The following is a 56091-nucleotide window of genomic DNA, read 5'->3' as shown; positions in this document are numbered from 1 at the left end:
GGTCTCTCTAGTACTAATGAATTTTGTAGTGGAGGCATGTTGTCTTCTTGTTGGATGTGTGTAGGTAACCCTTTAAATTTGAGGACAAATTCTCTTCAAGATGGGGAGAATGATGCAAGCCTATTTTCCTCAAGGACATTCACAAGGAGCCAAGCTCGGGAACTACAACACTTGCGAAGTCTATTTATGAAGAAGGAGACTCTTGAGTATACTTTTGATGAGCATCTTGGATCCTAAGTACATTTGTTGATGAAGATTGCTTGGGGAGAAGAAAAGGAAATGGAAAGTCATCATAATGGCTAAAAGAGGAAGAGTTGGTTATTCTTGCAAAGGAAATTTCAAGATTTTGAAGAAAGAAGAATAGTCAAACAAGACCCTTGCCTCATTAAGGGTGTTTATGTCATTTTACTATCTTTTATTTCTAGCATAGTATAAATAGTTTTCTTCTTTTTCATGGAAGACTTAGATTATTTTGATGAGATATTGAAAACTTGTAAAAACTCTAGGATTGAGTGTTTTGAGAGCTTGCTAAGCTTTTGGTTGTTTGAATTGTTGAGAAGGTGGTTAATTGGGAAATCAATCCCTTTTGGTCTTCTTAAGAGTTTGGTGTTTTTGGATAATCTAATTGAAGGTCCTAATCTTATATGGTTAGGGTTGTCTTTTAGTCTTATTCAATTGTGTCAGTCTATTCTATCTTTACTTCTTGTCTAGTTCTTGTTTATCTCTTGTCTTTCCTTTTATTATTATATCAACCATTGTCCTTATGTAATGTCCATTTCTCCTCCGGAAGAGCTTTTAATCACATATGTGCTGGAGGTCACATTTTTTTGATTTGTTCCATCCTCATTTTATACTTCTTCTTCTGGAGCTCTGTAGCCGCCAACCATATTAGCTTCTCAAGGTCACTATTGAGGAACTTTTTATTAAAGTTGCTTTTCAAATACCGAACGCAAAACCTATGGTGTGTGGATGGTGGTTGTAACCAATCATGTGTTTGGACACATTGCAAGATGTCCTGATGACGGTCTGAAATAAGTCCAATTCCTTGTCTCCCACAAACAATATGTCTCCACAACAACACAAGGAACCACGCCCAAGACTCAAAGCTCTCGCGTGCAACAATAACATATGCAAGTGGAAAAATGTTATTGTTCGCATCAATTTCAACAACAATTAGCAGTTTCATCTCATACTTACCGTACAGATGAGTGCCGTCTATTGAGATGACAGACCTGCAATTTTTGAATCCATCGATGCTTGGTTTATAAGCCCAGAAAAGAAACTTAAAGATGTGTTCACCTTGCATTGTAGTTGATTGGTGCTCCCACTCAACAACGGTCCCCGGATTGAAATATTGTAAGGCAGCCATGTATCGGGGCAATGTCTTGAAAGAGGTTTCAAAATCTCCAAATACCATTTCAATAGCTTTCTTACGCCCCTTTTGTGCTTTTCTATAACTAGGAGTAAACGTATGCAATCCTTTTATTTTTTCCTGAACTGGCTTAATACTGATGTATGGATCGACCATAATCTATGGTATCAACGTAGTAGCAATTAGGTGACTGTTAAAATTGGAATAATCCTTTCTGTGTAATCATTCGTGAGACAACTGTGTTGGAGAACCGTTTTGCCTGCCTTTCACATACCACTTGAAATTTCTCTAAAACGGATCATCCACTCACATCCCAACATATGACGCTTCCAAATAACCCTCCAAACTTTACCTTTGGACTGATCACAAATGAACTCTTTCTTTTCTTTGAGACAATATAGTCTCACTGTGCCTTTCATTTCCTGCTTGTTCTGAAATAACATACTTAATTGCATAACACAAAGAAAATTATCGACCCCCCAAAAAATGGGCCAACAAACAAAAAGAATATTCGTTACCACCATACTAGCCTGATTTGATAAATTCAGGTTTTTTACGATCCCAAAGTGCAGGTCGAACTGGACCGTCATCTCTCATGAAGGCAAAATCATTCGGGCCTTCTTCTGTGTTATCCAAATATGGAATCGCATTAGAATGGTAGCTAACGTTACCATCACCTCGAGCAGTAATGTCTTCATAAGAATGACCATCATCATCTGATGAGTGATCATCATCTGTTTCTGCGTGATCTAATAGGATATCACTATCTGACTCATCAGAGTGATCATTAGCTACATCAATATTGCTCAAAATTTGTGTGAGCTGAGTCAATACGGGGTTTTCTCCAAAATCGTTACACCTACAAACATAGGAAAATTCAAGGCGTTCAAATCTAAAAAACAATTAGTTAAAAGTCTCATAGTTTAAGCGAACAAAACATCATTATATTTACCTTTCCATAAATGACTCCACTTGAGTAGGGTGATATCGAACTATACTCCCACCACCTAATTCACTTGTATCTGGAGCACTAATCGGTCCAGGAATATCACAGCTCTGCATAGTCCAACCAAAGTTATGTGACTGGCTACCAACTCCTACCATTGTTTCTTGTTGAAGTGTACCTCTTTGAAGCCATGTTGACACCCAATTTTGTCCCGCCTTCCCCAAAATATTTATTTACGCTTCTAATATTTTTGGCAACTTAAGAAATAAATATTCAAATTTTACTATAATTATTAGCTTTTATTAATACCGGCGTTTCATTATTCTATTGCATTCACTAGCTGTTATTATTTTTATTACTACTACCACTATTATTATTATTATTATTATTATTGTTATTATTATTATTTGTTATTATTATTATTATTATTATTATTATTATTATTATTATTTTTGTTATTATTATTATTATTGCTAGTATTATTATAATTTGCATTATAATCATTTTAGCATTTTTACCATCTTATGCACACGTTTCGCGTTTACTTTTGCGCAATTAAATAATAGCGTTTATTTACTGTTGAACTTTAAATATATTATCGCACGACTATTACGACGTCATTTTATTTTTTATCCGAGCACTAATAAATACATACTTTTATATTAGGTGATATTCTAGCACATGTTAGTATATAGTTAATTAAAATAGGTCTTTTATTTAAATTTAGAACCCCAATTTGTTGTTTTCATTCAGCCAATATTAGCCCATTGGCACCCAAATAATAAGCAACCCAAAATATTAATTCAGTCCATAATTAAATCCTAAAATCATTTGGGCTAAAAGCCTAATTCCTTGAAACCAGCCCAATTCAATACCCAGCCCAAATTTTTAATTCAACCCATTATTTTCAGCCGACCCAGTCCATTAACCGTTTAACCCGGACCCGACCCGACTCGTTCAACAAATGAAACCACTAGGGTTTCTTTTCCTCATCTGTCGCACCCTCCCCTTCTCTTTCTTCTCTCTCTCTCCTCTACGCTCCTTGACCAAAATGGCGAAATCGCAGGTCTATTTCGCCTTCCCCAGACCGTGCATGGTCGATTTGGGAAGGGAAATTGATGCTTTGTACCCCCCCCCCCCCCCCCCCCCCGGAATCCGGATTCAACCTTTGAAAGAGGGTACATCTTGTTTTCTTCTTCTTTCTTTTCTGCTCGCATCTGAAGTGACTTTGATGAGTTTTGTCTAGTTGTGATTTCAAATCGATTTTTTTATCAGCTCCATTTCATTTTCGGATACCAACATTTTAATTGATTTTGTCTCTTTATCTCGATTTTTTCTGATCAATGACAGAATGTATTCTAACGTTTTTTGTATTTGAACGGAGAGTTGACTTAGAAAAGTCCCGCCCAATTTTCGTTTTAGAACTCCAGCAAACCCTAGAAATCCCCTATAAATAATCGTTTTCGGAAGTGAAAAAAGGAGTTCTTTTAGCCGCCCAAAAATCCCCCTACAAAATATAAGTTTTAGCCACCTGGAATCCCTAAAAAATATTAGTTCCTTTAGCAGTCGTAATATTGTTTTGATATCGATTCAAAATACTAAATCCTTTTCTGTTGGTTTTTGCCCCTGGTATTGGTTCGGATCCGAGTGTATACAAACTCGGAGTTTGCAGTGTTTCGAGGTATATCGGAGATTCGAAGCCTCATTTCGCTGCACCCGAAGAAGGTAATTCCCCTTTCCCTTTTATTTTGCATTTTTATTTGTTTAATTTATGGTAATGGGTTGTTTTGTTGTTTTGATTAGCTTATCATGCTTAGGTTATGGTGGTTGGTTTCCTGTTTTGTTAAGTTTATTATGCACAATTTGTGGTAACTAATCCCCTGTTTGTTCAGTTTCTTTTCTGGTGGTTACCTTCTTATTTTGTCTTGGTTCAACATGCTTCAATTTGGTTGTACTATTTGTTGTTCAGTAGATTTAAGATATTTAGTTTGTTTAGCATGACTGGTTGTTAGTCTGGTCTGTTTTAATTTAAGTATGTCTTTGAGTATTGTCTGAGTATTATTTGTCCAGTTTAAACATGTGTCCAATTGTTAATATACTACCATAATAAGAACTAGTTAGTTGATTATTACGTACTAAGGTTCAGACATAATTTGATTCTGCTTGGTTAAGCATGACAATGCAATCAACCAGCCTTTATCTTGTTGCTTATCTGAAGTAGAATGGATTAAAGGACATGAGAAATAAACCTGTTTCAAGCTTAGACGTGAAGCTTGTCAACTTGAGAATTTAGTATACGTGCATGGATTATGCTAAACATAGTATAATGTGCTAGTTCTCTATACTTGAACTTGGTATCCCATCTCTGTGTTTTGTTAAATGTGTCCAGTTGTGGATATAGATTCCCTTGTTGAATGCTACTGCTTGTATGAATCTGTGTTGAGTTAACTAGTCCATGTCAAACATGTTCATACACTATTTCAGTTTTGCTAATTGGAAACTGCTTTTGCATAAAACTTAGGCAGATGGTTTGAAAATGATAACATGATCTCTTTTGTCACTTATGTGTGTTATGTTTTCTGCTCTGATGCATCTTTGAAGCAAATAAGGGTATGTCATTTGAGTCTGCCATAATTGGAATGAGAGCATGATGAACATGGTGGTTCCTTTTCTTTTTACATTCTGTTGTGAGATTAGCTTAGGGCATGCCAATGTATAAATGCATTGGTTTAAACTGTTTGTTTGTTGTCTATTGTGTACTGGTCGTTTTAAACCTTAAAGAATAGCCAATCTTGACTCAAATGACTTCTTCTCAAACTATCTTAAGCTTCAGATCTCTCACTTTTTCTGAATAAAAGTTAAAACAGTAAGCTGGTGGAATAAAATCTGCCTGAAATTGGTGAATTGTTTCTGTATTACTAGCGCCTAACACGATGTATGAATCTGTGATTTGCATAAGGTTGAAAGATACCATTGTAGTTTTAGTCAAGTAAAGTTACTAGTTACTGGCAGTGATGATATCTTGCTTGGCCATTAGTTTTTGCTTGTTAATGTGAAAAATGAGAACTGGAAAATGTGCCTAAATACTATAAATATCCCTCCTGAATTCAGTAGGTGTTTTGTATGTCGCAAATCTGCCATGTTTAGACTCAGTATATGCTGTGTGTTGCCAGTGCATTTTCTTTTAAGCTCCGCACATGCTATATTGCAAAATGCCTTATTTAAATTCTTTGAATGATTGAATATTGTGAATATACTTAGTCGATATTATGTGCATCTTCGTGTGAGTAAAACATGTATTAGTAGGTCCCGTATATAGTCTATTATCAGTATGGTTGTGTTTAAATTTTATGCGTTGTTGCAAGCATATTTCATTTGAAGTATGTATATAAATGTATATTACAAGTATGTTGTGATTAGCACATTGATAAGGAGGTTAGTTGGTCATTACGGATCAAGCTTGAACCCTCCCCGGTGTTAGCTGATACGCTCAAATTACACCTATTAATGGTATAACGCGGACGTTGTCAAATATAGTAACCCAACAAGGTTGGGGTCGAGTCCCACAGGGAATATGGTGTGAAAAGGTTACTAAAGTAGTAGATGCTAAGTTGTAGGTCTAATGTCTTAATCCGATAATTTTGGTAAAAGTTTGGTTTTCTATAACTAATTGCTAAAGTATTGCTTTGGTGGGAATTTATGGTAAAAGAAACTAAGGTTGTGTCCCCTCTAGATAGGGTGTATGATCATGGATATTGATCTTGATATACTTATAATGGATCATTATGTGAATGCACTTAATCTCTATGTGAATCTCTACTATTTCCCAATAAATAAAGATTATGTCTTTCTATGATTTTCCCAAATATAAGAAAGTGCCCATGAAGAACGATTAATCATGCCAAGTAAATTCATCTTATTCCTAAGTGAATTTATTAAACAAAGTTTAAAGCTTTGAGTCCTTGTTAGTTATTCTTACCAACCCTAATTATTTTCCCAAATAAATTAAGGTTTATGGCTTTAGTCAATGTTTGCAACCATTAATTATGAATGAAGAATGAAGAATAACTAAACCCTAATAATCCATTATGTGTATATCATTCACAAAACTCAATCACAAAACACCCATCATTGGGTTCATAACCCTAGTAAGGGAATTTAGCTACTCATGACAAAGAACAAGAAATAAGAAATTGAAGAATTCATAATTGCTTACTTTGGAATGAAAGATGAATTGATAATACTTGAATTCGTGTTTGAATCTTCAAAAACTAGAGAGTATTTAATGTTCTAAGTCAAGAGAGAAAAATATAAGAACTGATGTCTATTAAAAACCGTACAATGACTATTTATAGGTTTTGGAAATACAAAAGTTACAGATTTGCACTTTAGTCCCGCCGTTACGAAATACGGTCCGTAAACTGATTTACGGACCGTAAAGTCCATTTACGACCAATCGTCCTTCAGTTGTGAGCAAATTCCATCTTCTGAAATACGGACCATAAAGTGGTTTACGGCCCGTAAACTACATGATCGTCTTTCACTTGCCAAAACTCAGACTTTCTGCCAAAAGCTCGAATGATTAAATACGTGATGGAATACGGACCGTAAACTGAAATACGGTCCGTAAACTGAGCTCATAAATCACCATCTTCTCAGCTTGCCTTTCTGTTTCTGGTATCTTTTAATACGACCATGGAATACGGCCCGTATTGTACTTTACGGACCGTAAATTGAGTTTATGACCTGGTTTTGCATCTTCAACTGCTGTCATGCCAAATCTGTTCCTTCTCCTGAAAAACACTGAAAACCACGTAAAATCACATGGGCTTGCTTAAAAACAAGTAAAACTTATAGCAGAAAAGCATCGATTTGTGGCGTAAAATCACGCCACATCATTAGCCATGCCTGGGATTCATGAAATCCCTTGGAACTTGCGCAACATCGGGAAGACGGGGGCAAAAGCTTTCCGATATTAACCTTCTATACATCCTTATGAGTGTGTATACACTAAATATACTTAAATATACACAGTATATACATAGTCCACTGGTCTGTTTTGAATTTACATTATACATGTTTAGCCTTATTTGTTGATTATATACTAATCATTTTCTTTCGTTTTTATGCATGACCATCACATACGAGTCCGAGGGACTCGTCTTCTTCCGCATTCGGTGTTGGGCTAAAAGCCCAACGTGATTCTCTAGTCATCCCCCATCAGCCCTTATCCGCAGCAAATATATATAAAAAAAAAACTTCTGGGCCGAGGTCCATATTGCAGAAACAGAATTGCAGCAGTGGCCTAAATGGGCCAGATCCATTGGCTTGCATTTATTCTTTCTATTTTTATTTCCGTTATGTATTTGATTTCCGTTATGCATGACTAACACTTTATTTTTAGTTTAGATGAATCCATAATGAATTAGTGGGGTTAGTTTTAGTAATGGGTAGTTAATTTAAAGGAGAAACTAACAATTAATTCTATAGGACTCATTCTCTTCCTTTTTATGTTAAAATTATTTATAGTATCTATAATATTTTCAATAACGTGAATACATATTTTGAGTTAAGGGAATCATGTTTTATTCTTACTATCTTAGAAATTTTGAAACGTCACTAATGCTCGAATATGAACTGAAGTATATTTTATAAACAATTTCTTCAAGATTTATCCAAATTATGCATATTTTCAGCCGAATGTAGTTAATAAAATAATAAAAAAGAGAAAGAAAACCCACATCTTGTGTATACTCCTAAACCGCAAAAAAAAAAAAAAAAGATCAATGAATACCTCGCCATTTGAGTTATTTCAAATATTTATAAAACGCTGCACAAACCCGCACTTTCTTTTACTCATATGCAAATTGTTATATTTTCTACAAGTCTTATTTTAAATAGCATTATTATATTTTAATTTAAGGCCTTAACAACATTTATAAGTATTATTTTAAATAGCATTTAAAGTCTTCTTTATTATATTTTCTACAAGTCTTATCTTAAATAGCATTATTATATTTCATTTAAGGCCTTAACAACATTTATAAGTCTTATTTTAAATAGCATTATTATATTTTTCTTTAAAACCTTAGCAATATTTACAAGCCATTTTCTTAAAATTTAAATGCTATAGTTGTATCTTTAGCCTTAATTAATTAACCTAAGTTTGACCGGTCAACTGTAGTTAACAGATTCTAAAGGATGCCTAACCCCTTTCCTTTAGGATAATCAAGAACTCTTACCTAGAATCATAAATTAAGCAGACCATTAACGGAGGTTTAGTTAGTTTTACCTTAGTTAATAATTAGGTGCCCTAATTCACCATTAAAATAATTAGGTGGCGACTCCTTAAAATAAACAAAATAGGAATCACCAATATGTTGTACTCTACTTTGACCCGGTTTAAATGGGGTATAACAAGCCCAATATTCATAGCTGGAAGATACGTAGTACCTCGAATATCAAACTCATGGTTAGTGGGTGCTTCAACATTGGTAGAGCGTTCAACAGTTGCATACATGTCAAGTGTCGCTATGCTGATATGATTGCTAAATATATCAGGACTTCGAAGAAATAACGATAACGAATCATCGTCCGAAATAAGAGTTTCCTCGTAAATGGGAAATACCCTAGCCGTAATTGATGTTGGATATCGTCCAGTGATAACCACTGAAAGGTTAGGATAAGTTATGGCCATTTTGCTTATGAAAACACGTTCTAGATGATCGTATTTTTGGGAGATTGGAAACCTTTGTACAGCTCCCGGACGACAGTTATATCTCACTGAACCTTCTTCGTACACAACTTCACCATCCCAATATAAATTAACTCTTACATAATTTTCCGCCATATTATTTTCAAGAGAATACAAATGTAAAAATGAATGGAGAATGCAAGAGAGAAGTAGAGAATTCTTGAAAAATGGAGTCTACAAGAGAGATATGTAGAATACAAGAGAGAAGTGGAGAATTAAGAGAGATATGCAGAATAAAAATCTTAACTGGTATATAAAAAAAAAAGAATCACGGACCTTTGAATGTCATAATGCTGATGTTGAAAAAATTTATTTACTGTTTGATTTTACGACTGCATGCTTGATTTGACGCTTGCATGGCAGATTTGACGACTGCATGCATTCTCAGCTTTAACAAAAAAAAATTACAAATTAATTTACTGTTTTGCTTTTACAACTGCATGCTTGATTTGATGACTGCATGGATTCTCTGCATAAAAAAAAATCAAGAATCAATTATTGCTACCGCTCCAGGCCAACGTTTTACAACAAAATCAATTGTTGCAAAACGTTGGCAGTTTTGCAGTAATTGATGCATGAATTTTTTTTATGCACGTTATAGCTGAGAATCCATGCAGTCATTAAATCTACCATGCAGTCGTCAAATCAAGCATGCAGTCATCAAATCAATTGCATGCAATTAATTTTATTGTAAAACGTTGGCAAGCATTCAAATGTGACCTTTATTTTCAGGTTGAGGCATCTTATAATGTAGTTTTTACACAAGTCATATAATAATTAACTAGAAAAAGCACAAAACAGAATATGTATTCTTGAAAGATTACATAACAATTGAGATTTGAGATAAATTCAATAATTAATAAAAATTCAATTTTTACAGTGTCCCTTTTTCCCCCCGGTGCCACACGTAGTTTGTCGGCGCTCTCGTTTGGATCCACGTTGGTGAACCTCCTCTTGTATCACACCCTCATCCTGTAAATGCCATAAAAAATAGAAGTTATTTTTGTACGATTGGATTCCTTAGATAAATTTTCTTAGCAATTGATTTAATTGTCTACGTAAAATCGGACAACATCTCCCCTGTAACAAGGACTTCCTCCAATACCATATACCAACACAAACAACCAAAAAAATCTAACAACAATGAACATCTAAGACAAAACACCACATAACAACCACAAGTCACCATATCACTCCTTAAAGACTTCTTAATCTAATTTAATAGATAAATACTTTGAATAAAAAGCGAACCTGTGGCTCTAAGGTCTGTACATCCGGCACAGAAATGTGTGAGGATCCAACATCAAATGCCATGGGAGACTATGCAAAATAAATAATATAGACACATAAGGTAGCCATTACATTAATGAAATTAAATAAGATACAAGCTATTTGAGTGGTTTGAATACTCACGTCGGTAAAACTCAGTCTCCTCCCAGTTGAAGGCCCCTTAGTCATCCCATAAGAGCTGCCTATCTGAACACCATAGTGTTGGGCCATATCTGCGAGGCTAATAGGCTCAGACGATGTGAATGCCTGAAAAGGCTCCTCACGTGTGATTACGGCCGGTGATTGGACCTCGGGAGCTGACGTCGATGAGCTGGACATACCAAAATCTATTATTGGGTAATATGCATCATCAGCTGCAGGCATTGTTGAGCTGGGCATATCTTGATCAAAACGAACCTCATCCTCATCAACCAACTGGTGATCCATGGGACCTCGACCTCGTTTGTTACCTGCTTGGCGTCCTCTACCACGCGCCGTAGGTCTTGGTATATTAGGATGTTGACGACGAGGAACTTGCACATTAGGCAGCTCAACATACTCAGCCGGTGGTGTATAATTAGGAGCGAAACTCAACATCGTCCCCAGAGAGGCAACAACCATGGACTCTGTATTAATATGGCTAAACATCTCTGCTAATGCCTTCACATCATAAGACTTGGTTGGATCTTGGATAGTCTCCTGAGCCAACCTGTACGATTCTTGATATCCTAAAGCCTAAAAAAAAATTATAAGATTTGATAGTGGTGTAAGACACATATAAAGACATCAGACATCTAATGCAATGTAATGTACGCATCGGTGCCTCATGCCTGCCTGCCATGTGTTGGTATGCTCTATCCATATTATGCGCAGGATTTCCTATGAAAGTGCGCGAGTGACGTCGATACCAACAAAAATACTCGGATAATGACTCTAGGTCTTGATTTTCATACTGGGTCCGAATTACCCTTTGTCGACGATTTTTCCAAAAAAAGTCTGTTTGCATAAAATTTTGTTGATCCTCCATTGTTATAGCATACCGCTTGTCACTTTGTAATGAAAAGGATCAATCTCAGCATATGGTCCCGGAATATGTTGCTTCCTACCAAACTGTCTGAGAACGCGGTCTACCATGTGCCACACTCGATAGATCCCACAAATAAGGGGAACCTGCGCCATCCAAATGCCTCGGCCACGTCGACACCACTCAGGGAGCCCATTAATGATGGCCTCTGAATAAGGCTGCCACACAAATTACGATAGAAAGAATATAAAATTACATGATAATAAAATAAATAAATTACACATAAGCATAACTATTATATCAAAATGACATTAACAACCATAATTATGATAAAATACCTGACCATCTGTTAGGTTGTCCAATACATCCCTACATATGGGTAGCACAACACGTGCCTCATTTTCGCGAGCTTTACGATGAGTCCACTTTCGTGCAAGAGCCGTGTGTGGTTGAAGGGCCCTGGGTGGTGGCTGCATCGGTATAATTCGCTCCCAAGCCCAAACCTATAGTAAAAATTTAAAATAAATAAATAAAAAGCTTATAACTATCAAATAGGACAACCAAATAAAATTATATAATTTTAAAGGTCACGTACCTGCAATAAGGAAATGAATCCACACACATCCTTGGCTTTCCTCATTAAGGGCGGCATAAACAAGTATACAAATATGACAATGCAGCCGCTCCTCAAGCTTGTCTACTCATTGCTCTAAGGTCACGCATGTCAAGCAAATAGTCTAAATTAAGTAAGTCACCGGACTTATCCGGAAATATCGTGCCGCCACAAAGCCATAGCAAGTACAACCTAACCCGCTTTTGCACATCAATTTCTGGGGTCTGATCTGTAATGCCATCTAAGCCTCTAATATATTCAATTAATTTATTTACTTCCAACCTACTAACACCATTAAAACAATCCAGATCGGGTGCCCAACCAGTAAGCTCATCGATCAATTGTTGCCACCCAACAATACTTATATTTCTAGCATTATGATCGGTCAAGGGATTACCATCAACAACCATGCCAAACATAAGGTCAATATCTTGTAATGTGATGGTCACCTCACCCGTACGCAGATGAAAGGTGTGCGTCTCAGGATGCCATCTCTCTATAAGTGCAGTGATGACTGCCCAATCATATGATACACATCCTATCTCTATTACTCCCTTAAATCTACACAGGCCAAAGTAGTCAAGGATGCGAGGATGAAAAGGATGACGCCTCACGTGCTTCCAAAATACGGTATCCGCGCGGCGTAGAAACAGGCATCCGGTCGGTCCACTCAAGGCACCATCCCACACAGCCTGTGATCGATGCTTCTCCTGGAGTGTTAACACATCGTACATTTCTGGCCCCAGATGTAGGGGTACCCGTGGAAGCTCCATACCTTAGAAAAAAAAAAAGTCCAGATCAAGCTATTTGGAGTAACTTACTATATATATATATATATATATATATATATATATATATATATATATATATATATTCCAATTTTAGCAGAACAAATATGCACTGGATAGTTAAAGCCAACTTCCATATGCCTTATTTAGAAATCGTTGATAGTGGACCACATTAATACCTATAAAGTATAGAAAAAATAATTGTCCACCCACTTAGACTTAGGTCTCATATAATAAAGCATTATCATGACATTTTAATTATCTTTTTTTCTCGGCTAGTGAGGGATCAATTAAGTTTCACTTTTCTGGCTATATAAATATCACATTAAAGGTACAATGAAATACTTAACAAATCAGACCTTTTATATAACAATCCACAAAAATAACAGTAACATAACAACACATTTCTTCAAAAGTGCTACTAAACAAATCAGACCTTTTATATAACAATGCTTCTAACAATCATGTCTAAAGTTCAAATTAAAATAACACAAATAAAAAAATTAAAGAATCCATGTAATCAAGATATATAAGACAAACCGATATCGTACATCTACTATAAATATACAATATTATATGAGTTAGAAAAAATACCTTAATTTAGCTAGCAACAAAAGGTTTTTGATGAAGAAGTTGCTCCAAAAAATAGACTGTAATGCAGGGTTTAAAAAGAAAATAAATGGAGGAGAAGGAGAAGAAATTCTGTAAGTTGAAAAGAATGGAGGAAGAAGCGGAGGAGAAAGATGAGAGAAATTAGGGCAAAAATTTTGGGTATGAGGATGACTCGTTGATGGTCCACATTTTACAATATATATGTTGTAAAACGTGGACTGATCCACGTTATACAAAATTATTTGTATAACGTGGATCAGTCCACATTATACTATTAATTTTTTTTTTGTTCTTGTTCTGACAATTGAATTTCTTTTTTGGGTATAACGTTGGCTCCTCCACGTTATACCCCTTTTGGTATATAAAATGAAAGCAGCCCCCCTTTTGGTTTATACCGGGTATTTTTGTGCCCTTTAGGCTCCGGACTCTAATTCTTATGCCCAAAGACCAAATTTTGGTTAGTTGGAAGGGACTTGTTCCCAAATGTTAAATTTGGGTCTCTACTTGTGCAACTTGCTATTGGAAGAGGTTGCACAACTAGTTTTATCATATTAAAATTATTAAACTTTACTAATTTTAATAGTAGTAAAATTACTGACTATTTTTGTTCACATTAAAACAATCGGAAAAGGGCCAAATATACCCCTATACTATTGGAAAAGTACCAAATATATCATTTGTTACATATACTTTTGGTCCAAATATATTATATTTGTCCAAAGTGGACATTAGATTTGACTTGACACTGACAACTCAATGAGGTGGATACCACATGGCATGCCACCTCACCACCCAACCCATTTACCTCTCTCTTCCCCTTCTTCACCACCACTATCATCTCTTATCCCTTCGCAACCACTGCCACCATTAGCGCCACCACCATCTCCACCTTCACTCCCTCTAAGAAAAAATGGCATAAGTAAATGTACTAACATAAAACTTAATCCTAATTGATCAAATATTAGTACTTAGGATTGAAGATCTGCCAAGAACTTCTACTGGCAAGATACAAAAAATTATTCTAAGGGAAAAAAGCAAAAAGCCTTGGGCTGTCTTTGTAAAGTCAAAAGCAGAGTTTTCAGTCTGAAGAGTATTTGATATTAAAGCCTTATTGTTGTAACATTTGTTCAGAAATTTCCAACAGTAAGTCTTGGATCTTCTGTTTGTGATCTTATGTTCAAGGTTTTACACAATGAAGCTTTGTATGAATAACAAATCTTAAGCATGATTAGATGTCCTCAGACTTTTTTGTTTCTTCTGGTAGCCACAGTGTCCTACACAGAGGTTTAAATTAGTACTAATATTTAATCAATTAGGATTACGTTTTATGTCAGTTCATTTACTCTTTTTTTTTTTGTGCGGATTGCCCTTCAAAAACCACTCGTCTTTAATTTTTGCCTCTCAAATTGGCGATATTTAATTTTTACCCTCCGCCTAATACCCTAAGGTTCTGGTTCGAACCTCAGCTCAGTTAAAAAAAAAATCGCAAGGCAGAGTTTTACACTACCTCACGCAGAATTTTGAATGCAAAACTCTACCTGCAGGTCAAGTTTTGCCCAGCAGGCAAAGTTTGCAAAACTCTGCCTTAAGGTAGAGTTTTTGCATGTCTAAAGGCAAAATTATACCTTAAGGTAGAGTTTGCCTCAAAACTCTACCCGATCAGGCAGAGTTTGAGTCAAACTCTGCCTGATCGTGTAGAGTTTGATTGCAAACTCTACCTTAAGGGAGAGTTTCAAACTCTGCCTTGCGAATCCAAATTCTACCTTGCAATTTTTTTTTAAAATTTTTAACTGAGCAGGGATTTGAACCTGAAACCAAGGGGTTCTAACGCAGGGAAAAACTTAAAGACCACCAATTCAATGGGCCAAAATTAAAGACCACCCCAAAGTAAGGGCATTCCTGCGAATTAAGCCCTTTTTTTCTTAGAGAGAGTGAAGGTGGAGATGGTGGTGTGTAGAAGTGACAATTTCAGCCCATATTTAGAAAATTAGATCATTTAACCCACATTTTAGTGAGTTGGGTCACTCATATTTCTCTTGGTTAAATATGAGTTTCAAGTCTCTTTTTAACCCATAAAAATATGGGTACCCATATATGAATTCGCTAGACCCAATCACCCAATAATAACTCATTTTCCTTAAAAATTTAAGGATTTTTTTTTTGGATCGATAAAAACACACCAACGCACCCCTTATTTAGTAGTATTAGTAAATTTGCTTAAGAACACCAAAAGTGAAGGCAGCTCTCTAGTTCTCTACCGACGCTGGGGTGCGAAAGCATGGGGAGCGAACAGGATTAGATACCTTAGTAGTCAATCCCGTAAATGCCTTTGGTCTACGCGGATCAGGGGCCCATCTAACGCGTGTAGCACTCCGCCTGGGTAGTACGGTCTTGTGAAAATTTTATTAAAACATGAGAAGGCACCACCAGCTACCCCCCCCCCCCCCCCCCCCCAATTTTCTATTTAGTATAATTTATTTTACTTTTGTAAATTTTAATAAAAAATGAGATTTTTTTTTCTTACCTCCCATTTTCGACCTTAGCCCCTTCCCCCCTGTAGCACCTCGTACCTTCAGGCTAAGATTTGACTCGTAAGATGATGATATAAAGAAACTAAGATGGAAGGTGTAGAAAGTGCTTTGAAAACTAATCAAGTTTGTTACATCTTGTATCTTAGAACAAAGTTTAGACTTGTAGCGTTGGAGTTTAGCGAAGAATTTGAAAGTTTGTGCATTTTGTAAAAATGGTCGACATGCCTACTTCGGGAACCCATAACCCCTTTATTCGTTGAGAATTTGAAAAAACTTAAAACATGAAAGTTGTAGCCCTTTGAAATATCTTTCCAATGGTATCTTGCAGAGCTCAAACGGAGCTATGTGGTAAGAGTTATGCCTGTTTTACTAATGTTGGTTGGAGCAGAATTTTCAGATTTTGGGTTGCGTTTTGAGCCTTTTCCTACTCGAATTGGGACTCCTTATTTTATTATTTCCCGAAGAAAAAACGTCCCTAACACTATTCTAAACCCTAAGATTCTATTTGTTCTCTCTCTACCTCCATCTCTAAAGAACCTATGCACTCCAATCCTTCAAGAACCGCAAGAAACTCTTTCTTGCAATCAAGAAAAATCAAGAAAATCCATCAAGAGTTTGGTTTGACAATCTAGTTTCCTAAGGTTTCTCCAAGTTAAATCTTTCAATCAAGAACCTTTGAATTCTACAAGGTTACATCGTTTCCAAACACTAGAATAAATTCATCCACCCCGGTACCTTATAAAATCAAGAGTTGTAAAGAGTTAGACAAAACCTTAATATTTTTCTGTTGACTTTCACTCCGACTAGCCATATTTAATTGGTGTTTCTCGGTAATCTAACCGTTGGATCGAACCCAAATTTTAAATGAGTATTCATTACATGTAAGTCTAAAATTTGAATGGTAGAGATTGGATTTGGAGGACCTGAGAAGTACCCTTTGAGCCACGAACAATAGCTATAAAAATCAGTGAAAACTCTTCTTAAGGTTTCAAGTTCTAAGCTTTGGTTTCGTCTTCAAAAGTTCAGACCTTTTCTTCAAGTTTTGGGGCGACTAAGGCATGTAGAGTTGCTATCTACGTGTGGAAACATCATTGTTCTTCCCCACGCCCTTCTTCCATGATTACACGCAAGTTCTCCAAAAACTAGGGTTCTAGCCATGTTCATGATAACCCTAGGTCCATTTACTATATTATATTAAGCTTTGTGATATAATCTCGTTGTTGTATTTTTGATATTTCCTTTTGATTATTGAGAATCTGTCTGTAATCCATGAAAACCCATATCTCGTATTCCATGGGTTCTTGCATGCATGTTTTTAAATAAAAATGCTTATTTAATGAATATCCTACATGTCTACAAGTTTTCATGCAATTGTATTATATAATTATCTTCATGCCATGATTCGAGATACATACATGCTAAATACAAGTTATTTCATGAAACCGTGTTTGCAAGTTATTTCGTGAAATCATGATTACAAGTTATTTCACGAAAATCATGGGATTATTAGCCAACTATATCATGTTCATGTTTTTAGGAGTTGCACAGATTACCGAGAAGGCTCAGATAGCCTGAAACTACGTTTGCCAGCGTAGGATAAGGATCACTCCGCCCAGTTAGGACAATACCTTCATATTTTTCCCTATTGAGGGATTTGGATCCATTCATGTCATGTTCATGTCTTGTACCCCGGCAAGGTACAAGAGGGCTTAGCTGATCAGGTAGAGATCAGACGCCACCTGTTAACGTAGTGGTTACATGTCGGTTATATTAATGCTCTCCCAACTTAAAATGTTTTTACTCATGTTATATATGTATTTATGTTCATGTCAGATACTCATGTTCATGACCAGACTCCAGTTTCAGTTTCAGCTCTTATCATATTATTTCATGTGGCACGTTTATTTCATTCAGTTGATTTACATACCAGTACATTTAATGTGCTGATGTCCCCTTTCTATTGCCCGGGGGCCTGCATTTCACGATGCAGGTACAGACTTACAGGACGACAGATCTACTCTATAGGATCATCCACGTATCATCTTTTGGTGAGCCCCATCTTCTTCGGGGTTTAGTCATTATTTACTTCTATGACAGTTATGCATTTAAGATGAGGGTCTTGTCCCAGTAAGTATGTTTTAGCAGTTCGGACTCATGTTAGATGTTTCATAGACTAGATAGTTATATTATGTCAGATGTCCAGAGTCGTATAGCCATCTATGACAATCCATATTCATATTTTTAAACATGTATTTTATTTTATATTTTGAAATCTCATGTTTATTAAGGCTCATCATGTTTATGTCGTATTCCACTCATGTTATGTCTCATGATGATTCAGCAAGCCATGTGATTCGCTCGGTCACATACAGTAAGGCACAGAGTGTCGTGTTACGTCCAGGCCATGGTTCGGGGCGTGACACCCCCCTCCACCACCACCCTACCCCTACTCTCGAATTTTCTATTTCATAGTATTTAATTATAAATATATGAAAAAATTATATACATTACGCTTGAAATAATATGACAAACTTACAGGAATAACTACCTTAAATGTGGAACTTATCAACCGTAGCTACCATTTCACAATTACAGCTCGTAGCTAACATACAACAAAATACATGTGAATTCGCGTGTATTTGAAGGTCTTCAAATACACACAGAAGCTGTGCATTTCCCGTGTATTTGGGTGAGGCTCTCCCCTTGCCCGCTCAGGTTCGAACCCAGCCAACAACATTACTTTACTTACATATTTTTCCTAACTTCTTCTCCTTATATGTATTTGAACTTTATTTGAATATATGTCATATGTATTTGGCTTCATATACATTCAGATACAAGATACTCAGGCCAAATACATATGACGAAATACACTCCGGCCAAATACATATAGATACAAATATGAGCCAAATACACTCAAATACAAGGAGAAGAATTCGAACTTGGGCGGGCAGGGGGAGAGCCTTGCCTAATAACCACTTTAGCCACACCAATTTTATGTATTTTGGTGTAGCTACGAATGATAATTTACAAAATCACTGTACCTACTAATTATAATTAAATGAAAGGGTAGTTATTATTAATAATTAGGTCTTAAAGGAAGCTACAACAAGTAAAAATATGGGCTAAACCCTAACCAACCTACCCATTTATCACCCAACCCATATTTTACCCACATGAAGTATGGGCGGGTTGAAATTCAACCCATATTTGTTCAAACCATTTTCAACCAAACCCATCCATTTGCCACTTCTAGACTAGTATGGTGGTGCTACTGGTAGCGGTGGTGGTGAAAGGAAAGGAGATGATAGTGGTGGGTGAAGAAGGGGAAGAAAGAGGTAAATGGGTTAGGTGGTAAGGTGGCATGCCACGTGGTGTCCACCTCACTAAGTTGTCAGTGTCACGTCGGATCTGGAGTCCACTTTGGACAAATCTAACATAAGAGAGGTATATTTGGACCCAAAATATAATAAATGGTATATTTGACTCTTTTTCAACCGTACATGTTATATTTCCGTCTATGGCTCAACACCCAAAGTAAAAGAACTTAGTACGTACTCACTTTTACATTAATATATAATATTATTATATTTTTTGGTTCGACTCAATTTTTTTAAATCTCTATAATTAATCGGTACATAATCATTTTGTATTGGAGCGTACATTTATTAAGAAAAACTTAAGATCCGGTTCGATAAAGGTGCCCCAATGGATGCAGTGTGATGTTTTGGTTGTGTTATTAAATGAAAATTGTAGATCGACATTGAATAAGAAAATAGAAAAAAGAGGATAAACGTTGTGGAAAAATGGTTGTAACAAGAGACAAGGGGTTTGAAGATATGTATGAGCTGGAAGAGGAAGAAGACCAAGTCATAGAATGTGGCGTTGAAAATTAACAACAACCAACTACAAGTGTGATTGAATAGAAAAATAATTAAACAAGAAGAAAGAAAAAGGGTAGTATTAATTTGAGTCAAGTCAAACAAACAAAGCTGATCAGGAGACAAGAAATAAAAGCTGCAAACAGATCTCACCTCTTTCTGCTGGAGAAAAATTGTATGCTATGCTTTGGGACTTAGAATTCTAATAAGTAGAAATATTGGACCGAGACAGAGAGAGATATGGGAGTTTGTTTCAGTTCTAATAACCAGAGCCCGTCTACGACTCGCAATTTCAGCTCAGGTGGAATGACTTTTTTCTCCTGAATTTCAGTGGTTGATTTTAATTTTGTTTCTTTTGAAAAAGATGAACTGAATCTATGGTTATATTGCAGCAGGCATATCACAGACGACGAGCAACACGACATCGTCAACAGTAAGCAACGTGTCGGGGAATAGCCAATTCTCAGCTGCGAGTGGAGTTGCTGAGGTTTATCCAACTGGCCAGATATTACCCCACCCCAATTTGAGGATATTTTCATTTACGGAACTGAAGGCCGCTACAAGAAATTTTAGAAGTGATACGGTGCTGGGAGAAGGTGGTTTTGGGAAAGTATACAAGGGTTGGCTTGATGAGAGGGCTTCATCCAGGAGTAGTGGTAGTGGCACTGTTATTGCTGTTAAGAAATTGAATTCTGAAAGCTTACAAGGACTTGAAGAGTGGCAGGTCAGACTCCTTTTATCTTTTCTAATTCAACACCCATTGCAAATACTAAAGGCATTACTTCCAAAGTGATCAGTATTTCATTTGAAATGCAGGTGAAATATCGTTTGAAGAGTATTTCTTGTGACATTATGATTTTCACTCACATAACTTGCAGTTTCTTTTTTTCAACTGCCTAACTACAACTTCAACTTCCAAATACCTTTTTTTTTTTTAACTTTCTGGGATGTTTAGTTTGCTCTAAACTTGGCAAAGAGCAATTCTTGAACTGACTCCCGATATACTGCCCTTCTCCACAAATATGATAATGTTAATATTGAATTGGGTGGATGGTCTAGAATCATTGTTCGCACTCTTGGTTTGTTATGCAGAGTATGTTACATGTTTTCTAAAGCATCTTTCCACTTTCTCATGCGGAAGGCTCAGTGAATCATCACTCTTGTGCGCAGGCAGCCCTTTACTGCCTATCCCATTGTATTCCATCGTCTCGCCTTTTTGATTTTTTTATTCCTATACCTTACATTTTCATTGGAACTTGTGATCTTACGTCTTCCAACTAACTTTAGTTGATTGATTACTATCATTATTACCAAGATCTTTTGGGAACAGCCTTTTGCTTATGTTGGTCATTGACTAGCGAGGAATTATAGGCTTTATTTATAAATATTTAGAAGTTCAAATTAGTTCATTGTTCAGAGAAATTGAGTTTTATTGCTGGTGTCTGCTTAATTTTTTCTAAGGCTCTTTGTGGATTTCATTTAATTTGTTTATGCAGTGTGAGGTGAATTTTCTTGGAACACTTTCACATCCTAACCTGGTCAAACTCTTGGGATACTGCTGGGAAGATAAAGAACTATTGCTTGTCTATGAGTTTATGCAAAAGGGAAGCTTGGAGAACCATCTTTTTGGAAGTAAGAGATGAGCTATATGTTCTCAATAATATAAGTATATGATTTTCTAGAATAAAGCAGTGAGGAATTTGTCTATTCTCCACCTAAACATATTTATTCTCTTCGGTTTGCTCAGGGGGCTCTGCTGTTCAGCCACTTCCATGGAATATAAGGCTTCAAATTGTGCTTGGCGCAGCCCGAGGCTTGGCATTCCTACATGCATCAGAGAAGCAAGTCATTTACAGAGACTTCAAGGCCTCTAATATATTACTTGATGGCGTATGTTACCTTTTCTTCTTCCCCAGAATACTGTTATATAGGGCTTTAGCGCAAGTAATATAGAGCACAAATTGATACCAGTTGATTATTTCATTGAACACAAATCCTTTTCTTGTTGAGCACCTTTCTGATTGACTTAATGTTTTGCCTAAATTTTTGGAGCTCTTTATCACAGAGTGGCAAAACCTGACATTCTTTTATTCCTTTTGGTTTCAGTCTTACAATGCAAAGATATCAGATTTTGGCTTGGCAAAACTAGGGCCTTCGGCTAGTCAATCACATGTGACAACGCGGGTAATGGGAACGTATGGTTATGCTGCTCCTGAGTATGTTCAAACAGGTAAACTTGGGGTCTGTTAGGCTGCTATACTTGGCAATTTTACTTCTCTGGGATCACATCTTGTGCTTATAGGTTTAAACATATATAGAGTCAAACCCGAATAAAAGTATGTTCATACTTCTATTGTCATTTTCAACAGGACACTTGTACGTGAAAAGCGATGTCTATGGTTTTGGTGTTGTGTTAGTGGAAATGCTAACAGGTCTACGGGCACTAGACACAAACCGCCCAAGCAACCAGCATACTCTGGTTGAGTGGATTAAGCCGCATTTATCTAATAGAAGGAAGTTGAAGGACAAGATGGATTCACGGCTAGAAGGAAAATACCCATCCAGAGCTGCAGTTCAAATAGCACAACTGGCATTTTCATGTCTTGGACCTGAACCTAAAATGAGACCATCAATGAAAGAAGTAGTGGAGAAACTAGAACAGATTGAGGCAGCTAATGAAAGACCTAAGGAGCCTAGAATAAGTTCCAGACATCAGACTGCTTATAGATATGGTCAACAACCTTTGCACCATCGTTCTCCACTTCATCCAAGGCACGATGTAAATCGAGCCTATCCACTCCCAAGAAGAGCATCATGAACATGATAAATTCTTATAGAGCATTGTTAAATTAGTTGTCCAAATACAAATGTTCTCTGCTTTTTTGTTGCCTGACCTCTTCGAAGCCATTGCATGTCTAGTTGGCCTTGTAGTCTGAGCGTCTGAGGTGAAGTGTTAAGGCTCTGTATGGCATTGGGGTTGTGCTTGTTTAGGTGATATGTAAAGAGGTCATTATTTTGTACATTGAAGGAGATTCAAGACTTCGAGTCAGTAACAAGTTGCTATCTTATGTTATGGATATCGTTGAATATGGATGCTGTGGTGATCAGAACTTAAAACTGGAAGCAGACAATTACACTTGCACATAGAGATGATGCATCTCTCTTTGGGTCAACACAAAATCTTTCTTCTCTTCTTATTTTGTGTTTGGGTTCTGGATAGAACAGTTGCACGATGCACCCTTGTGGTTCTTTATTCTAGACATTATTTCTTTATGTTCTTATTTTTATTCTGCAGAAGGAAGAAAATATGCTAAATTTTGAGAAAGATTCCTACAATCACTATATATTCTAATCTCTGCTTTTATGATCCACCTTCGATATAACAAATTCAAAGGGCATACACCCCATGGAATTTTGCTAAATTCTATTAGAAGCTCCATTAGATCACTTGAATTGAGGGGAGTTACCGAATTAAACAGGTATCTTGCATAAATCAGAAACGAAAAAAAATAGAAAAACCGAGCAGTATATTACTGAGACAAATAGTATAAGACACATCAGACCAAAACCAGAAATCTCATGTAGCTTAGAAGGACGTCGAATAATTATTTGTCAAGAACTTTCTCAATGTTTGATGGGTAGGAACAATATTAACAGTTCAACACATTACTTATGTTTAATATTTGATGAATGTAATTATTCAGGTACCTAAATTTAAGGAAAACTAGACAAATGATGCTTGCAAAGTGTTTTCTCTTTTATATTCTTTACCTATTAAATTTAACCGTGCTTCGCACGGTCATAAATAACATAATTGAACCCTATTTTACTTCTTTTTGAATTTTCTCACATCATCAGAATTGCTTAAAGTATTAGATCTCACAAAAGTGTAGTTATATTTTAAAATGGAAAACTTTTAGCCGCATGTGTATTTAAGAAGTGTGTTAGTATTCTTGATATTTTAGAAAAAGAGTTAATAATATCTTTTGGTCTAATAGATAAATAAAGATTAAAATATGTAATAAATGAAGAGATGTAAGGTAAAGGATAAAAAATGGTGCCGCAGATAAGTGGATGCTAAGATATCTATTTTAATAAATAAATAATTATAGTTTAAAGAAGACCTCCGGATCTAAATATCTTTATTCGTTTTTAAGAGATTCGTAACGCTCATTGTCCTAAGCTTTAGACATCCCTTTACTTTTGCGGATCTCCACCTCCTGCTTAGCCTCACTTATGCATGTCCTGCATATTTCAAGCAAAAATGTTATCATCGCGGACTCAGAAGAGCAATGATGAGAAATTGAGAATCATACTTCTAGATATTTGTGCCATAAAAGCTATATAATCGTTAAAGAACTCTTAAGTAGTTAAATGTGGAACTATTTTGTTTGTTCTTTCTCTTTTTTTTTTTCCAAATATAATCACGGCGGAAGCACACTATACAAAACTTAAATTTACGAAAGAAGAAGCAAAAGATTTAACAAAGGCTATACTTCAATTTTTTGCTTGTGTTGTGAATTATGCCTGAGCGGGGCGAAGCCAGAGGAAACTCGGGTGGAGGCCTGCAGCGATACTAATGTGAGACGCTACTTCTATTTGAGGAAATAAACAAAAAAATGGTGATTTTCATATTTTGGTTTTCAAAATCTTTTTAAAAATATTCATACTTATAACAAAAAAGTTAAGACTTAATTTTTGCTTGTGTTTTCTAAATTTAAACTCGTTCCTCGTAATATAACAGGCCTTCTTTTAGGAGTGAAGAGGAGTAAAATATGAAGCAATCAGATACAAAAAGAGCACCTCTTACCATGAATATTAAGAGATAGAGAGACAGTTAATGTAGAGCACAATATCTATCATAACAGGAAGAAATAAAAAGAAGCATATTATCAAAAAGTTCTGGAAAAAATTATGTTGAAGTTTTGTAAATAGTGAATAGTTATCGAGCCCATTTCAAATGGGATTTTTGTGAGGAAAACCATGAGGCTTTTATAGGGAGGTATGGTTTCTGTCTAACTTTGAGTTAATTTGAAACCATTCGGCTGATTAGCACTGTTTCAGCAATTTAATAAATGTAATTTGTATCCATTATTTGACAACATTTTTGTAACCGTAAGATTAGCAACGTTTCAGGGGGAGTAATTAATGGTAATATATAGTCCCTTCGCGTAAACCAGCCGTAATGAAGGCGTTTGCCTTTTGTAATCGTGACTTTTGGGTTATTTATTTATTTACTAATATTCTTATCCACGCGATGCGCGGTCGATATTAAAAAAAAAATAGTTATGTAAAATTATTAACTTGTTTGTTGGAGCATATTAAATCTTATTGTTTTAATAAAATTGTAATTGTAATTTTGCTTTCTATGCAATGTATCTCAGAATTAAAAAAATTATGAAATCAAACATGGTAAAAATTTACTTGGATTGATATTTACATCAAACTAATAAATATATATCACATTTCATTAAACATTATCACTAAACATTAATTAATATTTATATATGACAACTCCTTAATTTATAAATTGACCATAAGAAATTAGTATGGTTTCGTGTAGACATTGAATATGGATAAACTTTTTCCATTAAAGACTAACTTAACGTCTCCACAGCTATACATAATGTTGGAATTCTTTCAATCACCATAAAAAGTTATCTGACAACTAGTATCTTTTGTTGAAATAGGCTTCTATTTATAATACTCTATACATAAATTTCATATATGACGCGACCTCCTGAGATTAGTTTTTTTCAATGGAAGACTTTAATTCCAACATAACATATTATCTGAATTTGGATGTAGACGAAAGTTCAAATATTTTCCTTTTATTCGTTCAAATAAGTCTTAATAACGCCATATTCTTCTGCATTTTGGGATGGTGCCTTATGCTTTGAATTAAAATTTTGCCATTTACAATTTCAATTTGTAATACTTAAGCTGATTACCATATCGATTTCTGCCATTTTGCTTTGAATTAAAATTTTGCCATTTACAATTTCAATTTGTATTACTTAAGCTTATTATGATATTGATTTCTGAATAGTGCGAATGAATATATAGGATTCATTTAGAATTACTAACTTTATGAGATCTACTCCCCTTTCCGCTTTCGAACTCTCTATTCATAAATCATAATTCCAAATCAAGATAGATATTATACAAATTAAATGCTTTGAAAGTAAAGAAAATTCTAACCAAACTCGTTGATAGCCTAATTTATCTTTAGGAAGTGACTTTTCAAAAGCCAAATGACATTATTCCCTCTAATATTAAAATAACTCTTTAGGAGCAAAGAGTGAAAGCTCAGAAAATAAATAGCGAATGGAGCTATTAATTGTTGAAACTGCTCAGAGATACTTGCAAGACAATTGTGGTTATAAAATATTTGACCGTGTGCAAAAAAATAGATAATACTTAGAATTTAGTGGAAGTATGATCCTTCTACAATAGACTGTTTAATTTGAATTTGAATCCACGTTCTTCATAGTTAGAACACGATAGTACCTGCATGTCACGGAAGTTGAATTCCCAAATTTATATAAATAAAATAAAAACTGAACGTAAAAAATATGCAAATTTTTTCCTTATGTTACGGAAGTTGTGAAGGCATATCTGGGATTTGTGCGAGAATTATTCCACGGAGGAAGAAAAAGAACTTATTGCGATGCCAAGCAGGTGCACTAACTGATTTAGCAGGTTCTTGCAGTAACTCTTGTTGCTCCAAAGTAGATGAAGACTGCATAAAGACAAAATTAGCATGACAGTCTTAATGAACATACCCTCCCCCCCAGGGGTTTCGAGCTACATTGCAAATGTGACATACCCGAACAGCCGTCTCAATATCAACATCAAGAAACGACATAAGCGAAAAGTTCATTTTTAGCCGATGATGACCTTATTGTCCTGTGAACATTTCAGAAAAGATATCAGAATGACGGAAAGATTGGGTGCAGGGGCGGGTTAAAGAAAACTTTAGGAACCAGTCATAATATTTCCAGATTGCAGGACAAGCACAACAAACGTTCGAAGTTTCCATATCATTAACACATCAATGTCGTCAGGATCTCTAATCGAACTCTTCGAAGCCAAACGTCCTCCTCTTCTTTGCTTAAGAAAGAGGGAAATTGTTTTTTAAAAAATCAAATAGAAATCGAACGATTAGAATCAATGATACGAAACAACATTGAAAGGAAGAGGAAAACATGGAAGAAGATGTTATGATTTTGACAGAGATGGTTACCCATAATAGAAAGTAGAGACATAATAAGAGAATCGATAGGAGATTAAAAAAAGGAATACTACGGTTAATTCAAAGCAAAAGTTTTATATGGGATAAACTCAATCCGAATTTAGAAGTTATCAATTTTTTAAAATCTAAAATTGGCAGTTTTTATTTTTTGTGAATGGCAGTTTTTTTTTTTTTGTTTGTGAACTTTTTTTTTGTTGTTGTTGTTATTGTGAATATGTAGTGTTTCGTGAATTTGTCTTTTTTTTTTTTTTTTTATTGTATCTTAAATTTAGAATTTTATGGTGATGACACTTGTCAATCACAACATTGTTTTGCCTCACCTATTATATATTGATAGAATAGATTTTCATTTTTAATCTGTTTGTCTTTTCTTTCATTTTTTGTTGTCTTTTTATTTATTAATACAAATTTTCTGGTGATGACATTTGTCATCATATCATGCTTTTGTTTCTCCTATTCTATATAGATAGATTTAGAGTACTTAAATAAGAGTTTAAAAGGCAAAATTCTAAGAAAATAGATAAATGCAAATGTTGGCTTTTAAGGCATGTCACATCTGCGAGCCTATGTCTCTACTTTATATATATACTAGTGAATAAATCCGTATTTCGCGCGGTATATTAGTGAATTTGAAATAATTCTTTTTACTGATTTAATCAAAGGTGGAAGAGAAAAGTTTCTTCATATTATACATAAAGTACTTTAATATATTGACCAAATCACAAATTTAAAATTCATAATAAGTATTTGAAAGTCTTTTTCCTATTGTTTTTTTCACTGCTTTTCTTCTTTTTGTTTGGGTATAATTGCCTGGTATTTCCAAAAAATCTGTTATTTCCCTCAATCATACTATTACTTTCTCTGAAATTTTCTTCTTCTTTCTTTCAAAAATCAGAAACTTTACTCTCTCTTGTGCCTACAAATCCACTGTAATATTCGTCTCAGAGTTTGCTGTAAATTTCCCAAAGTTCATTTTTGGCTGTTTCAGCATTCTATCACTCATAGTAAAAATTGAATATATAAAAAACTCTTCAAAACACACAGGTAAAAAAAAAAAGATTTAAGTATGGAGATGCAAAGAGTCCAAAAAGGAGGAGAAAGTCATAAAATTCATTCTGGTACATGCCTGTACAAGATATACTTGTCTGAAATTCTTCTTGATTCTCAAATATTGTTTAAGTACCTGAATAGAAGAAAAAAAAATAGTCGGAAACATGAGTTTCTAAGAAGAAAACATTTTTAAAAAGACTATCACACCTCTGATTTGTTTGTTTTTTCTTTTGAATTCTATTTTCGCTACTTATTTCCCTGCGGTAACATAGAAGCGACGCCACTTTTCCTTTCTCGTTTATTGCTACAGCCTTTCACAATATTTTTGCAGTCTGATTTGGCCGTGTGGACCAAACTGTCCAACACCAATATTTGGGGTCAAAATGAAAGTCTAGTATATTCTATGGCACTTGGCAGAAAGACTCCCAGAATAATAAACACAATATTGGCCTTAAAATTGGAATCATTGGTTGCTTCAAAAGGGTTTCCTAAGTAACGCTTACGGAGTAATTAATGTGAATTAATTTGTTGATCACTAACCAATATGACTTTTGGACTTCTCAAAATAAAATGAAGGAAGAAGCAAGAGGATAAAAGACAAATTTGTGTTAGTATTCTCTAATTGTGGTTAATGAAAGTGATGAAAGAGTAAATGTCAAGTTGAGAAAGATAAAGGATGAACTTAAAGAATAAATACAAACTCAAGGCAAAAGTTGGTTTGGAACCATGACATAGATCCAATTTCATATAGTAATTCTCTTCCCGATGCAACACTTTTTCTGCAGAACTTTACTGCCTGAAGATATAAAACAAACAAATAGTGAAAAAACAAAAATTGTGACTTGATCAAGACAAATATTACCATGTTACGTTTCGTTCATAGAATCAGAGGCTTGTCAAAATAGATGCATAGATAGATGGTGATTGGTGAAGGGGAGAGAATCGGGTCTATATGTGACTAACAGGAGAACCAATGTCTATAACTATAATGATAATATTGTTAAAGGTAATAACTGCATTCATTCCCAAGTTGAGGTGACTTTTGGGAATGTAATGGTAACGTCTGCTATATTAATTGCTTCGTTTGGTTAAAGTGTCGTTTCGGATTACAGTTTTTTAGAGTAGCAAACAGTTAATTAGAGAGAGAAATTAGGATAGAGTTCAAAAAAAAAAAGGAAAAAAATAAATACTAATACAAGGTTTTTAGAGCGCCACATCACCTGTCCTACAATAAATAACATTATCTTAGCAATGACATGAAAAGCTCTTCTTGAAATAAATGATACAATGTGAGAACTTTTAAATAACATTGTTCTAGCAATACATGGAAAGCACTAGTGCCCTACAAACTACCGAATTTTAAACTAAAATGGGTAAAAACTTACCTTTTAACTAATTGAGTATTTATACCAAATCAATACATGACATGTGTTTGGATGTAGAGTTGTTTTACTTAATCATATTAACATACTAGTATACATACCCGCGCGATGCGCGGTCAGTTGGTAAACGTAATCATGAATATACATGTTTATTGAACAATTTCAATATGCAAGTTGTTGTAAAATATAATGGTATTATAAAGCTTACATGAGTGAATGCTAGCATATTTAGCACCTCGACAGGTTATAATAGTTAATACTTAGGAAAAAACAAACCAATATATAAGCTTAGTTCATTATCTAAATTTGATACCATAACTTTTAGCATTATTTAATTATTTGTTTTACAATTTAATCGAAATCATAAATATCCTCTCACAATCCCTATTATCGTCTTGTAGGCATTGGTTTACTATAACTTTTTTATTTAGTGTTTTACCTATAATCCAAATAATAATTTTGAACTACTTATATTTTCTTTTCAATATGATATATTGAATTTTAGTTTGAATTACTAATGGTTAAGCTAAATCAATACAAACTTGAGATAGACCTAAGAATATTGGTGACATCTCAACATAATAAATTAACAAACTTTTAGTAGGACTTTACTTGATTGCTTAAACTTTTTGTAACTTATAAATAGAAATCTGATTTACTATTATTTTATAAATTATAACGATATTTTAAAATACTATATTAAAATCACATACCACATGAAATAAAATTTTCTTCTAACTCCCCAATAATAAGCATGAGATGGCCCATGATCTTACAAAATAGTTGGTATATTGTTTCTCCTTTTAGCCTCTTAATCCATTTTTATGCTCAAATCAAATTTAGAATTTTGTATCAGGATTTTTGGTATGCTTGAATTATTATATATAGAATCTCTATATAATTTAGCAAAAAAAGGTAAGCATTTACTCCCTCCGTCCATTTTCGAGAGTAAGATTAGAAGTACTAATCGTGCAAAGTAGGCCGCGTCATAAAGTATTTGAGTCAAGCGTTAGTCATACATCAAGGTTGGAAGTATAGCCAGTTGTGATTAAGAAGTAGACAAAGGTTTGTTGAAAGTTAAAATTTGAAGTCCGTTAGAATATGGGCAGTTTCCCCGAAGCTTTACTCACAGTTTACTTAGAGGTACAGGGTGATCCACCTATAAAATTAAAGGACATTAATAATATGTTTGAGTATTAATTACTTACTTTATTTTATTTTTGAACTAAATTCAACATATAAATATCTTGAAAGCATCTCTATTCTCTATCACCCTCTTGGTACATTTTATTTTTCTCTTATAATACTTCAATTGGTTTTTCCTATTTGAATTTTAATTAAACCATAACATGAATATGTGCCTAATATTTTATCGTTTGGGTATATCTATCCTAATAAAATTGACTGTCGTTATTTACCTTTGGGAGGATTGGATAATTTTGAAATGCAATTCAATTTAGAAAATAGAAGAATAAGAATTATTTGACTCTGAGATGAGAGTTTTTATTTTCTATCTCTATTATAGATATGTTTTTTTTTAAAAAAAAAATTATTATTTATAAAATAATCCCTTGTTGGACAAGGCAGAAGAATCACTACAGGTACCATAAAATTCATCCCTAGATGCCAAAATTTTATTTTATTTCTAGCAATATTTTTTTCACGAATAAGATATTTTTCGTATCGTTTATATTTCTGGGGTAAAAAAGTTTTCTATTTCTATTTTATAGGTATTATAAGTAATTTAAATTAAACCATTTGAAAACATAAATTATTTCAAATTGTATAGATTTGGAAACCTCACGATGATGGTGGCATTAGGCAAATTACAAAATTGAATTTGTGGCATCACTAAATTTTTTAAGATGAATTCAAATTTTTTGCAGTTTAATTTCTTTCATGCTACTACATATTCAAGTTATAGTTTAATTAAAATTCAAATATATGATCACAAATTGAGTTTATCAATTATTTTTATAAAATTTTATCATTACCAAAGAATAATAGAGAATGCGATGAAGTTAAGGTTTGTTTTTATTGAAAAATAAATGTAGTCAAATGCATTTTATTAAAATATGAAAGGATAAGTTTAGGCAATAGTAAGAGGTCTAAATGAACTCTTCAGCCGTGTGTTTCTAGCTTTTCCACCCAGATAATCATTCCACGATACTAATAAATAGGGTTGGGCATAAATACCGAAAACCGAAAAATCGAACCGAAACTTCAACAAACCGAACCGAACCGAACTAGTTTGGTTTGGTGTTTGGTGTCCACCATAAAAAAACCGAAACCGAAATAGCCGAATCGAAGTTTGATAAAACCGAACCGAAAAATCGAATGCGCACCAAAATTTAATACATTACCCAAAAAAAAAAAAAAAAATAGTCCAGGCCCATTAAGTTTAAATAAAAAAAAACTCAATTGTAATAAGTCCTCTTTTGCATTTGTATCCCTAATTTTCCACTTCAATTGAGAAAATCAAATATCCTTAACAAAGAAATGTAACTAGGATGTGTCTTTAGGATTAATGTATGTCCTTTATGTGTTTTCTTAATTATTCTTACGGTATGTATATAACACCTAATAATCCTATATCATGATTATAGTTTTCTGTTCTTGTGTATCTTGTTTGTTTGATTTTGATTTCAATTTATCAGTTTTATGTTTTATTGCTTTTGAGAATATGAATTAGTGTCAATGGAATCGCTTCTAATATTATATCAAAAAAACCGAATTGAAAAAATCGAAACCGAACCGAACCGAACTTTAAAAACCCGAAATTGAAAGAACCGAACCGAACTAGTTTGGTTCGGTGTTTGATAACGTCCAAATACACTCCTCAAAGAGAAAGTATACACGGTCGTATGCAATATATTTACCCAACTATGAGTCGGGATCGATCCCACAGGGAACAATATGCTAGGCGATTAAGAAAGTAAGGAACTTTCACCAACTACGCTAAAGCCAACCGATGGATAATATTTTGGGTTTTTGAGAAAATTATGACTAATGCGGAAATGTAAACTAACCTAGAAAGCAAGTAAAATGATCAATGGCCACAAGTTTGGATACAAAAGAAATTACACCCAAGTAACGATCCAATGTATTTCACGATTTTACAACTAAGAACGGGTTTATGTCAATAGATAATGATATCTAAAATCTCATTGAAAGTCTTCCAACCAAATCAATGAATTTCACTCTAAGCTTTTCCAAGCCTTAGAGTGTGATATTAGGCACAATCAATTTAACCTCAAGTAACTATCCTCTTCCGAGCTCAAGTTATTAGATGAGTTTAATGACCCAAATTCTTGTTAATTAATCTTTCCCAACCTAGATTTCCTTTTCCAAGCTCAATCTAAGTAAATGGGTGAGTCCTAGGGTTAGCTAATCCCTTTGGAAACATTCAAGAACGAGATTAATTAAATCAACAAAGACCCACTTCAATAGCAATAAGAATCATTCAATACATAAGCAAAACAAGAGTTTCAATCCAAACTTTAATCAAGAATATTTTCATAAACAAGATTCAAGTCTAGAAATGAAATACTACACACTAAAATATTCAATACAAAACAAGGAATTGAAGAAAGGTTTAAGAATTATCTCATTAAAGTGCTCCAATCTTCTCCTCCAATGGTGTAGGTGAAAACCCTAGCCTCCAAAACTTGCAAAATGGCAAAAGATGATAATGTTTTGCCCCAAGCTCTCTTTTTGTAGCTCCTCTAATTCTTCCAAGTTCAAAAGAATGACAAAATATGCCCCAACTTTCAGTTTTTGCAGTTCTGCCCGTTTTTTGCAGTTCTGTCCCGTTTTTGCAAAACTATCCACTTTTGACAGTTTTGCAAATCTCCCGTTTTTGCAAAACTGTCCAGTTTTGACAGTTTTGCAAAAATGTCCAGTTTGGCCTCTTTTTGACTTTCTTTTCACTTGGTTTCTTCTGATCACTCATTTCAGCTACTTGACTTGTTTTGCTCTATTTTGTTCCATTTTGGTTCATTTTGCTCTTTTATGCTCTCCGGGCATCTTTTCCTACAAAACAACATAACAACACAAAAAGTAACAACAAAAGTGCTTAAAGAGTCGCAAAAACTTAAGGAATTAGCATCGAATATCGTGTAATTTCACGACTCATCAGTGTTCGGTGTCCACCTTCAAAAAACCGAACCCGAAATAGCCAAACCGAAGTTTGATAAAACCGAACCGAAAAACCGAACGCCCACCCCTACTGATAAAAGGATGACCTCCATTTCAGTTAATATTCATAATCATTAGGCATATAAAATAACTAAAAAATTCTTCAACGTAAAATACTTAAATATTGAGATAAATATCGTTAGCTATAATACATGGATTCACAAACCTTCTAATGGTTGCATGGATTTGATCTCCCTGCAAATAAGAGAACACCAATAGAGGTTAGGAATTAGTATATAACTTTGAAAAGCAAGCAAATAAAAACAGTTCATTATTACATATCACAAGTTAGTATTATAATTTTGAAAAGTATAAAAAAAAAAAAAGATATATGTATATATACATGAATCATGATAGTATTTGGAATAAAGGTGAAACATTAACGTTAAAGCAGATTTTAGCCATGTGTATTTTATCAGTGTATTTTATCTATATATATATATATATATATATTTTTTTTTTTTTTCAAAGTGAAAAATCCCTAATATGAACATTAACTTTCCACGTCCCAAATCCCACAATCCAAAATATGAACGTTAACTACCCCTATTTCCGTGCACACAACCACACACTAACACTACACACGTAAAAATGTTTAACTTCCTCATAATAAGCTGATTCTGTTTTCTTAAACATCTTTTGAGGAAAAAAAAAAACACAATACACACACAAAAAAAAAAATGGCATGGCCACAAAAGTTGCCGATGAACAATTAAAATTCTGCAGCAATGGCAGATAATGTTCTGTTGTCCACGGCCAAAGCACAATGAGAGCATCATTGTCAAGTGCAACATCTTTTTCTCCAGTACACAAAAATTAAAATGAAATGAAGATCACAATATCGATTTCTTATTATTCTAATTGGCCAGGAACGACCATTGTTGCGTTTCAAAGAGGATATTCCCGGGGGAGTCAAAGGGTCTGAGACCAGGAAGAGGTAAGTTTCATAAAAATTCATATCAGTATTGAAGGAGAACACATAATGTACTAACAGCCAACTCAGTTGGAAGGAACAAGCATGCTGAATCATGAAGTAGGCATGACACTTTAAATATACACTTATCCTTTTGTCAACATACTCAATGCAACTTCATATGGAAAGAAATATACTAATAGTTGTAAAATTAGTTAATTGTTCATAACAATGCCATTCAATTTTTGCCGGGCTTATCTATAAAGTCATATCTTTGAAGTATAAGAATAACAGGATCTTAAAATCCTATACATTTTTTTTCTGATTAAAAAAAAATTATGTTCCTAACAGTTCATTAACTGATACTATTTTGAAATTTGAGTTGGTATAAATTTCTTAAAAGCAATTTATCTTCTCTTGGTAAGCTTGGATATTAACTTATTAAGTCAAGTGATGCGTTAGAAAAAGCCACATGATAGTTTTTGGACAAAAACGTTAAAGCATTGTAATAATACCACATAATTGAAGCAGGATAGTCATAACAAAAAAAATAAAAAAATAAAAATTATAATGAAAATAAAATACAGATGATATAATGGCATCTAAATTTAGAATTGCTACATTAAATAAAAAAAAGTAAATAATAAATACTTAAATATATTATTGATAAGCTTAAACAACGAAGAATTTTGAGCAATAGAATTTATACCATAAATATATATAAAAAAATTATTTCAATAATAATAGATTCTACTTCTATTTATATCTATCTTATATAAATTAAAAGAAGAGTTGCGGGAATTGGATATTAAATCAAGTAAAAGAACTAATGCAATTTTCATATAGGTAATTTCAAAATGAAAAATTTAATCTTAAAATTTTATAATGATAACAAAAGAGAGCAGGAAAATTCAATTTCTTATTATAATTAATATAAGAAATAATTATAAAAATATAAATAGATTTTGCAACAAAATATTCAAAGGACTTGTATATTTGTTTCTAGATTACTTCAAAATTACAATTTAGGGTAAGATATGATATTATTTGGATTATAGGTAAAAATTAAATGGTAAAAGCTAATTAAATTATAGATAGTAGGCAAATGAATAAAGAGCAGTATAGTTTTACAAATATGGTTAATTTTTTTATAATTCAAATTCAAATTTTTTTATAATTCAAATTCAAATTTTACAAAGAAGAAAATTTTAAGTTCTACACGTAATGAAGAATAACAATCATTGACAAATATCAGTACATTTCTTGATAATATAATAATAAGAATTTTTCTTTTTATACTTTGGACGAATTCAAAGTCGTATCTTAATTTTAACCATGACAATATTTCATAATAGGTAAAATAACAAACAAGAGAAGACCAATTAAATTATGAAGGTACAAAAAACGTACAAATAGAGATAACGTGAGGACATTTATGCATTTGAATCATTTTAAAAATAAAACAGAATAATTAAATAATTTAAAGAGTAGTATCTATAATTTTGGACAATTTGTGAAAAATAATATAAAAAGTAAATAAAAGATAACTCAGGCAAAAGGTTTTATTTATTTATGTTATATTATATTAAAAGTAGTGTAGTGGACAAGAGTATTAATTCAACTGATAAGTTAATATCGTTCGCATTTTTACTCGAAGTTGTTAGTGTTTCTTATTTACATAGCTTTATGCAGGAGATTCAAGCACGGGAGGTCATTGTTATGGCGGTAATGGTGTTGCTATTCTTAATGTCATTTTTTTTTCTTATGCTCAAGGTTCATCCAATGCAATGAAGGCATCCGATTGTGAGTAAAATATGCTAACACTTCTCTTTGATTTATATATTTGTATAAAATCGAGTTAGGCTTTTAAACATTTCATAATAACTGTTTAAACATTTATGTTACAGTTAATTTTGGTTTTATAAATAGTTTGTGCATAATACATAATGTGATTTTTTTCTTTTGTTGTTCTCCGCGCATCGCGCGGGTACTTATACTAGTATTTATTAGTAACTGTTCTATACAAGGTAATATTTATTAGTAAATAGCCGTGCATTCTATATAATATTATAATGAGACAAATTGAGGTGGGTTAGTAAAAGGATGCTATAATTAAGGTGGGTTAGTTGAAATAGAATTGGTAATTATGGTAATATTTTTATGGTGATTGAGAGTTGAATAGAATTAGGATTATTAGTAATTAGTATATGTTAATAGTAATAGTAAGGGTATAGAAGTCGTTCAATATCTTAAGGTTATTTTGGTCAAACAACATTTATATTCATGTTTTTATAATAATATATATATATATATTATTGTATTCCATAGTAAGATCCTTTTCTAAGTTTTGTAGAAAAATACTATAAGGGTAACGAGGAGAATTTTGAATCCCTTCTAACCTAGCCAAAATTGTCCTTTCTTTTAAAAAATATTTGCAAAAGTTTTATTTTTCCAAGTAAGAACTTTAGGGGTAAAAATCGTGGAGGCCTTGATCAAATCATTATTAGCCCAGCTAGAAGAGACCACATTGACAAAGTCAGGATGCCTACACCAACAAATTTCTAATTTAAAACTTCTAGTCTAGCTAGGGATGGGAGGATTTAGGGATAATTTCGATTAATACGGAATTGTAGTCAGAATGAGTTTTTAACCGAAGAAGCATTGTTGCAAAATACTTTATCAAGCCTTTCCATGATAAAACCCTTGGTAATTTTCCTCTTATTTGACCAAGTAAATTTGCATCCTAAATATATTAAATAGCATTGAAATGAAGATCGTTTTCTAGCCCCAAAATTTTCATCACTGCTCATAATGTCATTGAAGTCTCCCCTACTAGCATATATTTGTGGATGAGCGGAGGTGAATGCAGAAAAAGAGAATAAGGGCGTAATTGATTTGATCCCCCGGATGGACATCTCCCCTACTTTGCTCATTTTCTTCCTGGTAAATAGATCTGACTCTTTGAATACTATTATCGTTGCTTCAATACATAATGAGCGCTCATTTTTAGTACACTCAGGTTGCACTTGCCAGAGCAGAATTGTCAAATGGATCATCACTGTAAGATCACTCTTCGCTATACCTTTTTTTTACTTACTCCTTACCTTTAACTTGTCTTCCTCCTATTTCCAGTCAGGGAGAGCGGAAAGGTCTTTTCCCCTCATATGATTGTCCACAATGCAAGGTACATTCCTTTTGTTTCTATGTATCAATCATTGTTTCGGTTGCTCTTCAACAGCCCTGTCCAATCATATTGACAAACATCACTATCTGCTCATTGTTCACTATATACTTCTCCTCCATCTTTCATTTCCTTGACTTAACTGGATCTGTTGAAATTCAAAATAATAATGTATACAATATTATCTTGTCGCGTTCACTATCAAATATTGTATCATAACAATTGGAAATCCCGGGAATTAGCAAATTATTATGTATCTTTTAATCGGAGTTATCTCTTTCTTTCTCTTTTGACATACCTTAAATTTCCTTAGATTGTACTTGTATGAAATGTTAATATAATGCCAGCAAAACGGACCAGAAAATTGTGGTTACTTCAATGTTGAATAATGATAGTTTATTTGAAAGCCATTATATATGTCTCTTAAGACTTTTGCCTCTTCCATTTGCCTTCATATGGCATAAACTCTGATATTTCTTTGCAGGAACATGTGCGAATGGGTGCTGCTCGTCCTGATGAGAAAGTAATCTACTGGTTTTTGATTTAGGATAACAGTATAATGATGACTAGAAAATTCTTTTAGTCCTTTAGATTTATTTACTTTTAATCTTTATGTACCATATCATGATGGCCTTCTTCTGCTCTTGATGCAGAATATTGACATCCTTGTAACATATACTGATGCTAATGGTGCTGTTAGAACTAGGAGCATAAACTCCAAGGACTTGTCACCTTCATGGATATGGAGGTATCCTAGTAATGAGGATGGTGATCAAAAAAAGAGTGCCAAGGTGTGTGTTTACCCACCAGTTCTCAAACTTTCACGATTCCTCTACTGGCTGATATTAAATGGACACAACACTTGGAAATGATGAGGATACAGTAGTTTTGAATTTGTTGATGTAGACTGCAACTTTTTTTTACTGCTTGTTCACAGGAAGTGGAAGGGAGGTCTCAGAAACCGGATAAGTTTCACAGCACTGTTGAGCACTCTAACGGCAACGAAAATCAGTATGGAGTCATCGTGGAGCATAAGTTAGCATCTGAGCTGCATCCAATCAAACTCAAGCGCCAGGTAGCAAATTCTTATATCTCTACATTTGTCATGCATGTTCTTTTTCTGTCATTGGATTGACAGATATTTCCTGGTGCTTCAGAGGCTAAGAAACGAACGAAGGGAACAACGGTCTGCAGAGCTGATCCAACAAGATGAGGAAATTGAAAACCAAATTCAAGACGCTGCTATTGAGCGGGCTAAAGAACTTGACACATCTAGCAAGGGTAAATACAATATATGGCGGAAAGAATATGAAAACCCTAATTCTGACTCTACCCTTAAACTTATGCGTGACCAAATAATCATGGCAAAAGCTTATGCTACCATTGCAAAAGCTAAGAATGAAGATTCTCTGTATGATTCTTTGATGAAACATTCTAGAGAAAGCCAGCTTGCAATTGGAGAAGCCACTTCTGATGCTGGACTTCAACCAAGGTTGGTGCTTTCTACTTTTCGTTAATGAAGTTTAGATGTTAGGTTTTGTCTTTAAATTGGGTTTATCTACAGTGCACTTGACCGAGCAAAGGATATGGGCCATGTTCTAGCTGATGCGAAGGATCAGCTATACGATTGCATGACACTAGCAAGGAAACTAAGAGTCATGCTTCAATCAGCCGAAACTGGTCTAAATTTGCTGAAGAAAAGGAGTGCATTCTTGATACAGCTGGCTGCTAAAACAGTTCCCAGGCCTTTGCATTGTCTTCCTTTGCTTCTCACGACAGACTTCTTTCTGCGTCGATATGAAGAGAGAGAATTTCCGAACAAGGAAAAACTTGAAGATCCTTCTCTATTCCACTATGCAATATTTTCTGATAATGTACTTGCCACTTCTGTTGTTGTGAACTCTACTATACTGCATGCAAAGGAGCCTGAAAAGCATGTTTTCCATATAGTGACAGATAAGTTGAACTTCCCAGCTATGAGAATGTGGTTCCTTGTCAATCCTCCTGCTGGTGCAACAATTAATGTTGAAAATGTCGATGACTTTACATGGCTTAATTCCTCTTACTGCCCTGTACTACGTCAGCTTGAATCTGCTAGAATGATAGAGTATTATTTCAAGGCACATCAGTCGAATTCCCTTACATCTGGCACTGACAATCTTAAATATAGGAACCCAAAGTATTTGTCAATGCTGAATCATCTTAGGTTTTACCTTCCTGAAGTATATCCAAAGCTGGAGAAAATCTTATTTCTGGATGATGATATTGTAGTTCAAAAGGATCTGACACTTCTTTGGTCTGTCAACCTACAAGGGATGGTCAATGGTGCCGTGGAGACATGCAAAGAAAGCTTCCATAGATTTGACAAATATCTTAACTTCTCTAACCCGAAGATATCTGAAAATTTTGATCCAAATGCCTGTGGCTGGGCTTTTGGCATGAATGTCTTTGATTTGAAGGAGTGGAGGAGGCGCAACATTACAGGAATATATCATCATTGGCAAGAAATGGTAAGTTATTGTTATATATTCTTTAGTTGGTGCTTCTAGTCACAATTAGCTGAGTTCTTTTATATTATCATCATGAATGTTTTACAATTTTTTATTCATTTGTTTTCCATGTCAATGAACTCAGCACAATTTTACGAGGAAATGATCTCCTATGACCAATTACAATTTGAATAGAAGAAACTGACCCCACAAAGATCTCTTGTGTTTTATTTGCCGATGTCTTGTGTTATGAAAGGGCCATGTAGCTAAAAGAACATTTGTAACGGGCCATCAAACCGATCTCCCCCAATTTAATATCGGTTTTCATGAGTTTAAGAGCTTCCAAGGAAATGATCTCTTATGGCCACTTACAAATGAAGATCACTTATAAAAAGGACATACAACTAGAAACAAGTTTGTATAAGAACTACAAAACCATTTCTCCTACAAAGCTAGAAAATTAAGACAGTACTGCACTAAACTAGATATTCCATTATATAATTAGAGATTCTTCTGCTGCTGCTTTGGATGGTCAAATGAGGTGAAAGTGCTGCACATAAAAAATCTGAACTATGAAACTACTATTGAAAATCAATGTGCTTAGTGATCATGAAAAACAAAGAATTAAGTGGAAGTATATTTGGAAGACTGATCGGACTGAAACCTTGAGTTTTTGTTGTATGTACCATCATTTGCTTGAGGGTAGATAGATGTTATGGGCTCAAACTAAACTGCCATAATTAGCCGGGAAATATACTCCCCACCTCCCGGTATTGGTGTCTCAGGCATATTATTAAGATACTAGTTGAAGTTTCACTACATTTGAGTAAGTGGGTTCAGAAGTGGAGATAGAATTTGACTTTGTGCAAATTCATTGTGTAGCACTGTAGCCTTCAGAATGATGGTGGGTCCCAGATAATAGAGTAATGGGAAATTAGAAGGAGGATAACAATATAGAATGGAAGAAAAGAAGGCTGTATGAGATCAATGATGTCTCCTGGGCAGTATAATGACTTATATAGGTTTTGAGTAGAGGTGATGAAATGGTACATTAATGATACGAGCTAAACCAATTTGTTGCCCAGACCATGTAGCTTATCTATTTATCACCTATTTACCTATAATTTTCAAACTCTCTTTCTAATTCTGGAAAAACATCATATTGTATATTCATATTAGGTTAAAGCCCTTGTTATTCCCAGGGTCTACTCACTCCGTAAAGGAAAAGAAGCATACCCTTTGCATGATTGCTCATTTCCCTTTGAGCTTTATTGCAATCTTCTAGAAAAATGAATTGTTGCCTACTAAAAGGCATTTTGCAAACTCTTTTTATGATCTACCATGTCTATAGACCCTGCTCTAGAATCTGCCATGTCCAGAATGCATCTATTCAATTGACCTCTTGATTTCAGAAGTGAGGAAATTTAGTTGATTTTCTTCCAAAATTGATTCTGAACATGGAAAAAGCAAGTCTGAAAGAGTCGCTCTTCCATAGCAAGCTTCCCTCTTGCAAAAAGTTGTACTCCCTCCGTCCCAATTTATGTGATATAGTTTGACTCAACACGGAGTTTAAGAAATAAAGGAAGACTTTTGAATCTTGCGGTCTAAAACAAGCCAAAGATATTTGTGTGGTTATAAATCATCTCGTTCAGCGTAGAAGGTAAAGTTTAAAGTTAAATTGTTGCCAAATAAGGAAATGTATCATTCTTTTTGGGACGGACTAAAAAGGAAAGTGTATCACATAAATTGGGACAGAGGGAGTTATGCATTTGATATTCAGGAGTAATTTTTTAAGAGGAGAACAATCATTTCCTTTTTTTAAAATTCTTCATCCTTGTGTAGTCTTTCAGCTGACTGTTATTTCCATTGCAGAATGAAGATAGAACACTTTGGAAACTTGGCACCTTACCTCCAGGGTTGATAACTTTCTATAACTTGACTTATCCTTTGGATCGGAGCTGGCATGTCTTGGGTCTTGGCTATGATCCTGCCCTGAACAAAACAGCAATACGAAATGGGGCGGTTGTTCACTACAATGGAAATTACAAACCATGGTTGAATCTTGCAATTTCCAAGTACAAATCGTATTGGTCTAGATATGTAATGTTCAATGATTCATACCTTCAACTTTGCAACATCAGTGAGTAGTAAATTCATGTTTTCGCAATGTAGTTTTGCTTGTAATCGGTTTCTCTTACTCCTAGCGCAATAGGAAAAAGGAAAAAGGCTTTACTTTTGTCACTCTTGAAGTTTTCCTGTGTCAAGAAAATTTGGGAGAGCACAAGCAAGGAACAGAGTACCCAAATGATGTTGCATAGCTGCAGATGGGCGCACTTGTTTTTCCGTAGCTAACAAATTAATGGCTATAACTAGGGGTGTACAAAGTAAACTGACAAATCGCACCAAACCGATAAATCAAGTCAAGCCGAGAAAAAAATCCGATTAGTGGTTTGGTTTGACTTGGTTTGGTGATGAAAAAAAAAAACCCCGACCATAATTGGTTTGGTTTGGTTTTAGCTAAAAAAAGTCAAACCGAACCAAATCAATTTGACATTACATGTATTGAATTTTTAAAATATTTTATACATAAAAATATTTATTTGTAATGTAATTTATAAATATTTCTTAAATTTTTTCATACTTTTTTATCTATTATCATTTTATTCAAGCTTGAACTTAGAATTTTGAATGTCAATAAGTTTTATATCCTATGAATATTAGTAATTCATATAAAGTCCAAACCAAAGCCAACTCAACACTAATACTAACAAAAGAAATTCAATTTACAACTAGGAATGATAATAATGTTGGATATCTATTCTTTAGTTTTGCATAATTGGTTTAGAGAGTGAAAATACATAACTTGAGTTTTTTTTTCTTGTCATGTAATTAATACTTATTAGTCGTACTTATTTTAGCATGACTTAGTATTTTTAGATTATGATCATTTTCTTTATGGCTTATTAATTAGCAATATTTGTTTTAACCGATTTTATTATCTTTTGTTGAATATTTTAATACAATATCATCACTCTTCTCACATTTTGTGTTATTTTCTTATGAAACAACTTAATTGTATAATTGTATTTTACTAGGACTAAAGAAATATTTAAACTAAATGTTATATGTTTTGTATCAAAACTATTCCGAAAAAAAAAATTTGAAAAATCTGAGAAAACCGAATAACCCGAGAAAAGTCGAGGTTGAAAAACCCGAATTTTATTAGTTTGGTTTGATGTATAAATTTAAAAACCCGACGCAATTGATTTGGTTTGGTGTTTAAAAAATTCGAACCAATTCGGTCCATGTACACCCCTAGCTATAACTTGAGAAGGATCATGCATATTGTGTACGTTGACAGACATTCCTGAGTGGGAAGCTTAACAGACCCTCAAATTTTGGATGAAAAGTGATTTAAACCATTCGGTCTAATAACAGCTTGTTCGGATGGTTGTTGCCTGTTGACTAGTATATTCCCTCCGTTCACTTTTATTTATCCACTATATTAAAAATAAATTTTACACTTTTACTTATCCACTTTAGAATATCACAAGAACCCGTTAACATTAACTACATATTCGCCAAAGCATTTTCCAAGTAAATGAAAACTATACACCATTTATAGTAAAATATGGGCTTCATTGATGATATTGCATTTTGTACTTGAGGAGAGGACCCTCAAATCAACCCCCCCTCTGTCTAACTAAATGCGTGTCCCTTGGAACTCTACTACTAGGTTAAGAGAATTAGTGTGTCATGGGAAATCCCAAGATGTTCTTCTCCACTACCGTGAACTAAAGAAGACCGGAGTTGAGTTGACAGACCATTCAGTTTTCCCCGTCCTTCTCAGAGCATGTTTAAACCTCTCCACCACGCAGTACGGCAAGTCTATCCATGCCTCTCTCATTAAGCAGGGATTCCTTGCTTTCACTTCCGTCAATAATTCTATGATGGACTTGTATGCTAAATCTGGAGATTTGGGTTCTGCCCTTGTTGTTTTTAACCACATGGACCACAAAGATTCAGTTTCCTGGAATGTAATCATCCATGGACACTTAGAGCGAGCTGCTTCTTCTCGGCGCGGATTATGCTTCTTTTCTCAAGCTTGGGCCGCAGGTTTTGAACCCAACATCTCCACCTTAGTGCTTGTCATTCAGACTTGTCGCAATCTTAGAGATTTTGAAGTTGGACAGACGATTCATGCTTCTATCATTCGTGCTGGCTATTCAAGTATAACTTCCATCCAAAACTCGCTCCTCAACTTCTATGCTGAATTTGGAATGCAGCTTGCCCACAACCTTTTTGATGAAATGCCTCACAGAGACGTTATTTCTTGGAGTGTCATGGTTGCTGGCTATGCCCAAAGTGCCGAGGAAATGACTGTTGCTCTCGAGTTTTTCCAAAGGATGATTGATTTTGGAATAACACCAGACGGGCAATCGGTGGTAAGTGTACTCAAAGCCTGCAGCAAATTGAGGGCCATTAGAATGGGCGAGTCAATCCACGGATTTGTCATCACAAGAGGTCTGGGTTGTGATTTGTTTGTACAGAACTCTCTGATCGACTTGTATTCTAAATGCAACGACATTGATTCTTCATTGAGAGTTTTTCGGGAAATTAATGAGAAGAATGTTGTGTCCTGGAACTCTTTGTTGTCTGGACTTGTGCAGAATGAGAAGCACTCTGAGGCCCTTGCTTTATTTGAATCGATGCGGAAGGCTGGAGTTGATTCTGATGAGGTGACTCTGGTCAATATGCTTCAGTTATGTAAGTTCTTCCTCGACCCTTATCAATGCAAGTTAATCCATTCTAGCATGCTCCGGCGAGGTTTTGAGTTGAATGAGTTGGTTACAAACTCTTTGATCGATGCATATGCAAGTTGCAATCTCATAACTTATGCATGGAGTCAATTTAGTAATATGAAAACACGAGATGCCGTAACTTGGAGCACCATGATCGCCGGATTCACACACTGTGGCATGCCTGATGAAGCAATTGCTGTTTTCTGGGAGATGAGTTACACCACTGAACGGCCCAATGCCGTTACCATGCTAAATCTTCTTGAAGCTTGCTCTCTTTCTGCAGATCTGAAAAGATCAAGGTCGGCTCATGGCATTGCTATTCGAAGAGGATTAGCATATGATGTGGTTGTTGGGACTGCAATCTTAGATATGTACTCAAAATGTGGTTCTATTGGATCTTCCAGAAAAGTGTTTGACCAGATTCCACACAAGAATGTCGTGACCTGGAGTGCCATTATCGCAGCATATGGTATGAATGGCTTCCCAAATGAAGCTCTAGCCCTACTTGCTGAGATGAAAATGTGTGGTCTGAGGCCAAACCAAGTAACTGCACTGTCTCTTTTATCCGCTTGTAGTCATGGGGGACTGGTAGAAGAAGGGCTCGCTCTTTTTGAGGAGTTGATTTGGGATCATGAAGTTGAACCTGGCTTAGAACATTACTCTTGCCTTGTAGATTTGTTAGCTCGGGCCGGAAAGGTTGATAGTGCGATGAATTTGATAGGAAAGCTACGTGTTGGACTAAAGCCTGCTGCAAGTGCATGGGGAGCGCTCCTGAGTGCTTGTAGGAACTATGAAAACTATGAGTTTGGTGCCAGTGCCCTCCCTCAAGTACTTGAACTCGAGCCATCAAGCTCAGCTGGCTATCTGCTTGCATCAAATATGTATGCATCAGGTCATTCATGGGTTGATGCCACTAACATGAGAATGCTGGCTGAGGAGGAAGGTGTCAAGGTTATAGCTGGCTATAGCTTAGTGCATGTAAATGGCAAGGGCTGCAGGTTTCTTGCAGGAGATAAACACCACTCTTTGTCTGATGAATTGCAGTTTGCCATTCAGCAACTGCATTCATGCATGAAAATTGACATAACCTGCGGATAGGGGATTCTTTTCTTTTCAAGTAAAGGCGACACCTTTCCACAGCTAAAGAGCTATCTTTCTTCTGCTGCTAGGAAGCCGCAAAAGTGGGAGCTGAAAGTCTAGATTGTTGCGGTGGAAGCTTCTCGAAAGAAAGGAGGGCAGAATCCCAGAATGAGGAAAGGAATCCTCCATTTGTCATAGTGGACGCTGAGGTATGAGGTTTGGGATTGGCAGGTTTCGTATTGGGGCCATGATGTCTTAGAGCCATTATATGCCTCTTTTGCCTACCCGTAAATCTTGTGGGGTTAGGGGGCACGTGTGAGGGAACCTTTTGCCAATCTAATTGTAGTAACTTGCATTGGCTTGGGAGTTAGATTTCATGATAGGTTTAAAGGGGCTCAATGGCTGCTTGGAGGTGACAAAGAGGGGGAAGATATATGACCTGGACGCGTATGAGGTGATTCATCAAAAGGCTAATGCACAAGACAATTGAAAATGAGAGATGAACATGGTCACTAGAGTTCAATATTTTCTTTTCTTTTTTGATAGTTCCAAAATTGTGTTCACTTTCTTGAAAAAGTTACATGCTCGGATTCTCTATACAATCCAGCAAGTTACGAAGACAATTGGTCTAAGTTATGCCAAGACAATAGTATAATTGCTAGCAGCTAGGAGGGAGACGAGGTTGCAACATTTATCAAGTGATGTTACCTCATATCACCGAGATGTCTTAGGTGTAACTTGTAAGTAGAAGCAATTGATTTTGTTGTTATAACGAAATAGTCTTATAAAAAATTAACTAATCGAACCATCATAATATTATGTCCTAAAAGCAGCTTGCCGATCTTTTCTGTCAGAGCAATAAAACACTCTAAAACTCAATTCCTCGTAATTTCTTTTTCGTAAAATCAGAAAGATACATAACTATTAAATCAGTTTTTCTAGGCCCCTGGAACTAAATGCAATAACTACATAGGATTAGAACTTAGATAAAGTACATACTTAGACACCAAAAAGTGGTCACCGAAAAGCAAAATAATGTGGAAGGGGTAGAGGGTATATAATTGGTTTCATCACCCAAAACATTTAATGCTGTATACTTTGTAGCTGGAGAATGTGAAATGACTACGGGAGACAATTCCTCCTCTCCCACAAAGAGAACCATGTCAATGTGCACAATCAGCATAACTGAACGTCCATATCACTTGATGCTTAATTAATTAATTGTATTTTCTATATTACATCCCATTGAGTAAAAAAAAAAAATTGATACAATGGGTATGCAGTGTGCAATCAACACGAATGTCAAATAACTGCATATAGGGGACATATGGTGGCAGATTGACCATTGATCTGCCATCCCCACCTTTTGTATGCATCAATCATTCACACTAAGAAAGAAAGTGAAACAAGCCGTTCTTTCTACTTACATGCCACTGCCAAGATCCTCCACAAGCTGCTAGCTTCGTATCAAATAAACCTGACCAGCAAATATAGCTTAGGCTGGACCACTGCTACCAAATGAACTTCCAAGATTGGGATGGTCAGTATGGTGGAGGGAGACTTTAATTGTTCTCCTTTTAGATAATTTATGTATATCTATACATTCCTCAAGATCAGCATCACATGTCAGAAGCACCCATTCGTCGTCATCATCCAAATATTTTAGGTCGATTTTACCAACATCTTCTACATTGAAACGCCTCAGGACCTCGTGCTGAACATCTCCAAAACCCCAGTGTGATGGCAGGCTGAAACGGATCTTTTCCTTCCCAAAAATTGCTTTTACTTTAAATATACCTGAATCCCGAAAAACCTGATTATTACTCGTTGGCAAAGGATACAGAGGTTCCAAAGAATTATGATTGCTTTGAATCTTTTGACTCTGTGATCTGACCAGAAGCTTGGTTTCTTCTTGATCTATGTCATGCAATTCTTCTTCTGTATGTGCTCTCTTTAGCATTCCTCCAGGATGTTCCTCTGTTGTGGTGGAAAAGACATTTGTAAAAGGGTATAAATGCTTTGAACCAGTGGAACAGAACAAACTTGAGCTGGAGTTATGACTGCCAGATGAAGAAGTTGACTTGGAAGTGGTGGTCACGGGGCTGACATCAGGTTGAGTATTTACTTGCTGCGGATGATCATCGTTCTTAGAAGCAGAGAAGTTGCTAGTCCCTGGATTATTCGGAGAGCTAAGTTCTGGGAAGTTGGTGTAGAAAGAACTGAGTTTAATTGCACCCTCCGCACCATGGACTGAATCTATCACAAGTTGAAGTTTCTGTAACGAATGGCCAACTTTCTTGATCTTGCGAGAAGGCCACCTGGTGATTCCATGTTGCCTGCATATCCTTTTCAAAGTTGTAGGGCAAACTGCAAGTTGGAAGAAATCGATAAGTAATCAATGATGAGATCAGACGGCAGAGATGATAGTGCTCAAGACAATGAGGGGGGAGACCCAAATTCGAGACCTTTAGGTAAAGTATAGGACTTTATAAACCAAAAAAAAAAAAAATGCATTAACTTTAGTATGGGTGCACAAACTTGTAAGAAGAACAAATATGGAAATAATCTAAAACTGACAGGAGTAATAAATATCACAAGATAATAACTCTGCAAAAGCTGAAAAACTAGACGGTTCCCATGAGCATGTCCAAAAGATTCCAAACTGGAAAATAGAGATTAAACAAGATTATACAAAAAATTGGTCTGAAAAAAAAAACTCTGGACCATGGATTCATCTTAGCTAAAAGCAGTTCCAGGACTTTTCCTGAGAACTGAAAATGTCTATGCATTTCCAATGCACCATTTTAACAGTTGCGCAACGGGACCATAATGCCATGAAAGGCAGAATATTGCATATTTCTAAAGTTCCAAATTCACAATAGTCATCACAGACAAAGTCGGCACAGTGTAGTGAAATAACAATGCTTTATTTTTGTAAAAATTCAAAACTTTCAGTATTGTGTGGGGGACTCCAGATAATAGTTTAGGCAAGGTATCCTACCTCCAATACTTTTGGCAGCATCTTTCAGGCTCCCAGCAAAGTACTGCCTGAGTACCTGCAAACTGATGCTCTTCTCGGTTTTTGACCGTCTTCTTTCACCTGCTCTCTTGGCACCTGAGGAATGAGATCCTGTACCAGAAGAAAAATCTAAGGAACCTCCTTTGGGTCCAAAATTTTCCTGTATCTGGTTTGGCTCTGAGAATGTAGATGCATGAATGGACCCCCTCTGAGTGTAATCCCATGGGGTTGCCGTGACCTTAAACTTTTCTTCTTGCTCATCCTTGTCATGTTCTGAAACAGCAGCTCCTTTACCCTTTCTTTGGGTATCCATCATTTCAGAAAGCCATGAAGAAGCATCTTGATCAGCAGGAGAAACTGGTTTTCTTGATTCTTCTTCATGAGATCCAAGGCCGACCTTTTCACGCTGTAGGAGTTCTTTTTCCTCCTGTAATTCCTGATCCGTGACAACACGTAAGCTTCGGCAACTTTGTTGTATGACAGAAGACAGTGAATTTAACATTTGTTTTTGGTCTTCAGTATTTTTGCAATCAAGTGGCAAGAAAAACTCCAAAACAAAGTCAGCCGACCCTGTGTATATACTTCGAAGTCGTATTGCTACAGCAGAACATAATCCAAACATCCTGGCGTCGTGTGACAATGGGTATTCTGCCTTGCTAAAGGCTGTAATATCTGTAGCAAAACATGGTTGGTTTGTATTGAATGCTCCACCAGCAACTCCTTCACCTTTAAGCAAGTGATGTTCAGAACATGCAGAATGAAAAGGCACCACTTGTGGATCGGGCACATAGCAAGCTGAGTCAACTGTGGAAACACAAGAAGCAAAGTTCTCGTTCTCATCGGATTGCAGGCACCCACCTTTACCTTGTTGTATGCATGGGGCCCAAGTCTGAGCCAATGGCAACTTGTGTGTATCGCACACACATGTCAAAATATATTGAATTTCCGCCAAGGCAGCTAGGTAAGACTCATTGCAGTCCTGAGATAGAATCATAACTACGATATTAGAAAGTGAATATGAAGCTCCTAATGAGAAAGTGAATGACTAATTTCAGGATCTACCTTGACTTTGGCAGGATTCGAGATACCAGAACTTCTTAGATTAACAGCCTACAAGGACAAAAAAGAAAGCTTCTGTAAATCACAGGGAAATGGTTCGTTCTCAAAGCAGAGAATCGTAGTAGCTCAAAATGAGTAGCAGATGTTAGAGACCCTTTTGTTGGTAACTTAACGAAAACACGGGGAAGAAAGAGAAACATAGAACTTCCTACTTCAACAATACTTCTTCAGATTCCATACATATATGTTGAAAATTGTTTCTGTTACTCAGGGGCGGCTCAGCAAATTTGGTGGCCTAAAGCCAAACTATATTAATAGGCCTTAATTGTTTTTTTTTTTTTTTTTTTTAAATCGTGTAAATGCGCCCTCACACCTATGTTACTCGGACTCTTCACTTTCGGTGCCGCACCCGTGTCGACACGGGTGTGGGTGTGGGTGTGGGATCCGTACCCGATCTGGTCAACAGATATTGGATACTTTGACCAAAATCGACGTAGAAATTCTGGACAGATTCAACGATTTCTTTAATCAAAACTAAAGCTAAGGTGAAATTGAAGAAAATGGAATACCTTGTATATAAAAATTTCTATGTCACTCTGTTTCCTTTTATCTGAAGGATTCTCCTCTTAATCAATATTTTTTCCTCAAGTTTTTCACATAATATTCCATAATTTAGGTTTTATAACTTTATTTTTAGATATTTGAATTTTTTTAGCCGAATCCCCGCACCCATATCCATAACTGGATCCGTATCCCCGAATCTTAAAATTTAGATTTCCGACATCTGGATCCGCACCCGTATCGGACACCCGCACCCAATCTGAGTAACTTAGCCTCACACATACACACTTGCACACAAAAATGTATTACTTGGACGAAAGGGAAAAAAGTAAGACTACAATTTTTCTTGTAAGACGATAAAAAGGAGAAACATAATTTGAATCATTTACTCCATTATCAAATGTAAATGACTTAACAAGATTTATATTCAGAGGTATACAAGGATCTAAATTTGTTGTTCCTATTACCCAATTTTTTTTGACAATAAATACATTACTTTCCAAAAGTTCTCTTGCCTTTTTTTATATGTTTTTGTAATTGCTATGACATAGTATTCAACATTTCTCTAAAGAAAAAATGACAATATATTCACATACTATTATTAGAAAATGGAAAGAAAAGGCCTTAGTGGCCTACCCCTTCAGCCGGCACTGTTGTTACCGCTGATTTATCAGAACAAAAAGTAGTTTAGCTTTAGAAAGAGTCTTTGTTTAAATTTAAATTTAATTAGATAAGATTAGTTGAGATATTTTAGGTTTTTGAATTTTAAATATGCAGATTTTCTGTTTTAAGTTGGCTATTTAAAACCCGCTATGCTTATGTAAAATGATTAAGAGACGTTTTTCAATCACTATTTTCAACCTTTTTGCTGGACCATCTTTTAAAAAACCAACAATGTAAAAATATTTCCATTTGTTCTTGGAACTCAAAAGAAGGTTAATTTCTTCCCTTAATCAGTAGAACAGATGAATACTGATAAAGTAGCGAAGAAGTGTTTGACTATTACAGTTCCTTTACAAGTAAAAGTGTCACGTGAAACCTCAATGATGATGAGCTAAAATTTGCGGGCACTAGAACCATTATGGCATTTAATTTTCTTCTATCACAGTCTTGGCCAAGGAGAAATGACAAACAGTTGAAAGATGATTGCAGATATACTATTACTCAGGAAATTGGACATTTATCATGTTGGTTTCCTCGAATATACTAATTTCAACTGAAGTGCCCCCCTCCCCCAAAACCCTCTCGAATGACTCCATGGAGGCTCACCTAATAGCGCTACTCTAACTATTCTGAGAAAGGACATTAAGTTTAAGACATACTAAAGACAAAATGAGCAATTAAGAAGTACCTCAAGAGCTTTGCAGACATCTTCAATCTCGGGGTGATAGTTAGTTTTCTGAGTAGTAGTGACAATCTCGACAACACCCAAGCAAGTTCCACTCCCACTTTCAAAAACAGGAACTGCAATGGACCCCCTAACATTATGCTGATGAGCATAATTAACTCGTGGATACTCCTCCCGTTTGAAGAAACGAACATCAGGAGTCCACTCTGGCAGTTTCTTCAAGAACACGCGCCCAGGCATCCCAGCCAATTCCTTTGAATCCTTCTCAGCAGCAAATTGGTAATTTTTGGAGACACATCTGTACTGAAATAGACTCTGGGAGTTTGGGTTGAGGAAGTATGGCTGATTATTAGTAATAAGTACATGTTTGCCTCCTCTCTTGACAGGCACCCATATCTGAATGAGGACATCTTTATCCCTTGTTGAATTTTTTAGGTATTCAATGGCCTGCACCAATCTCATTTTTACTGATAAAGTAGGATTTAGGTTTCTGCGACTGTTTGGTCCGATCCATAACATCCTATTCATTTGAGTGCCTGGAGAATCTGGAGGAGGGGAAGTTTCTGTGTGTTCTCTTCTAGCTGCAGAAAATTCATCCATTTGGGCAAACAAATTGTCAACTGTCTGATCTTTTTGTGTTTCTTCTTGCAAAGTTACTTGATTTGTGCTTGGAATGGAATGGCCTAAGACGTTAGTATCTACGGTAGAAAATAAAAGGGGCTGAGAAGGAAAAGAGGGAGTAGTAAAAGGAACAGGCTGGTGCTGACAGAAGTTGGATCCCTGATCAGTAGTCTCTAGCCAGAATCCGTCGGAGAGGAATTCACTAAAATCAGTACTAGTAGTGTTGTTGTCAGAGAGCTTTGCGAACATGTCGTTTAGCGTAAAGGCACCATCTTCCATACTGAAATAGCCTGATCAATCTCCCATCCCATAAAGAAGAAGCCTAATACAATCATCCAAGAGGCAAACACATCACGAGCCAGAACACAAAAGGAGCCTAAATATGAAAAACAAGAAGAGGAACTTCCATGAAGGATTCCTTTCTTTGGTCTTCCAAAACCCAATCAGCCCGGGTTCCACAAACATCATCAGTTAAAGTTTTCGTTTGCAGCTGCAATCACAATATGCATTTCAGAGCACAAACTAGCCATACATTTCCATGCATCAGCAGTCTATACACTACACTACATACCCAAGATGCTTATCAAACAACACATAAAGCTGCAACCTTTGATACAAAAGAGGGATGGACTATGGATCTAAGGGTCAGAAATAGTAAAAGTTGAATATATATTTGTTGTTGATCTAAACGTTCCAAATCCAAAGTCATAAGACTTTGTGGAGTTACTCTAATGACAGGAAAGAAAAGCTAACAGAGAATAACCAAAGCTTATAAGCCAACAAAGAATCACACTGCAGTTAATATAAAAAGTTACTCAACATGCCTGGAGAGTCCTCATTAATTTCAACGACATCAAAAGAAAGACAAGAGCAGCAGTTACATGGAATGAGAAAAGAGAGAACAAAAGTAGGAAAAAAGCAACTCACTTTGAGAAAGATTCTTGAAAGGGGGGGGGGGGGGGGGGGGGGTATATAGTCTTTAATTAAGCTGGCATGTCTGGCTGGCTATATGGGATTTCATGAACTGAACAAAGAAAGCATAAACAAGAATTTGGTAAAGTCACTTCACAGATATGTGAAAACTGAAAAGGGGTGGCTTTGGTTTAATTTGTTGGAATTGAGAACCCCATTATATTACATCCACAAAAATTTGTAGGCTGGAGAAGAGAATAGAGCACTACAAGAAAGAAGAAAATGGGACACAGTTATGTGGAAAATGAATAAAGGTGCTCACCCCTATATGAACTGCTTAGTAGCTGACGTTAGCTAACTTTAAGAATAGAATAAGATGCACACTCGCTTAAAGGAAAATAACCTTTAATGCGCTCTACGCCTCCACTTCATATACATGGCGGAGTTAAAAGCCGGATATGGATTCGGCCAAACAATCGTAGCTTTTGATTATATTTACGTTAAGAAATTTATTAAATATATATAAATATTATATTTAAAACACAATTATTAATATTTGAAGTCGTTGTTCTACAATTTAGAATTAATAAAATTAAAATTCTAACTCTACCTCCATTCCTATATATTTCATTTTCGTGGCCCCTTTGATATTCCAATTCTAAATGGTACTTGCCGTTGGTGTTGAATCTACTGCTGTAGTAACTTTTAAAGATTCTGAAAAGAGAGAGAACAAGATGACGCTACAAAAAAACCTTGTCATAGAAGGAAAAAAAAAGACAAGATAGTTTAAAGCTGTTATTTAAATCGTTTTCTTTTTAATTTTTTTTTGGATGCTTCCGTCCTTTACCTACTACTGATAGCAAGCGTCATCTCCTATTATTTTCTTTCTCTCACCTGGCAAATGTTATTTAATCAGTGACAGTATGAGCGAATATACGCAATACAAGAATGTCATATCAGGATTTTAACCTACACTAAAAGTTTTGCTTATATATCAGAGAATTCAATAATTTATATAACTTCACCTCCTTATTTAGGAGAGTCAGTGTTTGTTTGAGTTGGTTGATTAAATATATCTGCATATAGGTGCTGAAGCTGCATTATAAATAAATATTTACTTATCTGAATAGAGAAGTGCTGAAATTGATAATAAATGATTTGGAAAAAAGTGTACTTTTTTATTAGGATAACATAAGTATTCGTAAAGTTATTTACAAATTGTACATGAAAAGGGACGAATAACGAAAATGTGAAAAGGGAAGAATGACGAAAATGTAAAACAAAGAGAGTTAGAAATTTTATTTTGGAAAGAATATTCTGACGATTACTAAATACATTAGGGGTAAACCAGTGTAGAATGTTTTATGCATATATTAAACTTATGGGTTTTGGATGATTTTAACATAAAAGAATTTAATGTTTACTTAACACGTAAATAAACTTAAAACTCATAAGGTGATTTGACCGGTTTTTCCGAATTTTTTGCTTGCAAAGTAGTCACTACTAGAAATAGAGAGTTTTGCCAGAAATTTGTGCTATAAAATATGATTTTCCATCCCATTCCTACCGAACCAGCTCACGGGGAAAACGCATGGCGGGAGACAAGTTTTCATTAAAACGCTAGGAAACTTCATAACTTTTCTGTGTGAAAACACTACAATTTAGTTTTTACCCACCAACATTCAGTGGGAAATAGCCACTATACATTTTTCAATGGGAAATTAGTGGGAAAATAGAGATTTTTCAGTAGTAAGTCGTCCTTCCTAAAACCAGAAAACTACGTCAACGCAACTCCGAAATAATCGGGCTCCAATGTGGGTATTCCGTGCCAGAACAAAATAATAATAATAATTTTTGCTTTCATTAAAGTGAAGCTTATAATCTTTATCCAAACTCCGTCTACAAAAAGGAATTAATAAGCACAGAAAAAATGTATAAATTTAAATAGGAAAGAATGGCCGGCAGGAAGGGAGTCCTCCATTTTAGGGGTGGAGCCCTTGGAAAAAGATTCTAAACTGCTTGGTGCGGAATGAATCCATATATATATTCATTATTCGAAAGAGAAATGAAAAAGGAGAAAGAATCCATTGACCAGGGGATTCTGTGGACAATACCTGAAACCAACTGGTTGAGTTAACAAGTTTATTTTGCATTCCTCTTAAAAAAAAAATCACTTTGCACTTTACTAATATCCACTACCTCCGTTCACTTTTACTTGTCCACTTTAAACTTTTCATGATATTTAAAAAATAATAAATGGAGTACATAATTTACCAATGTACCCATATTAATTGATCCATATTTTTATTGGATTTGAAAAATGATTTGAAGTGAGTAATTAATATTATGAGTAAAGCATGAAAAAATAAATTGTCTTGTCTTGATATGCTTAAACTGATAAGTAAAAATGAAAATTTATTTTTAGAATACTG

At 35.0% G+C, this 56091-nt stretch overlaps 4 protein-coding genes across 7 annotated transcripts; 3 read left to right on the top strand and 1 right to left on the bottom strand.

Annotated features, from left to right (window-relative positions):
- The first annotated feature begins 19579 nt into the window (after nt 1–19579).
- LOC132599399 (probable serine/threonine-protein kinase PIX13) lies at nt 19580–23071 on the top strand. Of its 2 annotated transcripts, none has more exons than XM_060312750.1 (6): nt 19580–20091; nt 20186–20514; nt 21287–21422; nt 21538–21680; nt 21897–22020; nt 22160–23071. In XM_060312750.1, the coding sequence occupies exons 1-6, from the start codon at nt 20031–20033 to the stop codon at nt 22606–22608; spliced, it is 1242 nt and encodes a 413-aa protein (XP_060168733.1). In that variant the 5' UTR covers nt 19580–20030; the 3' UTR covers nt 22609–23071. The 2 variants fall into 2 exon arrangements, with proteins under 2 accessions (XP_060168733.1, XP_060168732.1); XM_060312749.1 differs by having other exon boundaries at nt 19582–20091; nt 20183–20514.
- Nucleotides 23072–37048: 13977 nt separating this feature from the next.
- LOC132599398 (probable galacturonosyltransferase 3) lies at nt 37049–42541 on the top strand. 2 transcript variants are annotated; one of them, XM_060312747.1, is made up of 9 exons: nt 37049–37530; nt 37598–37647; nt 37720–37771; nt 38253–38291; nt 38422–38559; nt 38706–38843; nt 38926–39260; nt 39333–40278; nt 42130–42541. In XM_060312747.1, exons 1-9 carry the CDS (start codon nt 37495–37497, stop codon nt 42403–42405), a joined length of 2010 nt encoding a protein of 669 aa, XP_060168730.1. In that variant the 5' UTR covers nt 37049–37494; the 3' UTR covers nt 42406–42541. The 2 variants fall into 2 exon arrangements, with proteins under 2 accessions (XP_060168730.1, XP_060168731.1); XM_060312748.1 differs by having other exon boundaries at nt 37051–37530; nt 37607–37647.
- Nucleotides 42542–43527: 986 nt separating this feature from the next.
- Nucleotides 43528–46800, top strand: LOC132599397 (pentatricopeptide repeat-containing protein At2g17210). The gene has a single exon (XM_060312746.1). The coding sequence runs from the start codon at nt 43965–43967 to the stop codon at nt 46155–46157; it is 2193 nt and encodes a 730-aa protein (XP_060168729.1). The 5' UTR covers nt 43528–43964; the 3' UTR covers nt 46158–46800.
- A 553-nt stretch (nt 46801–47353) lies between these two features.
- On the bottom strand, nt 47354–54040 carry LOC132599396 (protein NLP2). 2 transcript variants are annotated; one of them, XM_060312743.1, is made up of 5 exons: nt 53675–54040; nt 52130–53237; nt 50221–50268; nt 49141–50137; nt 47354–48506 (listed from the first exon to the last, which is right to left on the bottom strand). In XM_060312743.1, exons 2-5 carry the CDS (start codon nt 53024–53026, stop codon nt 47635–47637), a joined length of 2814 nt encoding a protein of 937 aa, XP_060168726.1. In that variant the 5' UTR covers nt 53027–53237; nt 53675–54040; the 3' UTR covers nt 47354–47634. The 2 variants fall into 2 exon arrangements, with proteins under 2 accessions (XP_060168726.1, XP_060168727.1); XM_060312744.1 differs by having other exon boundaries at nt 52130–53069.
- Between the last annotated feature and the right edge of the window lie 2051 nt (nt 54041–56091).

The sequence above is a fragment of the Lycium barbarum genome, chromosome 6 (assembly GCF_019175385.1).
Source record: "Lycium barbarum isolate Lr01 chromosome 6, ASM1917538v2, whole genome shotgun sequence".
Classification (NCBI taxonomy): Eukaryota; Viridiplantae; Streptophyta; class Magnoliopsida; order Solanales; family Solanaceae; genus Lycium; species Lycium barbarum.
The sequence above is the reverse complement of the archived record's forward strand: the minus strand, read 5'-3'. Positions and strand labels throughout refer to the sequence as shown.

Bases quoted from the DNA above. Each gene is read 5' to 3' on its own strand.
- LOC132599399 (XM_060312749.1), top strand. From the start codon at position 20,031: ATGGGAGTTTGTTTCAGTTCTAATAACCAGAGCCCGTCTACGACTCGC. The intron at 20,092-20,182 runs GTGGAATGACTT...GTTATATTGCAG, and splicing joins GACTCGCAATTTCAGCTCAG to CAGGCATATCACAGACGACG. The intron at 21,423-21,537 runs GTAAGAGATGAG...CGGTTTGCTCAG, and splicing joins GGAGAACCATCTTTTTGGAA to GGGGCTCTGCTGTTCAGCCA.
- LOC132599398 (XM_060312747.1), top strand. From the start codon at position 37,495: ATGGACATCTCCCCTACTTTGCTCATTTTCTTCCTG. The intron at 37,531-37,597 runs GTAAATAGATCT...GCTCATTTTTAG, and splicing joins CTTTGCTCATTTTCTTCCTG to TACACTCAGGTTGCACTTGC. The intron at 38,844-38,925 runs GTAGCAAATTCT...CTGGTGCTTCAG, and splicing joins CAATCAAACTCAAGCGCCAG to AGGCTAAGAAACGAACGAAG.
- LOC132599397 (XM_060312746.1), top strand. From the start codon at position 43,965: ATGCGTGTCCCTTGGAACTCTACTACTAGGTTAAGAGAATTAGTGTGT.
- LOC132599396 (XM_060312743.1), bottom strand. From the start codon at position 53,026: ATGGAAGATGGTGCCTTTACGCTAAACGACATGTTCGCAAAGCTCTCT. The intron at 50,269-52,129 runs GTACTTCTTAAT...TTGTCCTTGTAG, and splicing joins ATGTCTGCAAAGCTCTTGAG to GCTGTTAATCTAAGAAGTTC. The intron at 50,138-50,220 runs GTAGATCCTGAA...ATTCTATCTCAG, and splicing joins CGAATCCTGCCAAAGTCAAG to GACTGCAATGAGTCTTACCT.